We start from the raw sequence: 72089 nt of genomic DNA, 5'->3' as shown, positions 1-72089 counted from the left end.
ATGCGTATTCCTTATCGAGAGCGCTTTGTCCCCTATCAAACACACGAGCACAGGTAAATCGGGCTTTGCGCATGTGTGAATCGATGTATCGGAAATTCCGCTATTAGACTAGTATACACAACTACACTGTAAACATTTTTGTGCGAGGTTACACCTTTAGAGGTGGCAACCCTAACCCAGTTGCCACCTCTAAAGGTTGAAGTTTACACTAAGCTAGATTACACCAAAAAGTGTGTAACATTTGTGGTGTTATAATACACAAAATTAAGTGTTAAGCTACACCCTATGAAGTGCAATATTGCACCCAATAGGGCGAATCACGGTGACGTCACAAAGTCACGTGATTTTGAGTGGTAGGCAACACTGGAGTACTCAAAGCTATCCGCCATTACTTGTTTACATTATTTGGGTCGATAGATGCTGAACCTATTAATGCGATTATGCCGACATCTTGCTGTGTTATCGATTGCACTAGCAGAGGGGATGCAAGGACAAAGTTGTCATTTTACAGATTCCCAAAGAAACCCGAGAGAAAACGACTTTGGTTGGCGGCATTGAAAAGAAAAGACTGGACTCCAAACGACAGCCATCGTGTCTGCGGTCGCCATTTTATCAACGGTGTGTAATCGTTCTTCGGTAGATCAAAAATATACATATATATTTTTTTCTTTGCAACTTCTATAACAAATTTTTCTTATTTCAGGTAAGAGCAATGACCCCCTTGATCCAGATCCCTTCTGTTTCTATGGGATATGAACCTTTACGGCAAGCAACACCAGGATCCAAGAGACATGTCAGACTCCGCAAGAGAGAGGAAGAGATTGCCAACAAGGAGAATACTTCCCTAGCTGCCAACATATTGCTAGAACTCTCTGCATCGGAGCCAAAGAACCAGTGTGATCCTGTTGCAGACCCTCATGCACATTGCATCAACACAATAGCAGCAGGACAACTTCCTATACTGGGCTACCATCATATGCTTGTTTCCTGTGGTTACTGAACTATGTTGCGTCTGTTTTACCAAAGAAGCAATGTTTAGATTCTGCCAGTGTTCTGATGATAATTTTGATGAAGTTGAGGATGAATGCATTGAACTTTGACTTGGCAGTCCGCTTTAGATGCTCAGAATCAGTCATTTCAGATGTTGTGAATAATACAATACCAGTTCTCGCATCGAAACTGGCATTTCTCATTCACTGGCCAGAAAAAGATGACATTATAAGAACAATGCCTGACATAGTAAGACAACATTTCAAAGGATGTCGATGCATCATAGACTGTACAGAGATTTTCATTGACCGCCCTGGAAATTTGACAGAGAGAGCGTTTACTTGGTCGAATTATGTATCGACACCTTTCTACACAAAGGTAAACATCATCCAGGTGTGTCGTCACGTGACCAAATCAAATTCTCCCCGCGAAAGGTAAATGATAAATGTTGATTATGTATCGACGGTTTAAATACAGCGAAAATCCGACATTAGGTCACTTTTCAATTTGATTATTTCATTGGTTTTGTGCCAACCTGTATGCGTCCAACGATTTGTAGGCTTTCATTGATTCCTTGGTGTATACACCTGGGCTGTCGATCAGGAAATTATAAATATCGCCGTAAGTTAGGTCTGGCCAGGTAGATATATCGTTGACCCATCCCGATGATAATCTGTACGGATTAGGTAAAGACTTCTGCCCCTTGTCGTAGGTCAACTTCGTTTCATATCGCTGCCTTGCCTCGCGTGGCTGATCCTCGATATAATATGCGATATCGCCTTCGCTTTCAGGTATCTTCCTCGTAGTAATCTTTGTGTCCGCCATTGTTTTTGCCTACCAGTGTTAAGCCACGCCCTAATAGTGACGTCACAAAATGGCCGCGCGATTCGCCCTATTAGGGCTTACTTTACACCCTATGGAGTGCAATGTTGCACACAATTAGGGTTTACTTTACACCCTATGGAGTACAATGTTGCACCCTACTAGGGTTTACTTTACACCATATGGAGTGCAATATTGCACCGAATTAGGGTTTACTTTACACCCTATGGAGTGCAATGTTGCACACAATTAGGGTTTACTTTACACTCTATGATAGTACATTATTGCACCAAACTAGGCGGTAGGGCGTAAGAATTGTACCTGCTGCCTCCATTGCATGATCGTAAGAGGCGACTAAACTTGGGATCTTATCTTTTATCTTCTTAACAACTTTCTTCTTCCTAATGTCTCCCTTGACAATGCCTAACTTTTGGCCTTTAGTTGAGCGTTCGCCCCTGTGAGGAAGGCTTTGGGTTCTGTCCCCTAGCCGAGACATACCAGAGTCTTTAAAAATGGTAGTTGCTGCTCCTGCTTAGCGCTCAACATATTAGGAGTGGGACGATTGGTTCGCCTGTTGTCAGTATAATGTGACCGGGTGGGGTGTGCTGCTGGGTGTCTTCGGCAGTATGCTTTAGTGAGGTAGCACTATAAATCGGCAAAAGTTCCGGCCTATCACAAGGAGACATAACACGACCATACCGCAGCCTCCCAAAACACACATACGCACTCACCACACGCATGCATGTCGCACACGGGAGGCCGTCCTTAAATGACCTTAGATGTTAATAGGACGTTAAACAAAATAAACCAAACCAAACCATGTTCCAGGTAAGTCAGCCCTGCAGGTAGGGCGCTATAATTGTACCTGCTGCCCCCATTGCATGTTGTAAGAGGCGACTAAATTTGGGATCTTATCCTTCTTCCTAATGTCTCCCTTGACAATACCTCACATTTGGCCCTTTGTTGAGCGTTCGCCGCTGTCGCACGCACGGGAGGCTGTCCTTAAATGACCTTAGCTGTTAATAGGACGTTAAACAAAATAAACGAAACCAAAGCATGTAAATTAAAGCTGTTATATCATTTATACAGGTACTGATGTTGACCGGTACAGTCGGGGAGGAAAATAAAGGTTGTAGTATATTATTAATAGGGGTACTTTTGTTGACCGGAACCTTTGTTCGATTTTCCTCTTTTGTGATGGTGACAAGGGTTCCTCTTCGACTCTCTTGGCTCGTTGATGGTACATCATTTTCTTTGATAGTAAACCGCTCCAGGAAATTGGCAATGGCGCGTTATTAATGTTCCTAGATCGGCGGTAGACATTTCTGACGGAGCAGCTTTTGATGAATCAAAGAGAACGATATGATCTCCATCATCTCTCAGCGAGATCCAGTGTAGATGATTGCAAAGCCGTATAACGAAACTGCATAGGCTAAATTCTGCTGTAAGCTGACTTGTCACAATGTCCTACCTCTTCGACACTGTAAAAACTCTCCTTGTCCCTCATACTTTCCACTTGGAGGAGAACCCCGTGTGATGTTTCATTTACCATAATAAGCCAAAGTTCATCTGCCAGAGCATCAATTTCACTGATTGAAAAAGGCGGTGATTTCTGACTCTGAATTTCAAGGGCGTTGTTAATAGCACACGATCCGCAATACTTCGTGTCCCCCTGTATTTGGAATAACACATGTTCTGTGCTGCAAAAATTTCACTTGCTCTCTACGGTTAGCATGAGCATTTCGTAAGAGAACGTTACTTGCATAGTTCATGTTTGCTTTCAGTGCTCTCATCTCGTCCGCCGTCAAATTCTTTGTATCAACTACCGCTGCTTTGATTGCGTCTGTAAGAAAGGAATAACTTGAAAAAAATAATGGCAAGTTCGACTGGTCTTCCACATAGTTTTCGCTCTTGTGCTCGTCCCTTCCCTACACTGCGCTTCACTATCCAGCGAGACAGTTGTATTTTAAGGAGCTGCCTCTTGAGGATCATGCTCACGGAAGTCAGATGGTACGATCTCTGGTATGTCATACGGTTGGTTCTAGAGAATGTCGTCACAATTACTTTCCGCAGTTTGGTTGGAAGAAGCGTTGGTTTAGTTGTCCAAAGAAATTTATTCCTAAGGAAGAACATTGCTTTGAATGGATTTGGAAAATGCTAGCATTTTTCTTTTGATTTCTTAGGTGACAAAGAAGTCGAAATACAAACGTGATAAGATGAGTTTATATTGTTTAAGAAATACAGAACTGGCCTGTGTATCAACTAACCCTTCCAATAAGGAAAACATCGCCGACTTCCTCGCTCAGAACGCCATTTCTCAAACGGCTCCCTGAGCCTGTCCAGATTCTTCATTTACATACGGGGTTCAAAGGTCATGCGATTATATGATCGCCAGTCGTCAGGTGTACTTTTGGGGGTCATCTCCGCATGCATTTTGTCCGGAAAATGCTTCGGCTCGCTGAAGAGTTTCGTCTAATTTATGATTATTTGAAGAGTTTCGTCGATGAACGATGATTTATAATCATAAATTATTCATTATCATTCAAATTATACATGACACTATCTCCCACTCGTGTATACGAACTCCCGAGAGCATGAAATAATTCATTCGTTGATTTACACTGTACACATACATTCCTCAAGTAATTAAAGTCATAAAGAATTGAATTAAATTACTGTTGACAATGTTCTTATTATAATCCAATTTCAATATATATCTTTATTTACATTTAGCATAGTCCATATATTTTCCAGGAAAATCGCTTATATCACAAAATTTGTCAATTCCACGGAATGTCACTCAGTAAAACACTTTTTTGTTCTGTTAATTCCTGTAACAGGAATGTCCCTTAGTAAAACACAGTTCTTTTAATTCCATCCACAGGAATGTCTATCAGTAAAACACTTTTCTGTTCTGTTAATTCCACCAACAGGAATGTCACTCGGTAAAACAGTTTGTTAATTCCACACCAGGAATGGCACTTATAAAACACAGTTCTTTACTGTTCATGAAACTGCAAGTTTTCCCGTCTCAATGGCTCAATCCGGCTTTCCTTAGTCCTTCCAGGTCATCCTCCGGGCAGGCATGCCAATTGGTTAGTTCCTTTCTCTGTTCTCTTTAATACGATTATGGGGATGTGATGTATATTAATGGTCTTGTACCATATTTACAACTTCGACTGTGATATTTACATTATTGTGGTCAATCTTCTATACTGATACACATACCACTAATCCAGACAATGGAATACATTTGATACTATTCCTTTTAACAGCACAACCACATGACATAAATCCATGCGATATGAAAAATGGCATTATTATGGCCAGTTTCAAATCGGGAGTTTCCATTAAAGTATCTAAAACAGTTATCTCCATGGAAGTGTTTTCAAATAAACTGTACATAATCAGTAAAATCCAGGGAATAATTAAGTTTACATCCAAACTATTAACAAACCATCCACAAACTGTTTTACCTCCAACACAAGTACATTGTACTAGTAAGTTGACTTTATTATGGTCAATATCAAACTTATGGTTCTAATTAAAAGTACACAAACAGTAAAATCCTATAAATAATCACTTTGAATCCAAAATATCTGTTATATTGCCAAAACACGTGCTAGTAAACCGACATTATTATGGTCAGTTTTAGAAAACTCTTATGATTTTTTATTTTCTTCCCGTAACTCATTTTTTTCTTTTTGAGTACACTTATCCTTGGCGGAGAGTTAATCGCTGTTAACACTTTCTGTCCTTTTGTACGGTGTTGGTGATGCTTTTATGGAACTCTGAAGATGCCTTGGTTTCTTCTGTATCGTATAATCCTGGCAAAGTTTGTTGGGATTCTTTCATTTCCTTTATGTCCTGTTTAATTCTCTCCAAACTTGAGCTGATAGTAAGTTGCTCTGAGGCCTAAAGACGCAACCTTTTTGGTGTATAATATGGCACCTGTGGCAACTCGGTTACTGTCCAAGGATGGTCGTGGTCCCAATCTGTGACACTTATCGGAGAAAACCTCCGAGTGGCTCTCTTATTGCCTCGTCAACTGTCGCTTCTCTTTCATCCTGTAGGGGAGTTCAAGGACAATTGGATCCAAATACGTTGTTGCTATTCATTTCCCCCCTCGACTTGTATCCCTCTTACATTAAACGATGGTAACTCTACTTTATATCAACGAAAACTTATCTACATCTGCTATTCTCGGAAGTCTGGACCAGGAATGAACCAAAATACACGTTCCAATTTCACAAAATTTATGTTTGATTTGCAAAGTTAAATTGCGACACTAAAAGCTGTTTACTTTCCCAAAGCTTTGTCTGAAACGAGGAACACTGGCTTAAAATGCTCCTACAATTACCCTGACACTTGACACTGACACACTAACACCCTGTCTCCAAAAGATGTTGGATTGACCATGAAATCAGCTGCCCATCAGTCCTCCGCACTGTTCGTCTTTAATGTTTTAATCCCGTCAATCCAACCCCAGTAGACATTGAACAAAATATACTAGTCTACTTTGGCATGGCCAACACTACATTTAGACAATTAATCAAAGCCAAACCGGACTGGGGGCCTTCTGTTTCTAATGCCTTTTTGTAAATAATCAGTGTTATTCTGTTTCTTATTCTGTTGAGAGTACCCCTGTCAGTTTCAGACTCATTTCTACACTTCTTTCTTCCCGAGTGTTCCATTAGTAACACACTTGCTCTGGGGTCTGTTTATCTCGGTCCTCATCTTTGCAATCCAATCGGTTTGGTTTAGTTTATTTTGTTTACCTTCCTATTAACAGCTAGGGTCATTTAAGGACGGCCTCCCGTGCTTGCGACATGCGTGTGGTGAGTTCGTATGTGTGTTTTAGGAGGCTGCGGCATGTTGGTGTTAAAGTGTCCTTGCGATAGGCCAGGACTTTTGCCGATTTTTAGTGCTACCTCATTGAAGCATACTGCCGAAGACACCCAGCAGGACACCCCAACCGGTCACATCATACTAACAACGGGCGAACCATTCGTCCTACTCCAAATGTGCTGAGCGCTTAGCAGGATTCATATAAGGATTAATTTGTAGTTGTATAATTATCTCCCCTTAGAAAGGAACTCTTCACAAAGAATTCATAGTTTGTAGTCCTCATTTTTACGAGAAAATCCTACAATACTGAAAAAAAACTATCATCAGAATATATATTACAGTTTATTAATGTTTCTTTGTATATTTATTTTTTCTTCCGTAGTGTTAGTTCGTATAAGTGTTACGGAAATCTACCGTATTAACAGTATTTCTGGTAGCCAGGTGCCACCACCACAAACAGGAACGGATGGGTAGGACCATCCAAATCGTGCAAGTTTCTATAAAAAGCAATCGGTTTCAGTCAACCAGTAGTCTTATTACAAAAGACATACAAAAGACATGACGTCATTGAAATCTTCCAATTTTTGGTCCAATGAAAACTTGAGTTATAAAAAGACGGGATTTTCCCGTTTTGAAGGATTTTTTCCAGAACACTTTTCAACCGGTGTCGACGCAATATTTGCCCTAGACAAATTTGTCCTGCATTTGAAACAGACTACAAAAACACAATGATATACAATTTGTATTCAAATTTATTTTCAAAACAAATGCTCCTTTGCATTGATAACAAAACAAAAAAATGAAAATATACAATAATTTTAACAAAGAAAAAATGATTTCCATAACCAATACTTAAGTCATTCATAACAGAAAAAATAAATAAAAAATCAACAAAAACAAAATATTGCATACATTATGGAATGAACAATGCTTCATAAGAATTACTAAGGAATATCATTTTAATATCAAATTCAGTCATTGATGTTCTTAGTAAAACATCAACAATTACAAATTTAAAAGTTAAATACATATTACCAATAATTGCATTTTCACTACAGCAAAGTATAATTGGCACAAATAATTATTTATCCACTTATTCAGCTTGCATTCAATTTAAAAGGGACATCACGGTAAAAACGTTGCAATTTTCACTGAATGTACGCGTTTTGTTCCTTTCCAGTTATGTTTCTGTGCTATTCCAATGTTCACAGTCAATCTCTATGTCCAGCTTGAGCACTCGATTTAGTTGGGAATCCCCCTCTAAATTTAGCGCGGAAATTATTTTTAGATCATTACGTGACTGTTTTGAAATCGTGGCAACACAAACACACGATAGTTTACAAGGCGATATCTATATTCCATCTGGGTTAGTTGGATAACGATATTATACACAGTGGTTTAAATGTTAAATAACACGTTCTGTAAATATTACGGCACACATATTTATGTGTAAATAAGTGTAAACACTGTTCATATAGTATAGTGACAGTAGCGATGTACTGGTACAGACTGTATAAATATAACAGAGTTTGTGGAACTACTACCGAGTTTGTGTTAATATTACTGAGTTTGTGTGAAAAGGGAACACTATCTAATTACAGTATGCAACGTCACTGACCTACTTTCTCGCTTCACAGTGTTGGTCAGTGCGCTTGTTAAATCTAGATTTGCTTAAATCATGGCGAAAAGTTAAGGATTTCTGTCAATTATATTTTAATAATTATTGAATGAGGCTGCTTCCAAGCAAATTTAAGTACCAGGTGTTCATAAGGTGTGTAGCCACGATAGAAAATGTTTTCATTCAAAACAGGTTAAAATAAATAGTTACTTAATCAGAATGTCCCTTTAACAGCATTGGAAGAAACTTGGCATTTTAGTACTTTTAAGTGCCAATGACCTATGATCTTTGATCCTATCACCTTGAAACAAAACGTTGATAATTTTCAAGATAATTAACTTTTAACTTTGTTTCTAAAAAAATAGATTTTAAAAATGGCTGCCTATGAGCAAATTAGACACGTAACAATTTTGAAAAATAACACTTTGATCCAATGAGTTACTGAACAATTCCATGCAATTTGGAATAAATCCCTCTGGTAGAATTGGAGTTTATGTTTGATATAGGTTTTTCAAGATGGCCGCCATGGCAGCCATCTTGGGATTTCGAATCGACCCGAAAAATAACAACACTTGGTCAGGGCAGGCTACTGAACATATCTGTAAAGTTTCATTGGAATTCCTTCAGTAGGTTTTGAGTTTAAGTTTGAAATGTAAAGGTTTACGGACGACGGACAAAGACGGATAGCAATAGGTCACTTGAACCATCAGTTCAGGTGACCTAATAAAAATATATGTGTTCAAATGCAGTATAAAAAACTTGTTAACTTCAATGTTTCCTGCTTCATTTTTGGATCAGTTGTTTTATAGTTACATGTTCAGTAATAGCTTAGATGCACATTTCGACTTAAAACAAAACTGTAAGGGTTGAATTTAGGGAAATCGCACAACAAAGTGCTAGCAACAAACAACATGTGTATACATATCTATACATGCTGATCAATGTTATTGATAATATCAATAATGAACAGTAACAATTGTGGTAAAAAAAACAATGCATAAATCATGATATTGTTATGCGACAATGCTGGATAAACCACATCTCTCTTATGCAAAATAATTACAAAATGATCATTTAAGGATATAGGCAATGTTAATCATTCAAAGTGCAGATGATTTTATCTGCTTACAGTGAATTTTTTATTCATGTCAGATTCATATATATTTCTAAACATTTACATGTATACAACAAGAGCCCATTGGAGGGCCCAACATACGCCCGTTGCTGTGTTTGATAATTGAGAAGAGGGCATTCTTTTCACTATTTATGCTTTTGTAACCAAAAGTCATCTAGCTATCCAGCTTTAATTTAAGTAACATAGTTGCAAAATTTGAAGAAATTCAATAAAAAAAAAAAAAAAGTTATTGACAAAAGTTAAAGTTATTGCCATTTGGCAATAACTTTAAGTTACATTCTAACAAGCAAACACTGTCTTGGTAATTGAATAAGGGGCGATAATTCCTGGAGTTACAATCCAAAATTTATGGTTATCAAACTTGAAGTTTAGATTAATGGATAACAGAATAATGGCCCTGACAATAAAAATAATCAATGGGGAATAACTCCTAAAATAAAGAAGCAAGGGGCATGATTTTAATATGTGACAGGCTTGTTAATTAAGATGCATATATGTTTCAAATTTGGAAAACCTGAATGAAAAGATTACAGAAATATGATCCGGACAAGAAAATCATCAAAAGGGAATAACTCCAAAAATAAGAAGGCCTGAGGGATAAGATTTGTATGTGACACTCCATGTCATCAAGTTGTAATTTTAGATTTAAGATTTCAAATCAGGAAGCCTACGTTAAAAGATGACAGAGAAATCGCCCCGACAAACAAAATAATCAAAGGGCAATAACTCTGTAAGTAAGGACATGGTGACCTAATTCTTGCACTCTGCCATCCGCCATTTTAAGTTTTTCCTGCATGTAAAAGTTTAAAGTTCCTTAAAGTTCCTACATGAAATTATATTGCAGATATGTCCCTTACAAAGAAAATCATAAAAGGGAACAACCAACCAATTGAAAAAATATATTTTTGAAACGGTCCCTGTGTATAGAACGTTGAGCCAAGGATAAAATGTCTGGCAGCCACTAATTGGCCACTATGTTATGAAGTGAGAAACTAGATATGTAGCCTGATAGGTAACTATCAATAAGAAATGTTGATATAAATTTCTTAAGTCCGATTGGTTTTTTTCCCAAAAGCTCACGTAATAATAGTAGACAGGTAAACATTCAAGATTTTTGAGAATTTTTACTGCGAAATTCACCTATTTTCAAAATGGCTACCCTGGAGAAAATTTGAGCTGAAGGACCCAACTTTTTTTTTTGATTAGGTGTTATATCAGACCCTAAACTTTTGTTATAAACCATAATCGTCATATTCAATTCAAGAATTTGAATGAAATAATCCAAAACGTTAACACTAAGGTCTATGGGAAAACAATTGGTTGGTTGGTCTCTACATATAGCTACCGCATATGACATTTTGTGCCATCTAGCGTCCCTGGAAACCAGATGATGGGACCGACTAGCACATTTTCGGACGGGATTCTCATCTTGGAGGCATTGTAGCAGAATTTAGAGAGAAATTGAGATTCAGGGGGGATTGATGATGAAAATATGACACATGTAGTGTTACAAGGAGGACCATAGACCGGACAGATACGGACATACATTCTATATTTCAATTGTAGCGGTATATATCGTGGCTCGGGGTACGGTGGTATGCTGGTTGTACTGCTGGCACTACCCCGGTTCAATGTGTGGGTGTGTGTGTCTGGTTGTTCTGTTGTCACTACCCCGATTCGGTATTCGGTGATATGTTTGGTTGTTCTGTTGTCACTACCCCAGTTCAGTGTTTGGTGATATATCTGGTTATTTTTTGTTGTCACCTGCCCGGTTCCGTGTTCTGTGTCTGTGTTTCGACTCTTTTATCTAAATAATGGCTCCACTCCTAATTTTTTGTCTCGTTCGGCCTTTTTTTCTTCATTTTTTACAAAAAGTCCAGAAATTAGGGGGTGGAGGAGATAACATTGAGTTATCTCCCCCTGATCTTTATTCTATATCTTATTTGTTTATATTTCTGAGTAGCACGATTTCTATACTTGGCTATTAACCAAAAGCCATCACTTTAAATTCAAAGCTTATCAAGATATTAAAATTTACATTTCAAAATTAACTCAATTTTAATGTGGTTTTCTCTTAAGAATTTCATATCCGGTACCAATAGAAGAATCAACCTACCAGCCTAAGTTTGGTTTGGTTTGGTTTATTTTGTTTAACGTCCTATTAACAGCTAAGGTCATTTAAGGACGGCCTCCCATGCGTGCGACATGTATGCGTGTGGTGAGTGCGTATGTGTGTTTTGGGAGGCTGAGGTATGTTCGTGTTAAGTCTCCTTGTGATAGGCCGGAACTTTTGCCGATTTAAAGTGCTATCTCACTGAAGCATACTGCCGAAGACATCCAGCAGCACACCCCACCCGGTCACATTATACTGACAACGAGCCAACCAGTCGTCCCACTCCAAATATGCTGAGCGCTTACCATTTTTAAAGACTCTGGTATGTCTCGGCTAGGGGACAGAACCCAAAACCTTCCTCACAGCGGCGAACGCTCAACTAAAGGCCAAAAGTGAGGCATTGTCAAGGGAGACATTAGGAAGAATAAAGTTGTTCAGAAAGAAGAGAAAAGATAAGATCCCAAATTTAGTCGCCTCTTACGATCATGCAATGGGGGCAACAGGTACAATTCTTACGCCCTACCTGCAAGGCAGACCAACCTAAGACTTGCAGTCAGGCACTGCATATTTTGATAGCATATCCTATGGTTCTATCCTGTTCCAGAAAAGTTATCTTTGAAAAATGTGAAAGATGCTATAGGGAACAACCAACCAATTGAAAAAATATATTTTTGAAACGGTCCCTGTGTATAGAACGTTGAGCCAAGGATAAAATGTCTGGCAGCCACTAATTGGCCACTATGTTATGAAGTGAGAAAATAGATATGTAGCCTGATAGGTAACTATCAATAAGAAATGTTGATATAAATTTCTTAAGTCCGATTGGTTTTTTTCCCAAAAGTTCACGTAATAATAGTAGACAGGTAAACATTCAAGATTTTTGAGAATTTTTACTGCGAAATTCACCTATTTTAAAAATGGCTACCCTGGAGAAAATTTGAGCTGAAGGACCCAACTTTTTTTTTTTGATTAGGTGTTATATCAGACCCTAAACTTTTGTTATAAACCATAATCGTCATATTCAATTCAAGAATTTGAATGAAATAATCCAAAACGTTAACACTAAGGTCTATGGGAAAACAATTGGTTGGTTGGTCTCTACAGGGCAATAACTCTGGAAATAAGGGACCAATGACCCGATTCTTTTCCTCAGCAATCTCGAATCCCAAGTTATACTTGCAATACAAATTTGAAATTCCTACATGAAATGATGTTGCAGATATAGCACAAACAAAGATAATTAATACAAAGGGCGATAACTCTGTAAATAAGAGCCAAGTGACCTAATTCTGGTACTCTATAATCCAAAATACCATGTAGTACCTGCATGTAAAGTTTGAAATTCCTATATGAATTAGCATTGAAGATATGGCCTGGACAAGAAAAAGTTGATGACAGATAAAAATAATTCACTAAGGACAATAACTCTGTAAATAAGGGCCAAGTGATCCCATTTTTGTTCACTATAATCCGCCTTCCCAAGTTGTAACTGAATGCAAAGTTTGAACTCCCTACATGAATTAGTATTGAAGATATGGTCCGGACAAGCAAAAGTTTACAGACCAGCAATGACAATTAACAAAGGGCAATAACTCTTTAAATAAGGGCTGAGTGACCTCATTCTTTTACACTGCAATCCCCCTCCCATTGAGGATATGGTCCGGACAAGCAAAAGTTTACAGACCAGCAATGACAATTAACAAAGGGCAATAACTCTTTAAATAAGGGCTGAGTGACCTCATTCTTTTACACTGCAATCCCCCTCCCCAAGTTGTAACTGCATGCAAAGTTTGAACTCCCTACATGAATTAGTATTGAAGATATGGTCCGGACAAGCAAATGTTTACAGACGGACGGACAGACAACGCCATACCATAATACGTCCCGTCATACGACGGGCGTATAAAAGCTACCCGTGTATGAGGTAATAATCCTTTATAGACATAAATTCATAATCCTTTATAGACATACATTCTTGTTCTATAGGACACATCTCTATATCATAGCCACTCAATATAATTATCTCAGAGACATACTTTTGCCCTGTTCCTTGAGTATCCTCAATAGACAGTGTTATTTGTATTATTACACCTACATGTTCTAGTTGTATGCATATTTAACTACTCTATTCCGAATCCAGGGGCTCCTACTATTATGTTCAAAAAAGAATCCTCAAATGTTTGATAGTTTTGGTTTGCCGCAATGTTTGATAAAGAAATAGATGGAGCACAAGTATTGACTGTAACTAGTCTATTACTGGCATGATCAAATGTTATCAACCCTTCTTTCATTCCTCGGGGCAAGGATGGGCTCCCACAAGTGCCTTCATGAGGTGACGCATCCTTACTGTGATTTTGTTTGGTGGTGCCTGAGTATCTGAATCCTGAAGGTCTATCCACACTGTTTGAAGATTGCCACCTAGAAAATTAGAGAAATCAATAATATCCACACTACACCAAAAGTTTTATAAAATCTTAAATATTGAAGATTCATAATATTATTTGAATTTGTTTCAAATTAGTAACATCTGAAATAAGAAATGTATTGAAAAGTATTCATAGCAGGCCATGGCAACATTTATGCACAATGAAAGTGGAATATGTGTAAGTAAAGACGACTTCAACTATAAGTCTTTATGGATAATTGATATCAACAAAAATTTGAATTATATGTAAGCATAATTGACAGTGGTGCAATATGCACAACACATACGTTCTATTTTTTTCAGCAATTGGTGAAAGTTGTAGATCAGCATCTCCTCAGCTGCTTTTTGTTGGTCCTCTGTTGAATATACTGGTACAAAATATTTATAACATCTGCTGATGGTATATCGCCCTTGATAAGGAAAAGTGCACCCTCTTCTGGAAAACGACGCAATGCATCCAAAACACCATGCCATTTCAACCCTGTAAAGATATTTAGTTTATGATATAACTAATGCATAACACAGGAGGTCTTTCCCCACAATGTGACAATCAAATTATTCGTTAGTGTTCAAACCTCGTTGTTAAAGAACAAAATAATCTGTTAATTATGACTGAGATATCGGTATATCATATTATAGGGCTATGGACACGCTTGAAGTGTCCTTAAACAATGTTCTTTATACAGAGCCTGAACGGTCAATAATACTGCCAAATAAATGTGTTGGTTCTTATAACACTGACTGCACCAAGTCATATGAAATCGCTAATCCGAATCGAGATATACATTTATAATTAACACTACAAATAATCAGGCTTAAATCATAGGCATTTGAGTCACGGATATAGTCTTTATCAATATCTCATATCACTATGTTTACATATAAAAAGATGTAAACATAGTGATATGAGATATATTTATAAAGACTATATCCGTAACCCAGACGCCTATGGCTTAAATCGGTTTGGTTTGGTTTATTATGTTTAACGTCCCACTAACAGCCAAGGTCATTTAAAGACGGCCTCTCGTGCGTGCGACATGTATGCGTGTGGTGAGTGCGTATGTGTGTTTTGGGAGGCTGCGGTATGTTCGTGTCAAGTCTCCCTGTGATAGGCCCGAACTTTTGCCGACCCATAGTGCTACCTCACTGAAGCATACTGCCGAAGACACCCAGCAGCACACCCCACCCGGTCACATTATACTGACAACGGGCGAACCAGTCGTCCCACTCCAAATATGCTGAGCGCTAAGCAGGAGTAGCAACTACCATTTTTAAAGACTCTGGTATGTCTCGGCTAGGGGACAGAACCCAAAGCCTTCCTCACAGCGGCGAACGCTCAACTAAAGGCCAAAAGTGAGGCATTGTCAAGGGAGACATTAGGAAGAAGAAAGTTGTTCAGAAAGAAGAGAAAAGATAAGATCCCAAATTTAGTCGCCTCTTACGATCATGCAATGGGGCCAGCAGGTACAATTCTTACGCCCTACCTGCAGGGCAGTCGAATTGACAATGGTGGTAGTTAATAAATTGGTGTTACAGGCTATTGTGGCTGTATAAGACATAGCTGCGGAAACCGTAGCTCTGATGGTCTTTGCTATTGTGTATTGCCTATTGGTCCCATACACAATATAGCAAAGACCATCACTGCATCAGAGCTACGGTTTCCGCAGCTATATAAGACACTGTTATGATGTTTTAAACATCATTACATTTAAATTTGACATTAATACAGTTTGTCTTCAAATCATTCGAGATTATAATTACAATTTCATAGTTTACCTGTTCTCGATACCGATAAGTTTGCCATGTTCCACTGCTTCTACTTTCACTTTGTGTTACTGGAGCTAGCCGCCGGTGGCAAGAGGCTGTTTCGTAGCGAGAGCGCCACCTAGCGTTAAAAAACGCAATCTTCCAATTTTTGCAACTGTATTCGTCTAAATGCCATTCTAATTCTTCTAGGTGCGTTCGGCTTGCTTGCAAGTGCTTGTGTGTATGGATGTCTCGTAGGCATTTCGTTGTGATACATTGTCATTATTTTACTAAACTATATCTGAATTTCAGAATTAACTTGAAGCAATCGTGTATCAATTACGCATCAGGCATACAGAAATTAACAACGGCAATAAAAATAGGGAAGTAAATAAAATATATTGCAAGGAGATAATTTAGAAAGTCAGTTAGCATAATAAGAATGCAATAATGTGACACGCATGTTGTAATGTAATGTATAATTAGTAAGCAAGACGAACTGGAATGTAAGTTCGACACATAGAATTTTGGCGGACATTCCCTTCCATATGGGAATGGAGCCATATCTCCAGAGTTAACCAGTGTCAAGCTTTAATGTGTAAATATGTTAAATATCAGAAAACTTCTGATAATTTAAATCAAATTTGGAGAGAGTCTAAAGGTTTCTAATTCATTAGTCATATACATATATATTATGCAAGTGGAAAACATGTCACATTGTTACTATTTATGTCTTTACATTGCTCTAAGTAGGAATAATGATAGGACAACATCAACTGACATCTAGGATGATAATTGCATGCTGATAGCAAATATTGCAAAATTAGGTCACTGTGACCTACTTTTTCTATGATTACATTAGGGCAACAAAATTAGACATCAAGGATGAGGAAGGCACGCCGATAACAAATATTGCAAAATTAGGTCACTGCGACCTACTTTTCAATAATTACATTAGGGCAATAAAAATGGACATCTAGGAAAAGAAAGGCATGCCGGTAGCAAATATTGCAAAATTAGGTCACTGCCCTAGTTTTTCAGTAATTATGCTAGGGCAATAGAAATGGACATCTAAGTAGGAATAATGATGGGACAAAATCAACTGACATCTAGGATGATAATTGCATGCTGATAGCAAATATTGCAAAATTAGGTCACCGAGACGTACTTTTTTCAATAATTATATTAGGGCAGCAGAAATGGACATCTAGGATAAATGCATGCCGATAACTGATATTGCAAAATTAGGTCACTGTTACCTACTTTTTAAACGAACATTAATGTTCGGTTATTGCCATCAAGAACTGGACTGAGAAATGTGACCATATTTGGTAGCCACATTCACCAATACGCCATCTACTGTCTGTTTCAATGAAATATGGCTGCCCCCATTGCCTTACGCTTCAAATAATTTACTTGCAAAAACATCTTCGTTTTATGTAGTAGTTTTACCGAAAATGTTGAAATTTATTCAGTAGATGTTTTCAAGATGCATACGATTTGAGAAATGCATAACGCTAGCGAAATGTGAAGACTAAATGAACCTGAACTTTGCGAATAACTCCAGGTCAATATATTTATGTAAACAAATATTGCGCAGGCGCATTGGTCTCCGGATGTTTAGAAAGTTTTGCTCTTCCGTGTTCATTCCAAAACGGCTGACATTATAGCATAGGTCTGCAAATATGTCCGCGATTTACTTAAATGTGTAATATATATATTCTAGAATGTTACATCATTATCAACTAGATGAGTATTTCTATAATTTAGAGAAAGAAATATATCAATAACGGCATAAGAGACGATAGTCGATACATTGTATCATACTACAGGTTACTGTACATGTTTGCGAGAAAGGTAGATAGATACTAGGTGGCATTTGTGGTCAGGGTGACTGGTCATAGCGTTAACATTGTCATCGATTTCCATATTCCATTTTCCTTTGACGAAAACGACCAATAAATCAAATGCAAATGATAATATCTTGTTGTCATGTGCACGGGATTGGTTGTAGGCGATACTAGGAACATATTTACTGTTGTAAGGGAGGTAACTGCAAGATTACGGAAATCAAACGTTAAACCAATTTGATTGGTCGATTCTTCCATGACTTTGGCAATGGGTTTACAATCGAAGTGACAGATAACTACGGCAATATTCAGATGATATCGACAATAACACTTTTAGATACGTGTGATCGGCAGTTGTCATGTTTAAAATGAACAATTATATAGCTTGTTTTTATTTCGGCAAAGTCGAGAATATTTACTGAAACGGACCACAGGTGAAGCAGATTTGGAAATACCGAAACGAAGAAAAATGGGGCTAAATATAATATAAATTAGCATTATTTTCAGTGAATTGACCCACATATATGTTTTTCAATGCCTAATATATTGTATCATATGTAAAATATTAGAGGTTTACGAATTTTAAATTAATTTTTTCATTTGCGAATCGCGGCCCCATTGTCGTTAGAGTTGAATTACCGAAATGGCCGATAGTGGACCCAAATCGATATTTTTACGAGAGAATGGACCCAATATAGGATCTATTAATCTTTGGTGTGTGTATAAAGACCATATGCATTTTTTTCCTTTACCTGGAAGTATTTTGAAAGAATTTGCAAAATACCGAATTCACGATCAAATTTCCGATTGTGACGAACTACTGAGACGGTGTTAAGTTCATGTTAAGTCAATCTGATTGAAATCAGCTGTTACATATGTACATATGGCTACGTTTACTACGCAATACGCCTACGTAATTTTTTTTCAAAGACGGAAAACGGAAATCCGGATTATCTAAAAACAAATGCAAAAAGACTTGTGATATTCACTTAATTTGACATTCAGCCATTAATTGTTATTTGTAGTTTTATAACTTCTGAAATAGTGTGATCGATTCTCTATATAATATTGCTGTTATTTTTCAAACAAATTCATTTTGATAATTTGTTAATTTAGAACGTTCATCAAGTCATGATCAAGATTTGAAATTCTCGCTACACCATACTTCAAACACAGTAATCAATGAATTGATAAATTGAAGTCAAGCAAATGAGTTAATATTTACCTAAATAATTTTTTAATATACAACACATGTTCAGATGACTATTTGTGCCATGCTGTTACAAGATTTCAGTTACAATTCTAAAAGTCAAGCAAATGAGTTAATATTTACCTAAATAATTTTTCAATATACAACACATGTTCAGATGACTATTTGTGCCATGCTGTTACAAGATTTCAGTTATAATTCTAAAATTGAATTAGTATGTAAATATATGTTATACTGTCAATATCCACGAAGCGAGTGTAGTCTACTGTACTCAGTCATGCCGGTAGATAGCGGTACATATACGTACTGCTTACATCTCGTGCTTACTTGTGTGAACTATAAATCAATAAAAAAAATGGTTCATATATTTCTATATATGACTTCACAAATTATGCGGTGTCTGAAGATCTGAATGAAGTGAATAAACGATGTATTAAATTATTTTTATGAAATATTCAAGTCATTGATCATTCTTTTTTTTTTAAATATTGATTTCAGGTCCATTTTGGTAATTCAACTATAACGGCAATTAAAATACTTCTCTTTTTTTTTTAAAGCCGGAAAACGGAAATCCGGATTATCTAAAAACAAATGCAAAAATACTTGTGATATTCACTTAATTTGATATTCAGCCGTTAATTGTTATTTGTAGTTTTATAACTTTTGATATATTGTGATTGATGCTCTATATAGTATTGCTGTAGAACTTGTGTTATTTTTCAAACAAATTCATTTTTATAATTTGTTAATTTAAAATTTTCATCAAGTCATGATCAAGACTTGAAATTCTCACTACACCATACTTCAAACACGGAGTAATCAATGAATTGATAAACTGAAAATTTACCTTAAATAATTTTTCAATATACAACACATGTTCAGATAACTATTTGTGCCATGCTGTTACAATATTTCAGTTACAATTCTAAAATAGAATTAGTATGTAAATGTATGTTATCCTGTCAATATCCACAAAGCGAGTGTAGTTTACTGTACTCAAAGTCATGCCTGTAGATAGCGGTACATATACTTACTGCTTACATCTAGTGCTTACTTGTGTGAACTATAAATCAATAACAAAATGGTTCATATATTTCTATATATGACTTCACAAATGATGTGGTGTCTAAAGATCTGAATGAAGTGAATAAACGATGTATTACATTATTTTTATGAAATATTCAAGTCATAGATCATTCTCTTAAAAATATTGATTTCAAGTCCATTTTGTTAATTTTACTATGACGGCAATCAGGCCTAGAATGGCGAATAAACCCCTAATATTTTACATATGATTAATTTTGACATTGGAGAACATAAAATTGTGTCCATTCTCTAAGCACTGGTAGAATGTACAGAATAGAGCTTCATAAATATATTCTCAAAATTACTAATTACCCCGGTAAATATAACATTTTACATAAACCTCCCATGACTGATGGTGAACTTAAACTTGCAAATCTCCTGTGTCATTCCAATTTTGATATGTGTAAATATATACACGTACTGTATATATATATGTATAGTTATAGATATGGAATACTTCACAATTTGCATACAGTTATGGAATCTTATAACACCCCCAAAAATGCTCTCACCACATAAAGGTGTGATTTGTGCAATTACATTGCTGAATTGTGTGGTTCAGTATGATTGGATGATCAACATTGGAAAAGGACAATAAATAGGGAATGTGTCGTCCCATCGAATGGACTGTAATCTTTGTGATCAGGTTTGAAGTTGAAAATGAATCTTGAAGTTTTCTTTTCCTGTTTGCTGAATTATTCGATGAAGATAGTCTTTATCTGGTTGTTAATCTTTATCACATTGTTTACAATACTGTAATTATACCAGAAGTTTATCTTCTCATATACAGATTTATTAACATCAAATGATTCCTGAACAAAAGGAGTCAGGCTTTTTTGTTTTGAAGTACCATAAATGCTTGAGTACAGTTTCAATAGGATACATTCCTAATTCGGGCCTTGATTAGCAGCTCTGGTTTTGGTATTCATTAATTCTTTATGTGTGTTTCATCATATTAAGTTGAAATACAACTATGTATGCCAAACTAACGATGGAACTAGCCTAGATTTAGTACATATTAGAAGCTGGCATCAATAAGGTCACAGAGTCCTGGCTGTATTATTACTGATGATGCCTTCCTGAAAGAAAGAAGACATATTTTATTTTCATCGATCCAAGATAGATCAACAAACTTCCAATTTCAATTAGGACCTTACAGAAACATGCATGTGTACAATCAAATCAGAACAGCTGCAAACATTTCAAATTATTTGCAATTAATTCCTAAACCGATATCAGTAAATTTATCAATTTAAAACTAATAAGATTACTGATTTTGCATTAAACAATAATGTTCGTTTACAGTACTTCCAGTACTTTGATTCAATAATTATATTAGGCAATAATTTTGTCTAGATTGCCTCAATAAGTTGACAATATACTGTAATGTCATTACTTCAACTTAATATGTATATGTATATCAAAATATTGCAAACATGGAGTCTGAAAAGTTTACGGACGGCGCTTGGCTGACGACGACGGACAAAGCACGATGGCTAAAGGTCATCCTGACACATCGGGTCAGATGACCTAATAACGCAGCCAATCCCAAAAAAGAATACTTATATTCAGATTTATATTTTTTATTGAACTCATACATCCGACAATGAACTTGTATACTGAAATTGGAATGTGTTACAATTAGATAGTCTGGTCTGTCATATGCCTTTGACCGTGCGCCATACACTTGTAATCATTATTTAGCAGTATCTATCGACAATGAATAGATTTACCTTGGCAAATCTTGCAAAAAAATTTCCAGCTTCTTGTAAGCCAGTTGTCTTTCTCAATATCATGGCATTCGTTGTGGTACCAAGTTTTACACATGCCACACTGCACCATGGCTTCGCCCTCATCTGGCTGCCGACATAAGCAATGCAATTCGACGGTAACTGACTGTTTTGCTTGCCCTCATCTTCTTCGACGAACGAAAGGAAACATTGCCATCGTAGATGTCTCAAAACACTCGAGATGTTGCCTCATTTGTTTCTGGTTCCAAATGTAGGTCGAATGATCTTCGTTGAAGCAGATACAGGTTGCGTTCGCTATTGCAAAGAGGCCACAGTCACTGGAACCTCTTTGTTGGTGACAGTCCAATTCATGATTGTCATTGCTTTGTTTCTGGTGTGCAATAATGATACACACACCTTCCTTACATGGGCAGTGATGTTGATTCCCATACTGTCATAAACCAAAATTGTATCATCAATGGATTTAGGTTTAGTTAATAAAATCCAGTGGTTGTTGTTCACGTTCATTATTTGTACAAACTGTCCATCTTCTGGTTTTATGTAACCACCCGATGTAGCGCTTTGTAGTACCACACAACCTTGGAAACCTGCAAGTTGAAATTGCTTTGAGAGGAGGTATTGCGCTTTGTCTATTACTGTATCGTCCAGCCATTCTCCATGGTAAATAAAGGAGATGTTCTGTAGTGCGCTCTTTGGAATGTTAACTGTGTTGGCTGCGGACGGTATTCTCTTTGGTTGTTCGAACTCTGTAGCAGTAATTTCAATCCATGGCTCATTGTTGAAATTCTCAATAGGGGTATCGTGGATTTCTATCGGATGTGTTTCCTTGTCATGTCTTTCATCATCCAATTGCGTAGGAGTGGTGCCGATTTCTGCGTAAAGTCACGGTGTTCTGATGCCGTGTTATCTCCCTGTGTATTTGTATCTTCATCGATAAGAGTGTCAACATCAACGATATGACTATCACAGAAATTATTCTCTGGTATATCTTCGGTGTGCGTGTCATCCATGCGTTATTCAGTTGAAGATTTTCAAGGTTTTTTGCATGTCTGGCTCCAGTGGTCTTTGATGAAGGTAAAGGTCATTCATTAAAACAAACCTATAGTAGCATTCAAGATTTGGGACCATCACTACAGAATGCATGTGCATTTGAATTGTTGAATTGTCCTTTTGTGTCCAACCCTTCCTCCTTGGGAGCCAGCATAGTGCCTCAAGATTCTTAAACAACAATCAGACCAGCCAAATAATACCCAAGACCAAGTTTGAAAAGATCATCAAGTTAGCCATACAGAAGAAAAACAATTGAACCAGAATGTTATCTTGGACTACTGTGCTGAATATGTGCTGATCTGACAGATCCGCCAATTCAAAATGTCTTGACCAAACTAAGATTTTATTAAAATTATTGTTAAAAAGGAAGAAGCAGAGCATTTCTATATATATGTTAGAGACATGCAAAATATTGATGTGTATTGCAAAACAAAAAGCAAATTTTGAAAATCAACCAATTCTCAAAAGCCACTAATTAATATGACAATTTTTTAACCAAAAGGAAACTGAAAACAAAGAAATGAGAAGAAACTTTTGAAGATATCTAATAGAAGGAAGTATAAAGACTCATGTGAGAGACTATAACCACAGATAGTATCAAAAGAAAGGAAACTAATTTTAAGTATACAAATAAGCAAGTGTAAACCTTGTTATATAGGAGATATATCTTATTTATATGAATATGTCCTCTGCCCCAAAACAATGGAAAGTAAAACAACCATAACAATAAAATGTTAAAATCTTACCTACATGGAAACTAAAATGGATTTGTAAAGTTTCACCTTTTTATAACTTCCAGATTTCTTGAACTGGATGAATTGGAGAAATGAAGACAATGTGACTCAATACAATTACCTATTCCATTTTTCACCCACTTTCAAATATCATCAGATGTATATAATGAGGTGTAGAACAATTGGAAACAAATATAAATGGCAAACTGCTAGAATAAGATGTATAGGAAAGAAAATAAAGGGGCACAACTCTTCAAGTTAGTGAAAATCCAACCCTTAATTTAGAATATGATCATCTGTCATTTGAGAATGTGTTCCTAAACCAAAGTTAACTACTGTATGAGAGCTTGTCAGTGTCTAACTTCCGGTGGTGGGGCAAGAGGAAACTCTGAATACTCATTAATTAGTCTCATCAAAGGTCTTTGACCTGTTAGAAGGTGAGGTTGCCAGATCTATTGATTGATAAAATCTGACATCCTGTGTATTGAAATCAGACCAAAAGCAATGCAGTATATGTCAACAAGTATTTTTGGATTGATACACGAAATATGTTAATATGAATATTTAAAAAATATTTCTTATTACTGCAAATTTCAATTACAGATTTGGGAAATGAAGGAAATATTTCTATGTTCGAGTGAATTCAAGAAATGTATAACACAGTATTCTAATAAAGTAATGTAATAATTGTGAAAATGTCACAGAAACATCTCAACAAACAATATATTGTTGAGCACAATGGATTTTGAAAGCTAAAATCTTACTATAGTCAAGTTGTCAAGAATGATATTTTTTTATATATCTACATGACTTAAAAAGTCGTTGCAAGGATTTATAAAACAAAACAAAACACCACAAAAAATAACAAAAACAAAAACAAACTATACACAGATGAACATAATTTAAACAGATAGACAATCGAAGCTGGTAATTGTGTAAAATGAACTTAATTCTACATCTTCATAACGTGTTTACACAGGCCATTAGAACTGACTGAGAAAAACCCAATTCCATTCTTTTTAAATTTGTTGCTGACATTTCTCTGATCTTCAATAACCAAAGTTTATTTTTAATTTCACATAATACAGTTAAAACTTTGTCTCTACCACACTGACTGACTCTTAAAAAAAATCTTGCATGCTTTTTCTTCCAAAAAATTCAGTGTTTTTGGTAATGCAAATATTTGATAAGAATGTGTAGTCCATTCCCGTTTAAACATCAATCCTGGTCAGTAATACAAGGTATGTGTAAAGCGATTACACTTAATATTTGGGGAAATATTCTCTGTTTTTATATGATCAAATGAAAGAGATTAAATTGATAAATATCTTCTTAATCTAAATGAAAACCAAGGGAAAGACATAGGTTGCCAGTGCTGGAACAATGTTAAAGTGTTTTTTTTTTTTAAGTTTTCCACATTACCGGTAATATATACCACAAGGAGACAAACACGAACATACCGGTACCGCAGACTCCTGAAACATGTATTAGTGCACCAGTGACCAGGTAGCTCAGTGGTTAAGTGTAAGTCTAGAGTTTGTAGGGTTTCGTGTTCGAACCCCTGTCTGGCTATACTATCTTTCTCCTGTTACATATTCAGCGAGCTTGCAAATCCTTTGGGAGCATGCTTAAGCAACGGGATATCCGAACCTGTTATCTTTGGGGGTGAAGATTTGATAAAAGGAGGGAGGAATGTTGCGGAACTGGACTGGGTTGATCATCGGCGACCAGGTAGCTCAGTGGTAGAGTGTCCGTCTAAAATTTGGAGGGTCCTGGGTTCGAACCCTGGTCTCGCTACTTACTTTTCTCTTCCTCTTGTTATAAGATGTGACACACTTGATACATGTACATGTATGTCTGTTTACCCTGTAACTCATATCCAGTAAAACTGTGACAGGTTATGAGTCATAGAGTACAAAGACATGTTACTATTGTATGAGCTCGAGTCATAGGGTTTCCCCCCTTTAAATTCTCGTACATTTGTATATATGACCACCGGGGATGTCATTTTTGCCAAATTTTAATCTAGCCCGCCAAAACGTCTCAAAATACATGTAGACTAACTAATTCTCATGTTCCTGTGGGTTAACAGAAGTATGAAGTCAATACAGGGGGGGTGGAGTCACAACGTCCCAGAAGCAGAGACGTGTACATGTATTTCATATACATGTCTCTGCCAGAAGGTAGAAATTTGTAGTAATACAGATGAATCTGCCGTTGATACAGACATTTATTATGAAGTGTTTACAAAGGAATACGATAGTAACGTGACCCTGTGGTCAGGGTCAGACCTGCAGACCAGTCAATTGTAAACAAAGATGCATTGTACATGAGAAGTACAAATATTCTTAATAGAAAAAATCAGCGGATAAGTAATTAGATGACTATGGTTGAGAAGATGAATTATTTACATGATCATATCTGTAAACTGTAAAACGAAAGTAGGTCTAGACAAACTAGGTAATGCAAATACTGCTATTTTCGCAATAACTGTTCATTTTACTTGATACGATAGCAATTAACAAAATCAGTGTTACCTTCCGTTGTATTTTAGCACATTGGTGTCTCAAAAAATGAGAAAATAATCCGGTATAGATCTAACGTTCAATGATCTTCTGTTTTTATTATCGTCATGCATGTTTTCCGGGTCACGTTCTAATAGCATGTGGGCTTCCGGTTACGTAATCAAATTCATTTCCCGCGAATTTATTGGGAAATCTAAATTAACACTTAAAATGAAATGAAGTGAAAGAAATAAAAAATGTCTAAATAAAAATATTGTGATCAGCATTTAGTGCAACGTTAAATTTTCATTGTAAAGAATTGCTACGATTTGCTAACCTAAAGCATAAGTAATTGAAATCAAATTATTTTAAAATCCATATTTCGTTTCTATAATAATCTTAAAATTTGCATCACAAGATCGTTTAGAAGCTTTGCAGTACTGACTCTTTCAAACGCACAGATGCTTTGATTTGAGCAAAGATGGCGACCTGAAGCTGTGAGGCGGTTTGGATTGGAATTAAAATGCGTATATTTCGGCAAGTAAGCATCGTACAATGCCCCCGTGTGGTCAGATCATCTAATTTTGTCATTATGTATTCAGAACAGTTGTTGTTTAGTCGCTACGGTCATTAACATAAAAATTCGGATTATTATATAAATACTTATTTAATTATTTACAATCTAACCGGTAATAAGTATTTATATATTTAAAAAAACAAATAACGTATCTATCCCCCGTGGTCATTGAAGAATAACACAATCTGTGTAAGATAGTTTTTTAATTCGGGGAAAATAAAGTCTCTCTTCAATAAAGCACTGGACAAAGTCCGAGTGCATATTTAGAACCCAACAAAACAGTAATGTGCATGATTTTTTTTTCTATTTATAGTAACATTAACTTTGACCTTTGACTTTCAAGCCTGAAGCTACATGTAGTATTCTAAGCAAATACTTTCTTTAGTAGCAGTGATCTTCCTGCAAGTCCCTGGAAGTGTAAATAGTTATGGCAGCACAGAGTACTGAGGTGATTTGTCCAATATGTCAAATTGACTATATTCTTAAGGTAAATGGCAACAAAGGAAAAGACTAGGTGGCTAGTGCTGAAACAATCATAAGTTTCAACGTTTTTTTATAGTAAAAAGTGACACTATTTTGTGGCGGACCAGGGGGGCGCTCGATTCGCTGTCCGGGATCTCCAGAAGAACGAGAATAGCAAACGAACGCAATTTCAAAGTGCCGAGGACATCTTCCAGCTCTCCCCGCGAAAAAGGTGGTGTGGTTGGGAAGACGTGACGTCACTTCAAAAAACAACATGGCTGGCACTAGTACTGCTTACAGGTGTGAAAGTTGTGAAGTTCTTTTCCTGACAACAGGAGAGTTTTTAAAACATGGATGCGTAAAAGGTATTGATATACATATGTAACTGTTTTTAACTGTAATATAGTTGATTCAGTCAGTGAGTCACAAAACACGTGGTAAGGCGATTTCACAAAACGAAAGTACTGAGTTAGTAGACCGTAAGCACAATCACATGCATCACAAATTCACAATAACATAGATAATTAATTTGATACTGTAAACAATATGTTATTTTAGATAGACTTTATACTTATTGAACTTATATATCCTGTGGAGGATTAAAATTCATTGACTCTATAAATTGCATGAGATTCATGTATGTAATATACCCGGTAAATATAAGATACTAGATGCATTCAGAAACATAACCCCCACCACTGATCAATACCTGACTACCTTGGTGGATGAGCACACTCAACAATCTTAAATTCAATTCTGTGCATGAAAGTATGTAACACTATAACCTTAATAATAATAAAGCGAACAGACAGTTATGCTGCTTATACATGTGACAATTTTCCCAACATCCTCGAGCTCAATGTTGAGGATGGCTAAATCAAATCTTAAATTTAAACAAGAGGCAATACAGATTATGTTAAATTATTCAGAAATATTAGGAAATGTGATTTATACATGTAGTTAAAGTACAATGTTGAATGTATTAAACTTACTAGGCATTGTGATTACTTATATTTATATTTACTTTGTTTGCACATTATAGAGTGACAGAGCCCCGGCACCAAACAATTGCAATGAGACAGATTTCACTAAGACCATGTTTCAATGTAGAAGTTGCAAAGGGTGGTTTTCAGAAACTGAAGAATATGAAAGCCACCCTTGCAAAAAAGGTATATAAATTTTGTTTTAATTTCTGTAACATTTTTACATCCATTTTGCAACATACCAAGTATGCATTGAAGCACATATTTAGAATGTATTTATTCAATTTCATTTACAGATTACTTACATTCTTTTGATGTTTCGGTGTACATCTCAGAAATTTGAAACATATGGGATCGATTACACATTGAAATATCTGCTTTCGAAAATATTTTGAATTTTTTTATCATTTCGATAGAACTTTCCAGATTTTTTAACCTGGATTCCCACTTCTGGTCAGGAGGTTTAATAATCGGAACATGAAGTAAAAGCAATTTCTGAATATGATGCTAAACCACATTTTTTATTCACTTATGATCAGAGCTCATTAGCTTTACGTGTATATGTGTTTTAATTGTTTTCAGCTCGTCCAATCACATAGTGGAGCTACAGGTACATCAAGTCTCACAGTCACTGAAACATTACCATCATCAAGCGCTCCAGAGGCAGTCAGAGAAAATGAAGGTAACTCCTGGACCAAAAAACAAACCCTATCTTTGATTGCAAGTTATAAAACATTTAATGAAAAAGTAAAATCAGGCACAATGAGGAAGAAGGTCATGTGGAGTAAAATTGCGCAGTGTTTGAGAGACCAAGGCTACAACTTTACCCCAGATCAAGTAGCAGGACGGTGGAAAACCATTACAAGAGCTTACAAGAACACTAAAGATCACAACAACAAAAGTGGAAACTCAAGAAAAACATATGAATATGACACTGAACTTGATGAATTAATGGGTGATTGTCCAACTGTGAATCCTCCACATCTGCAAAAGAGTGTTATGATCAGTTTTTTCCCTTAACTTTTCATGATTTAGTTGACCTAAAAGTACAGGAAGTGCTTAATGGATTCATGATCTTTACAACGATAGTTAATTTGAAACATTAGATGGATTTTTGTTATGTTCAGATTTCATGGTCATAAAAACTGGAAACATTTCCCTCCATATGGTATTTGGAGATTCACAAACTGCAATTGATATTTAACAAACCATCAATGATGTGATATACATTTGTTAGTGCTTATTTCAATTATGCATTTGCAGTAGATGTAGACATTACATCATTTTGTGTATTATAATTATTTGATGTTTAATTTCATTCTGACAATTACCTCTGTTTCCATTTTGAAGGGGTAGGCCTAGTTATAACTTGAACATAAATCTCAATATGCATTTGTAAAAAAAAAAGGCAAATCTAATTTAAACAGCCCATAAAATGATGCAAAAAGCTAATGAACATAATTTGAATTTTTTTAAGTTATCATATAAGGACTCCTTTACTCAGAAGACCCTTGTCAAATATTTAATATATGACCTAATATTGCTATCATTTAGACTTCATAAAATACTATTGTGATTTTTTGTTGCATAATATAGATTGGAGTCTGCTGAAAGTTCTGAGCATTAAAAAATAATATATGTTGCATATAATTTTTTTTCAGAATGTTTGGTTTGGTTTGGTTTATTTTGTGTATGCATGGACAATGCAGCTGACTGTGTGTTGATGGATTGCGGGCATCTGGTAACCTGCATGCCATGTGGCAAAACTTTAGAAAATTGTCCTATGTGCCGTGGAAATATCAAAAATCGCATTAAAGTCTACAAATGTTGATGGAACATTGCAAGGAAATAGCTGTCATTGACTTGTTGATAATGTATTAGCTATAGTTATACATTGGGTTTACTCAGTATTATCATTTCGTTTTTTTGAGTCTCCTACAGCATTTAAGGAGTGTATTATTAAGGGAATGGACAGGGAAATCTCAACCCTTGTAAGAGTATTGAGAGCTAACCTCAGGGAAACCCTCAAATCCATCAATCACTCTCAACACTCGTGCTGAGATTTCTCTGTCTAGCTGTCCAAACAGGAAAAACAATCCAATTGTGACACATTTTTAAACTTGGCGTTTTCCCAGTTTATTTATTTATTTTTTTTAAATGTTGTGGTTAATTATTAATCATTCTCTTCATAGTGGAGTACTAGTCACAATGAGATTAGGATTAGGAAAAGGTGCTGATATTATTATTTAGTACATTGTAATATATGTATATTTTCTCTTTTACTATAAGTGAAAATTTTTCTCTCAAATTTTGTTCATGTCTACATTCTTCTTCGTCCCAGCATTGAACATGACTATAGAATGATGTGCCTCAAAGAGGCTCTTGTTATAATTAGCCGAGAATTTTTTTTTTGCGTACAATAACCTAGGTAAGGTTGAATAGAATTAAGCCAAATAACATTAAGTTTTTCTGACACTTGCTTACAGACTAGGGCCGACAGTGGCCCTTTTTATTGGAAAACATTCCTGTATATTAATTTCATACATAGGTTTTTGAGAACATGTCTTAATTTTAGTGTCAGAAACATTTAAGTTTGTTTGGCTTCAATTCTCTTTTTTACAGTATTATCTTTTTTTACATGTTGAGATTTGTTTTACAATAAACTTCAGAAAGATTATAAAATGTTTTGTTAGTTATTTCTTAAGGACATTATTTCATTTGTGGTCTAGCAAAGGAACCACAATCATCATGGTCATATTTGAAAAGACCAAATAATAATGTAACAACATTAATGTTGGAACTGTACTTAATGATGACTATTGAATCATTGGTTAAGCATTGGTTATACTGTAATTAAAGAAAGAAAACAAAATAAAGTATTATTTATGCTGGATAATGATTGCTGTAGCTGGTGACTTGAAGCGCTGATTATATTTATATTGAACAGTCATCAAAATTACATAACAAATTATTAAAGACATTGGCTGTTGAAAAATACACTATCCAGCTGACATGAAATTAGAATGTTATTAAAGATTGACTTGAAGGGCATTCAAAATAAAGTAAATTCATTTAGTTTGGTGATAAAATACAGAGAGAAAACAAAACTGGATTAGCACTTTTTCATCCTTTAATAAGTAAAATGAATGACAGCTTTGTGGAATTGAGATATAACAGCTCTTTGTTATTCATCATAATGTTTATGAGTTTAATGAAGATTCCTAGCAATTGCATTCCTTTTAATTAGACCTTCACCATTGTTTTCTATAAATACAGGATGGGGAGCAGGATTATCATCTCCATCTTCCTCTTGTAGAAACTCGTCAATTTCATCTTCCTCAGCTAGACAAACATTGTGTAAAACACAACAAGCCATTATAACATTAACAGATGTTTCAACCTTGTTTGTTTCCAGGTTTTGAAGTCTTCTAAAACGCCCTTTTAATAGACTGAATGCCATTTCAATGACAACTCTGTTGGCTGAATGTTTGTAATTATAGTTTTTTTGTTCCTGTGTTAAGTGACCATTGTCACGATAAGGCGTCAACAGCCATCTGCGTAATGGATAGGCTGCATCTGCGATAATATGATTATTCTGACACAAATGTAGTCCATCATCCCATAAATCCGAGTTTTTGAGAACCCGAGCATCATGACACTTGCCAGGAAAACCTGCCATACAGTGAGTGAACATCATATCACTGTTACATACAGCCTGTAACTGAATAGAGTGAAAGTTTTTTCTGTTTACATATGACTGAGGGTGAAGTTGTGGTGCTTTAATTCGTATATGTGTCCCATCTAAGGCTCCTATAATGCCTGGAAACCCATTCCTTTGGACAAACTTGGTAACAACATCTTGTTGATTTACAGGCCAACAAATAAACCTTTCCTTTAAATGGTGAAGTATAGCACCAATTATGCGCGTTCTTGACAAGATGACTGTTGATTCAGACAGCCCAAACCTATCTGCTATCTTAATGATTGTATCCAGTCCGCCTACATACCACAATGTCAGTAACAATTGTGTCCTAACAGATACCGGCACTTTCCCACCAGTTCCTTCTTTCTGAAGCTCTGGGCAGTTTTCCAAGTACCCAGATAAGATATCAAATGTTTGAGGTGACATCCGAAACATTCTTCTGAATTCAGTTTTATTGTACTCTGGAACAACCATATCCACATATCCCGATATTCTTGACCTTTTCTCCCTTGATCTACAAAATACACAAGTTAATACTATGTCATTTTTATTGGATTGAAATCAGATGCCGTAATTTCTAGAATGGACGATACAGTGTCACAAATAATAGCTTTGATGGGGAAAACCTGTAACCAGGCTAAGGCGCATCTGAAGTACAATGTACAGTACATGTACATTGTATTTCGAAGTTATTGACACATTTTATTTATAAATTTGACACAATTGTTGTTATTTATGAGTATATTTCTGACATTCAAATTATGTATTGCTTAAAACATGATTTGGAAGCTGTAAACTGTTCCTTTTTTATGACTTATTACATAGTTTTTGTTAATGCAATTGATAAGGAAAAAGAATAAAACCAAACGACAGGAATCAGAAATTGCATCAGCATAAATAACGACATAGTCTATATATATCGTTGGGCATCACTAATAAACAATATCGAAAGCACATAGATGGAGTAGAATAGATAGATCTACATGATCTAGCACGGCATTACTTTGGATTATTATCAGCCTTGGCTTTGTTTATCCAATAAATTATTGACCGTCATTTGAGGGTGATTAATTAAACTGAAATATACAAATGAACCCGTACAAAAGGGCAGTGCAAGCTCCTAGTATAAAAAAATCGTCCTCTTCGTCGTCATCTTCACCACTCTCTTCCATCAACACGGCAATAACTGTTCCGTACGCCATTTTGTTTAAGTCGCTTCCTGTTCCTTGTGTCAGTTTGCGTTCGATTGGCGATGTATTCTGGAGATCCCCGAGAGATGTTCTGGACAGCGAATCGAGCGCGCCCCAGAGGAATTAAATGTAAGGCTAAATCTGCCAAGGTTGAATACAAAATAATCAACATTTGGTTAGAAAAGACAGTTAGATACAGAGGTTCGAAAACAAACTGTAATGTGTCTTTTCTTTTGCTGGGTGTCTTCAGCAATTTAAGGTCGCATTAGTGAGTTAACCTTAAAGTTGGCATCAGATCCACAGTTCCACACTACCAAAAGGAGACAAATATGAACACTGCAGACTCCCCAAAACACGTATTAATAATTATATAACCAGACATTCGAACCCCGGTCTAGCTGCTACATTTTCTTCTTCTAGCCTGTAACAGTAGTTTTCCTGAGGTCCCAACTTCAAACCGTACGTATAGTGAAAGCATTGGAATATATTTAATAATACAAAACAACTTTTCACAATAGAGCTAATTGTTACCAACACCAACCCTTGTGCTGAGTGCCTTAAGCAATGTCTGTCGGAGCACAGGGCCTCGTCACAATCTTATCTTTTTGTAAACACTTGAATCATTTTTATATAAATGTTTGTTTACCCTATGACTCACAATAATCCTGCTAAACTTGATATGTCTCTTTAACCTAAAAAAAACCTCATAACCTGCGTCAGGTTATGAGTCGTATGGTAAACAGACAAGTGTTCAAAACGTGAATGTAATTACGTGGACCTGTGGTCGGGGTAGTTAAAAATTCCAAACCAGACCAGTCAATTACAAAAAAATTATGACACTGTACTGTACAGAACTACAAATATTCCTACATAGAACAATGTCGCGGACAAGCATTTATATAGACAATGGTTGTGAAGATGAAGTATTTAAAAGACCATGTGCGTAAACTGTAAAACGAAAGTAGGTCTAGCGCAGCGAGCAGACACTGCTATTTCGCAATGACTTCGTTTTATTTGATACGATGGCTATGAATTAAATAAGTGTTACCTATCGTTGTATTCTAGCACATTGGTGTCTCAACAAATACAGAAAAAATCCAGTCATATTCGATAATCTTCTGTTTTTATTATCGTCAAATTTCTGTCGTTAACAGGTAAACATTTCTTCCGGGTCACGTTCTGAAAACATGCGCTTCCGGTTACGTCATCAAATTCATTTCCCGCGAATATATTGGGGAATCTAATTTTCCCTGTCAAATGAAATGAAATGAAAAAATAAAGATTATCTAAATAAAAGATTAAATTCCCTTTGTATATAAGTATTACGATTCGCTTACCTAAAGCATAACCAATCAAATTTAAATTATTTAAAATTTACTTTTCGTTTCTTTGATAATCTCAATTTTTTTGATCACAATATCATTTAGAAGCTTTGCAGTACTTACTGTTTCAAACGCACAGATGCTTTGATTTGAACAAAGATGGCGACCTGAAGCTGCCAGGCGGTTTGGATTGGAATTAAATTGCGTGTATTTCGGCAAGTAAGCATCGTACAATGTACCCGTGTGGTCAGATCATCTAGGTTTTTCATTACATATTCAAAACAGTTGTTTAGTCGCTACGGTTATTAACATAAAAATTCGGATTATTATATAAATACTTATTTAACTATTGTTCATAGAAAATTACTCATTTCGTAATCATATACATATATTAATATATATTTTACGGTGTAATTGTTCCAAGCATGTTTGTAATAATTTGATTAGTTTAAACCGTCTCATATAGTCTGTTTAAAGCTTTTTAAACTGGACAAATGATTTTTTTTATATAAATTATGAACCCTACTATTATGACGTATGACGTCATACAAAAATATACCGAATAAAATTAATATTCCACTGAAGAGCGGCACACTATAGTTCTTGGGAGACAGCAGATCTTTGTTTGACGTTTTATCTTATTACATATACAGGTCTCGACCATGTGTGATCAAAGTCATCCACTTATAGAACAATTCCATGAAGGGTTACTTCAGTCGCCTCTTAAAGCTTAATATATATTCAAAAATATCTTTATTCTCTATATAATGTTAATAGCTTATATGATTATCGACACGGCTCGGGTAAATATTATTATATGGTGAGTGTTATTTCTATAGCCATGGGTATTCCAATTTTAAGATGGCTATATGAAGGTGCCACAACCTAATGGCAAATAAGTACGAGAGAAAAAGTAAATGGGTCGAAGTTACCCGACTTTCCCAGAGTATGGACAGGATTCGGAAAACCAATATGTACATACATCTTGTAACCTGTCACCTTTGTGAAAGGCGGGCGAATGACAACACTAGGAAAGATTAATAGAATCTTTCCCTACCTTGAGGGTGTGACAGAGATTTCTTTGTTACACCCTCAAGGTAGGGAATGATTATTTTTCTCCCACCTCTTTTCTTTATGTGTTTTCCCATCGGCGATCTCCGTCTGTTTGTAAACAAGTACACATGGGCGTATGAATATCATCTGTCAGGCAGTGTACTTCATGCCTCAAAATATTTGCATACCAACATCTTTACGCAAGAAAAAGTAGGTCTCAAATAATTCACAGCTATTTATTTTATCAGGTACTTTCAGTTATACATTAAAATTGCATTATGTAAACAACATTAATTGTTTTGTCATTATAACAGTAGTATATGTCTCTGTAGCAAGAAACACAATTTTAAACATGTCAAAAAAAATATGCACACATTTCCATTCATCCATTTCACGTGGGGTGACGTCACTCACTCATCACTGTCCGACTCGGAGTAAATCACACGAGGTCGCTTTGAAATCGACTTTGTGTTGTCATTATGGCTGTGGAAATGGATGTTAAATGTTCCCCCACTGATTGTGGATCCATAAAACACCGATCTTGTGACATCGGACGGAGTTGGGCACAAGGAAATACTGTTGTGCGATCTTTTTACAGTTGAACAATTTTGTCGCGATCGGTGCAGGTAGGTGCACTTGTGCTCTCAGTTTCAGTTGTAGGCCTACAGTTGGGGGATTCATTTGTATTTTAAAGAATGGCAGACATCTTTTTGTTTTTGGAAACTGTTCCGTTGTCTGTAGTTGTTTAGAGACTGGGGATTTTTGTAGACCTGTATTATTGTGTACACAATTTCTTTGTTGACGTAGCAGACGACGTAATGTAAACAAAAAATACATCCGGTAGTACTTACGGTGAAGAAAGTGAGCGCATGCAATCTGTCACACCCTAGGGTATGACAGATTGCACGCGCTAAAAAAGACAGATAAATCTTGTACACTCAAAACGGGAGACAAATCAGTGAAAGATGGGAGAAACTCTGGTCAACGTCTTAGGACTACTGTCTATATTAACATCAATTACATAGTATCAGAGAGAGAAGAGAAGAGAGAAAAAATGCTGAAGCGTTTGGTTTAAAAAAGTAAAATTTTGGATACGCCGGAAAATGGCTATGTTCTCGTCTGTATATATCCTGGGGTACGTTTTCGATCTTCTTATGAAAGCATATCAAATGTGTCGATTTCGTTTTCCAGTGTAAAAAGCATGTCAAATGTGTAGATTTCGATCTCCTTTTTCAAAAGCCTGTCAAAAGTTTAGATTTTGATTTCCCGTGTAAAAAGCATGTCAAAAGTGTAGATTTCGATCTCCTTTTTTAAAAGCCTGTCAAAAGTGTAGTTTCCGATTTCCCGTGTAAAAAGCATGTCAAAAGCGTAGATTTCGTATTCCGTGTCAAAAGTGTAGTTTTCGATCTCCGTAATAAAACATGTCGATAAGTTTAGTTTCCTATTTCCGTATAAAAACATGTCATAAGTGCAGATTTCGGTCTCCGTATTAAAAGCATGTCAAAAGAGTAGTTTTCGATTTTCCGTATTAAAAACATGTCAAAAATGTAGATGTCGATCTCTGTAACAAGGAATGTCAAAAGTAGTTTTCGCTTTCCGTATCAAACGCATGTCAAAAGGGTGTGGCTTTCGATTTCCATATAAAATGTGAGTCAAAAGGGAGGTTTTAAGTTAATATGCAAACCATTCGTTTTTCTTATCAGTGTTTGTTTTATATAAATTTGGACAGGAAGGAAGAAAATGTCAAGAAGTTTCATGCGGCTGGCTGTCCTCATGAGCTTGGGAAATATCGACAATGTTTCGGCTAGACAGCCAAAATGTTTTCAGGTCAAATTCAGATAAATTTCATGTGAGAATTTAGAGGTCAAATGGACTTGAAAACAGCAAAATAGTCAATTAATGTCAAGAAATTGACCTAAAACTAACATGAAAAAAATCTAGTCATATCAAGGTCGATTTCATATCAAATTTAGGACAATTGATGGTCATTTTATTAACCTGAAATTATATTTAAGGTCATTTTAGAGATTGATTCTTCGCCTCTTCACTGACTTTTGGTGAAGTTTTCTCGTCTTAATTGTAATAATTGGAAATTATTTATACCAATAGTTTCTCAAGGGAGACGTACACATGTGAAGTTAATACAGTCTAGGTCATACCGTACAGTATGTAGCGCGTCTATGTCTGCAGAATTAAACAAATATCACAAAAAAAAAAATTAATGTGTCAATGTTTTAATTAAAAGTCACTATATTTTACAGTCAAGTCAAGAAAATCCGTGCAATAACATTTTAAGTCTTCACGTCCATCTTACAAAATGGACAGCCCCTCATTTGTTGGGCTATATTTTCGGTTGCAACTTTAAAATGACTATCACAAATATTATTCATGAAAAGAAAGCATTGGAATTAAGATATAGCGCTAAAGCCAATTGTAAATTGTAAGTCTTTTGACTCGTTAGCTCACCTGGTCCTAAGGACCAGGGTGAGCTTATGCCATACCGTAGCGTCCGTCGTCCGTCAACAATGGACTTCTTCAAAACCACAGATGAGAATTTGACCAAATTTGATCAGAAGCATCCTTATGGGTTAAGGACTCAAAATTGTACAAATGGTGGGTCTGATCCACAGGGGTCTAAGGGACGGGACCAAAAGGGGTCAATTTGGCTCTATTAATATAAACGACTTCTTCTCTGAAACCAAGCACAGGATATTGCCCCTTTTTGCCTGGTAGCATCACTATGGGGGTGGGGATTCACAATTGTACAAATTATAGGGCTGAGCCCCCATGGGCCTGAGGGGTGGGGCCAAATGTGGTCAATTGGGCTATATTGATATAAGCGACTTCTTCTCCGATACCGAGCAATGGATATCGTTCATATTTGTCTGGTAGCATCACTATTGGATGGGGATTCAAAATTGTACAAATGATGGGGCTGACCCCCAAGGGCATGAGGGTCGGGACCAAATGAGGTCAATTGGACATTATTGATATAAACAACGACTTCTCTGAAACCGAGCAATGGATATTGCTCATATTTGCCTGGTTGCATCACTGTGGGGTGGGGATTCAAAATTGTACAAATGATGAGGCTGACCTCTGAGGGGCGGGGCCAAGAGGGGTCAATTTGGCTAAATTGATATGAACAACTTTTTCTCTGAAACTAAGCAATGAATATCTCTAATATTTCACTGGTAGCATTCCCTTGGGTTAAGGATTCAAAATTGTACAAATGACGGGGTTGACCCCCTACCCCACCCCAGCGGTGCAGAGGGCGGGTAAAAAAGGGGGTCAATTGGTTTAAACAACTTCTTCTCTGAAACTCAGTAATGGATATCACTCACATTTGTGTGGTAGCATCCCAATGGGTTGCGCAAAAAGTCAATTTCATTTCATGGATTAATGCATTTTTTGGCATAAAAACTCAGGTACCCATATAAAATGCCTAAAATGATATATTGACATAGCAATACCAGTGACAAATATCATCATTCTTGTTTCATATCCCATGAAATCCAGGTGAGGGATACAGGCCATCTGGGCCTCTTGTATTACATTCATTTTCGGCACTATTACCATCATCAGTGATGATACCAGCCGTTGCAAAAAGCTCAATGTTTTTATAACTTGAATATATTTTATGTTTGTTAACATATTTATCTTTATGGTTTTCAGGGTCAGCATTAATCATGGAACAAAAAACCAATCGAACTATGGCAAGATTCAATTCTTTCTTGTTGAACACTTCATCGACATCCATCCAAGACGTAACTATGGACAACGCATCTTTGTCTAACTTAACGTCGCCAGCCAACTGGTCTGACATAACCGAGAATGATTACGACATATCATGGGTGTACTTCTACCTTATACCGATTATTTCATCGTTTGGCATTATCGGGAACACGCTGTCATTTATAGTGGTGACCAAGCTGTCTAAACCTTCCTCATTTTACCTCTATCTAGCGGTGCTGGCCCTGTCTGATAGTGTGGTGTTGACACTATGGTTGTTCCTACATTATGTTGACACCAGTAGATTCACTTATTTAATTATTATTATTCTGCATTTTATTTTGTCACACAAGTTGTGGGAAAATGGTAAAAGGTATGCCATGTCAGTTATGCCTATTGTATATGGCATGAGTTGAAGGGGTGACAGCAACATCTTCAAGTAGGTCAAGAAACCAAGATGGCCGCCATGACGTCATACCTCAAAAGTTTAAAATGGCCATAACTCGAAAAGTATTCAAGAAACCAGAGTCATGTTATGATATTATGTTACAGTACCTTTGGGGCTAACTTTTATAAAATTACAAGTTAAAGGTCAGAGGTCAAATAAAAAAGCTCGCCTGGGGGTCAAGTTAGTCTATTTTTAGAAAATCTTCATTTTTCAATCTTTTTCCCAAAAATTTAGTATGATGTAGAATGTCATTCTGATGAATTTGACGTTTTCAGTTTTTCTGTGACACATACGGTTTCTGTTGTACGCCATTTTGAATTTCCCCCTATATATTCTATATTAAAAATAGTTTTACATTTTAAACTTCTTCTCAAGTTCCACAAGTGGCATTCAGCTCAATCTTAGCTGAAATAATCCTTGGATTGTCCTGGCCAAGTTATGTTATTTTTTAAGTTGATTTGAAATCCAAGATGGCCGCCATGACGTCATGTATTAAAAAGCTTAAAATGCCCATAATTAAAAATGTATTCATTTTACCGGGGTCGGGTAATTATGTTATTTGTAGTTAATGCCTGGCTCTAGCTTTTACTGACTAAAAGTTTTAGGGTCAGCCAGGTCAAATAAAAGCGTACGCTATGGGGTCAAATAAGTCTATTTTTAGAAAATCTTCATTTTTTAATCTTTTTCCAAAAAAAGAAATTTAAGTATGATTCAAAATGTTATTCTGATGATTTTCATGTTTTTTGGTGTTTCGGTAACGTTTACCATTAACGCGGAACGCCATTTTGAATTAATTTGGCATCTGATATATAACGGCATCTGAGATATAACGTTAGTTGGACGAGGGGAGATAACTCGTACAAGGCAATTATAGTAGATAAGGATCATGCACCTTTAACTGGAGAATGAAGATGATGACATTTCCATCTCTTGCAAGCTTTGCAAGGACTTCTGCCTTAGGGTTGTCATGGGAGGAAGTTTCAAGCTGAAACATAAATGCTCGGAAACCCTTAATAAAAGCAGAAATAGCCCGCTGAAGGTGGGGAAGCCATCTGGTTCCTCCAACTCGTGATGGCAGAATCACTGTCATGCCCAATGCCTCAAATGCCCTGCCCAATTTTTTTTCTGTTTTGGACTTTTTCTGTACAGGTAGTAAATTCCAAGAAGAAGAGTAGTCATCTTATCATAAACAGCAGCATCCTTGAAGGCTAACTCCAGGCGATGTGCCAAGCAATGGGTTATGAAGATATGAGGCCATTTCTCCTTTAGGAGTGCTGCCAGACCAGTTTTTGTACCTGAAATAATTTTTGAAATTTAATTATATTGCAGTCAATTTGCAGACATGTTGGATTTTTTGATAATTAAAAATTATTTTCTGAACTTAATTTGATTTATATTTGAATTTTATTTTTCCTGATCATTGTGATTCTAGAACAACTGTTACAGTGCTTAAAACTCTGAAGTATAAGTTAACTAAAACAGATTGTTAATAAAAGATAATATTACTAATTAGCATGATAAAATGAGATTTTGTCATACAACTATAACTAATTTGTGGAACACAATCTACATTATAAACATACATTGCATGTTTGAGGCCCCATCAGCACAAAACCCTATGACCTTTTCCTCTACATTCAAGGACAGATTATCAAATGTCTCCATCAGAAATCTGAAAATATCTGCACTTCCAGCAGAATTAGCAGTCCCAATGTAAAGAAATAAATCTTCAACAATTCCGTCGACAACGACACGCACATACACATTTTCCTATCCTCTCCAGTGAAGTCTGTACTGCCATCACAAGTGAAGCTCAAATATTTGGACTTGAGGATATTTTCTCTCACATTGTCCTGGGTAACATCAGCAATAGTCTGTACAAAAATTGAAGCCGATTTGTCATTCAAGTATGAGCTGCCAATGTCAAGGCCCTTGGCTTTGTCGAGTCTACACATCGTGTTGTAAAAACGAAAACTTTGATGGGATTTTGCTATAGCGTGTGCTGTCCTGAACTTTATGACAAGCCTGTCATACTCTGCTTTTTTCAGTTTCATGAGACATTCCGCTGCCTGGCTTTTTTCGACTGTTTTTGGCCTTAAATATTTCAAAGCAAATTTCTTATGAACATTAGAGCTCTCATGCTGTTTAATTGCAGTCAGTTTGAAGTTTGTTGTGCCGACACAAAAAGCGCCGGTAGTTTCGTTTTCCCCGACAACATTCACAATACATTTTGTCATTTTCGTACCTTAGCCAAGGCCTTCCCTTGTTCCATTCGGCCAGGAATTTGCGCACCCTCTTATCTTCATACTTTTTGTCTGAAGAAATATGCTTGCTTTCTATTATAAGTTTTTTCCGGGCTTTGCCCCATCAACATACCGGAGCAAGCCAGCCATTTTCGAACCGGAAATGTATTTCTAGGTAAATTAGAGTTACTTCCCTTAGACCGGAAAATCAATTGTAAGCCTCTACCGTGTTTCGACTGTTGTGTGACGACATGCAATGACTTCGTATTTTAGTTTTACCATTTTACCGCAATGAACAAGTATGGCTTCGTGTTTAAGATAGATGAATTATTACCTTATATATAAAATTTTCTTTTTTGAAATTTCATAGGTCCGTCGGGCCTGTGGGTTTGGGGAAACTATAGGCCCGACCATATTTTTAAAGGCCCCGGGTCTCGGGCCTGCGGTTAACGTCGCAGACTGATTTAAGGACGGCCTCCCGTGCGTGCGACATGTATGCGTGTGGTGAGTGCGTATGTGTGTTTTGGGAGGCTGCGGTATGATATGAATTTTTAGAAAGCCATTTGATGATATTTTGGAAAAGTCATCATGTTAGTTTTAATTGTTTTCATTTTATTAAGTATTATGAATAAAAATCCTGTTCAAAGAATGTCTAGATATTTCTTTTTTACCACACAACATATTGAAAAAAAGAAATTGAAAATACAAAGAAATTAGAGTAAAATTAGGTTGTGCGGAAAGACTTTTTACCCAAAACTGTATGTTGTCCTTGGTCGTGACTGACCACATCTTATATAGTCAAATATATACATGTAATTATTGAATTTCTATTGAATCAAAACTTAATTTAATCCATAATTTTAAATATTTTATTTCTAAGTTTGATTTCATTTTTTAATGATTAAAATTTTACTTGAAAAAAATTACATGAATACATGTGTTTCTATTTGTAATATAAATGTAATGTAGTCTTGCTATTCTTTGGATTCAGATTCAAAATTAATAACTGTCCTATTAATACATATTTAGCCACTATATTTATAGAATAACTTAATTTGCAGGTTTTGTTTGCTGATTGTGAGGTTAAAGAAGCAAGTTGTTCCTGCACAATAGGATTGAGTGGTACTTGTGGGCATATATCAGCACTTTTATACCAGATTGCATACTACAAACAGCGGAACTTCAAACTGATTCCTACAGATATAGCCAAAACTTCGCTCCCACAAACATGGCACATTCCTAGAGGAGAACAGTTGCATGGGAATAAGGCGGATGATGTCATTGTTCAGGGGTATGATCGTGAGAACCCTCATCGCACAACAAGAGGAATAAAGTCAACACTTTATAACCCTCTCCCTGCAGACTTTGAGCAGAATGCTGATGATGTTTTAGCTAACTTCAAGGAGATGAACATTCTTGTGAGTACTGTTGTTCAAAATACCACAGAAATGGTGCAGACAAAATTTGGGAAGCAACAGAAAGGCAGTATCCTTAGATACCAACAAAAAATGGCAACTGAGTATGTTGTTAATTTTGTTGACATGAATACTTTTCCAGATTTGCCAGTCAAAAACTGTATGTCAAATCATGTAAGTATTGCTTTGAATGAAAAGCAAACCAAGTTACTGGACTCACTGAAAATCAATGAAACAGAGTGCCACGAAGTAGAAGAAAGCACCCGCCTACAGTCGAGTGACCCAAGATGGCACAAAATCAGAAGTCAAAGAATAACGGTTTCAAATTCTGAGGAAGTTGCAAAACGACGAGGAGGTAATCTGTCCTTAATTAATACTTTTGTAATAGATGTAAAAGAGTGTATGATTTTAATAATATATATTAAAACCATTGCCTTTTCTGCAAATCCAGCACAATCAGTCTAATGCTCAATTGATTAAGATAAAGAGAAAATATCTCTAGTGGAACAGTGTTTTGTGGCTCGAACTTACTAGGGTTACACATTTGTAGTGATCAGATTATACAAAACAATGCAAATTTGTACCACTTCATAACATTTATTTGTTCTTCTGTTATGGATTTTAAAAGTATACCATATACATAATTGTTACATACACTTTTTCAATAAAATGTACATAGTTTTGACTTTTCTTTCTTAACATTTTAGATGGTTCGAAATTAGCTGAACGATTACAGTCGACAAGAAGGGTCCAAACTGCTGCCATGAAGAGAGGGATAGAGTGTGAATCTATTGCAGCTTCAGCTTACAGTAAGGTAATAACCTGTAAATGAGCCTATGCTTTTTGTAAAATTTGGTGTTTTTGTACACAACACCAATTAAAAACATAAACCAATTCTTAGTACATGTACATTAAAAAATCTGAAGCAGATGAAAAATATTGCTTACGATTTGCAGTCATGAATTTCTCTTGCAAACATCAAGTAAACTTAAGTAAAATGAATAAACCTAAACATTGTTGTTTTATTTATGGCTTAATTTAACCACTGTCATCAGGACAATTTAATGCTAATGTACACATTTGCAATAATTTCTTACTATTATATATGATGTTATAATAGCTAATTAAGTAAATAACAAATTGCTTATGATAAACCTGATGTTTCACCAATAGATACACAATGTATTATATGGGTGATTTTTGTTTCAAGTATTTATCTATGCTCACCTCAAATAATATTACCTTTGAAATTTAACGGGCAATAAAGTGAATAAACTATATTTCAGATGATGAATGATGCAGTAAATCTATACCCGTGTGGAGTGATTGTCAGTCCATACTGCCATTGGTTAGCAGCTACACCAGACAGAAAAGTGTACTGTCCAGAGAGAAGTTTGGAGTTTGGTCTTCTGGAGATTAAATGCCCAAATACAGATAGTTTGCAAAATGTAAAATGCCTAAGAGAAAGCAATGGAAATTTTGAATTGAAAAAAAATTACAATTATTATTTCCAAATTCAAATGCAAATGGCAGTGACAGGTCTGGAATGGTGTGACTTTTTTGTTTGGCTAGAACATGAAGTACATTTGGAAACAATTAACTTTGATCCTGAATTCTGGGGAATGACCAAAGACAAGTTGGACCTTTTTTATTTTGAACACTACTTAAAGTAAGGCATGTGTTTTCCTTGAAATATATACACATACACTGAAGTGAAACGGCAAACTGTTTGTGGATAAAAAGTAGCATAATTGTACTTTCAATTTACTCTTGCTGAAACAAGGTGTAAAGCAGACATTTTAAATAAACAAGTAGGCACCAAAACCTGTAGTAGTGCTTTGGTTTTTACATTAGGAACTCCTGCTTTTCTTCACCTCCAAAACTGTATATTCTTAAATAGCACATTTTTTTTCTTGAAGATTTTATACAATCATAAATATTTTAAAAAATGAGTTATTCTTTAAAATATAGGTAAAAATTCTTTATTAAGAGTTTAAAAAAACCAGTTGACCATTTAATGCATTCAAGAATGTTTATGATGTTAAATATGATGTGACATCTTGTTATTTGTAGACTAGTCTACAAGTCCAACCAAGGACAATGGAAATAAACAAATTAAAAACTTTAATATGGTTTTGTAACTTTAGCTATCTAGACTTGCATATATATATGTAGTTTCCTTTAATTTGCCGGATTGACTAATTGGCTCAGGTGTCTCGACATTCTACCACTAGGCCTCCATTGCTGGATCAGGAGTTTGAAACCCACAAGAGGCAGTTGCATGATGATGACAATATATAGATTGATGGTTTTCTTAGGGTTCTACTGCTTTCCTCCTAAACTGGGCAGCCCTTAAATGACACTGGCTGTACATGTTAATAGGAGGTACATTGTATTTGCAAAAATAAACCCAAAATCATTTCATTTTGAGAAAATGGTAATACAAAATTAATGATATATACAAATACATGTACTCAATACCTACTTCTTTGAAAAAACAATATACAAAAAATGTCATAAAACACATAACAAAGGTATTCAGATATACCTAATGTTTTTTTATTAATGGACGTCGGAACAAAGTTAAAAGGTTTGCAACTGTCCACATTTGATTGATAGTTCCAGCAATAGATAATGGTATAGTGGATTGAAACAGTCTGTACTCTTTGACACGCTTTATGTGTCTTTCAACATGGATGCGAAATGATGCTACCCTCTGATTGTCCTCTACTTGATGGTGAAAACTGGCCATCTGAGCACAAGAAATGAGGTGTTGTTATCTTAATGCCAGTATCATGCAACAGTTTATTCAGAACAAACCCTTTGTCTGCCATAATTTCATCCCCTCTCTCTAGAAGTTCAAGAAGTCCTGACTGTCTAGTTATCTCTTACATCCGACATACATCCAGAATAAAGTGGAGATATAAAAATAACTGCTCTATGTGGTGCAATTCCTACAAGTCCTTTCCAAGTATTATGGCTTTTATAAGAGGAAAACGTTTTGGAAGCAAGAGCTAATGATGATGGTCTTTCAGTAAAAATTTCTGTACAATCAATAATAATGCGAGTATTAGGATACAAAAGTTGAAAATCTCTAGGCATGTGCTGTAGAATTTTTTCTTTGCTAGGCCATATACATAAACTACCAAGAAAAAAAATATAAGTAATTACTTTCCTACTGACAGAGCTTATATGAATATTAAAACGTACTGCAAGATCTTCAGATAAAAAAGTAGGGCGTAAGAATTGTACCTGCTGCCCCCATTGCATGATCGTAAGAGGCGACTGAATTTGGGATCTTATCTTTTCTCTTCTTTCTTAACAACTTTCTTCTTCCTAATGTCTCCCTTGACAATGCCTCACTTTTGGCCTTTAGTTGAGCGTTCGCCGCTGTGAGGAAGGTTTTGGGTTCTGTCCCCTAGCCGAGACATACCAGAGTCTTTAACAAGAGGCCCAGGGGCCTTAACGGTCATCTGATTCTAAATTAAAACCCTTATATTATTTGTCATAATACTTAGCTATAAGCTCATTGGAGTTATCTCCCATTATTGGATGTATTATTATGTAATCCGGATCAGTCCTGACCGCATTTAGTGCAGCCATAAAAATTATGTAAAATTGACCAATCAGGATGCTGCAATAAAGTTTGTGCAGTCAACCGTAAAAACGTGGTTTGTGTTGTGTGTGCAAATGTGATATGGTGTCAGAACATTGGGTGAAACTCAAGAATTTCACGCCACATTAGAGAAATGGAGCATTTCAAGCCTCCCGGAACACTCAACTTTGACGGCAATCTCTCCGAGAACTGGAGACGGTGGGTACAAAAGTATGAGTTATACCTATTAGCGTCGGGTGCCAGCACGAAAGATGAGGCAGCCCAGGTCGCCATCTTGTTACACACGATCGGTGATGAAGGTCTTGAAATCTTCAACACGTTCAACTTTACTGCGGGCGATGAAAGTAAACTCAAGCCAGTAATTGACAAGTTCCATGAATATTGTAATCCACGTAAAAATACCGTGATGGAGCGTTACACATTCTGGGAGAAAGTCCAACATGAAGGTGAGACTATCGATCAATTCGTTACTGCATTAAAGAACCATGCTAAAAACTGTGATTTTGGTGAACAAAAAGATCTCATGATAAGAGACAGAATTATATTCGGTGTAAGGGACACGCGATTAAAGGAACGTCTTCTACGCGATTCCGCTGATCCAAAACTAGACAGAGTTGTCGAACTTTGCAGAGCAGCAGAGGCGAGTTCCCGCCAACTTCAACAACTCGGTGCTACAGCACAAACCGCAAGTGTTCATGCCATTAAACCAAAATACAAGAAAAACTACAATGCAAAAAACGCAAAATCGTCCAAAACCACCCTTAGTACCGCTAGCACGACACACTTTCAGTGTAGGAACTGTGGAAACACGCATGGTAAACGCGAATGTCCAGCTTTTGGGAAAGTTTGTATGAAATGCAGTAAGAAAAACCATTTCGCCAAAATGTGTAGAAGTGCCAACTATGAGAACAAACATGGGAAAGTACACACGCTTGTAGAAGAGGTGGACCCAGCATTTCAAACACTGTTTATTGGTGAGCTTCAAATTGGTGAGCTTGAATCAAAACACAATGCCTGGTATGCTGACTTGAAGCTCAGTTGTTCAACCACACCAATCAAGTTCAAGCTTGACACAGGGGCCGAAGCAAACGTACTGCCTCAGAGACTATATAACAAGATCCCGAACAAGCCTAGCCTTGCAAAAACTACTGCAGTGCTATCAGCCTATGGAGGCCAGAGGATAAAACCAAGTGGACAAATTATTACTGAAATCAACAACACTAGAGTGCCTTTGTATGTTGTCGATGTTCAGTCACCAGCCATTTTGGGACTTGATACATGTCGCGACTTACGTCTCATTGAAAGGGTGGACACTGTTGACAGAAATTTCGAGACATCAAAACCTTTGACGAAAGATTCCCTAGTCACAGAGTTCAGCGATGTGTTCACAGGCCTAGGATGCTTTAAAGGTGAATATAAGATAGAAGTTGACAGCAGTGTGAGACCAGTGGTACATTCCCCAAGAAAAGTGCCATTTAGCCTTCAGCCTAAACTTAAGGAAACGTTGGAGAGGCTGGAAAGGGAAGGCGTTGTTGCCGCAGTGGAAGAGCCCACTGAATGGGTAAACGGTATAGTGGTTGTTGAAAAGAAAAATGGTTCACTGAGACTCTGTTTAGACCCTCGAGATTTAAATACAGCAATCAAGAGAGAACACTTTAAGATACCAACACCTGAAGATGTCGCTGCTGAGCTTCACGGGAAGAAAGTGTTTTCCATACTCGACGAGAAAGATGGGTACTGGCAGGTTCAACTCGATTACGCCTCATCTATCCTCTGCACTTTTAACACACCCTTCGGACGCTACAGGTTCAAGAGAATGCCCTTTGGCATAAGTTCTGCGTCTGAGGTCTTCCAAAAGAAAAACCAGCAGATATTTGGTGATATTAAAGGAGTACACATGATTGCAGATGACATGATAATTGCTGCCGTGGACAACGAAGAACACGACAGAATCGTACGTAAAGTCATGCAGAGAGCCCGTGAGCAAAACGTAAGGTTCAACCCAAACAAAATACAGTTCAATGTCGACACCGTCGAATACATGGGTCATGTCATTACTCAGAGAGGTCTTCAGGCTGACGACAAGAAGATCAAAGCTATTCTGGACATGCCTGTTCCAGAAGACAAGCCAGCACTACAGAGGCTGCTGGGCATGGTCAACTACCTTTCAAAATTCATACCGCGCATGTCAGCAATCACAGCACCGCTACGCAGTCTTCTCAAGAATGACAGTGAGTGGGTATGGGATTCAAACCAAGATCGAGCAATCCAGGAGATAAAGGATGCATTGACTAATAGCCCTGTACTAAGGTTTTTCGACCCTGAGAAACGAATCACCATTCAAGCTGATGCCTCACAGAGCGGTTTGGGAGCCTGTCTACTCCAGGAAAAACAGCCAATAGCGTATGCGTCACGTTCCCTTACTGATGCTGAAAAGAACTATGCGCAGATAGAAAAGGAACTGCTGGCAATCGTTTTCGCGTGCGACAAGTTCCATCAATACATTTATGGAAAACGGGTGGACGTCCAGTCAGACCATAAACCATTGGAGGCCATCATAAAGAAGCCACTGTCAAAAGCTACGCCAAGACTCCAGCGTATGTTGCTTAGACTCCAAAGATACGATGTTGGAATCAACTATACACCAGGGAAATACATGTTTATTGCGGACACGCTGTCACGCGCATACCTGAATACAGAGCAAACTGAGCATGACCGAGAATTAAACGAGGACATGGAAGTCATGGTCCATGGGGTTGTCGCCAACTTATCTGCCAGCGATGGAAAACGCGAACAACTAAAACAAGCAACATCTACAGATTCTGAGCTACAGGACCTCCTCGATGTGGTTTTGTCAGGATGGCCAGCAGTGAAATGTGACACACCCAAATCAGTCCGTCAGTATTTCCACCTGAAAGATGAAATACATGAGGTAGAAGGACTATTGTTTTGTGGAGACCGTCTAATAATTCCGCGGGAAATGCGTAGAGACATGCTGAGCACAATTCATGAATGCCACCTTGGTATTGAAAAGTGTAAGGCACGAGCACGGTCTACTCTTTATTGGCCCAGTATGTCCGCGGAAATAGCTGACTACATCTCAAAGTGTCCAATGTGCAATCGTTTCAAAAGGAAGCAACAGAAAGAACCCTTAATACCTCACGAAATACCAGAACGCCCTTGGCAGAAGTTGGGCATGGATTTGTTTGAATACGGCTCAAGAGACTACCTTGTTGTGGTGGACTACTTCTCAAGGTATCCGGAAATCTGTTTGCTTGAGAACAAGACAGCAAGTACAGTTATCATGCACCTTAAATCCATCCTAGCCCGACATGGTATACCAGAAACTATAATGTCTGACAATATGCCCTTCAATTCGAAGGAGTTCAAAGGATTTGCCAATGCGTGGGACATTGACTTGGTCACATCCAGTCCAACTTATCCAAAGTCCAACGGACTAAGTGAAAGAATGGTCCAGACAGTCAAAAACATGCTGAGGAAGTCAGGTGAGGAGGAGAGTGATCCTTATACAGCACTACTCGAGTATAGGAACACACCGCTGTCAGGTCTGAGCTACTCTCCAGCTGAACTTCTCATGAGCAGAAGTCTCAGGTCAAAGATTCCCGTAAAGAACACTATGTTAATGCCAAAAGTTGCTGAAAATGCCCGGGAACAACTAACTACTCGACAGGAACACCAAAAGTTCCATTATGATAAACATGCACAATGTCTACCATCTCTGATGCCAGGAGATGCTGTCAGGATGAGAGTACAGAAAACATGGGAACCGGCTGTGGTACAGCAAAGACATACCACACCAAGATCATATGTTGTCCAGACACCCAATGGTAGATCATATAGAAGGAACCGGAACCATCTTCTGAAAACACCGGAAGAACCCCCAGTCATCATTGGACCTGATGTAGACGATGACGTCAAACCAACTGTGACGCCAAATTGTAAGCCAACTACTAATCCTGCAGTGACAAGTACCATGAACACTCAGAATGCACTACCAGATGTCAAGACAACATCTAGCGGAAGAGTCGTGAAGGAGCCTGGTCGTTTCAAGGATTACGTAAAGTAATGTGACATTGAGACATTGATACTTTGTGTATGGACAGGTGGTAAAGACCTGGTCCCAACGGTGGGTCAAGTGCTAGCAACCGCTGTCCCCAACTGTGTTATATTGTTTTGACAGTTCAAGTGTTTTTTATAATTGACAGTTAATTTGCTGAGTTAAAATTACTAGTCTTTGTCAGTTTCATAAAGGTAATAATCAATTTGAAATATATTACAAACTTCACAATGGACACTTGTGAACTAAGAGTATAATTGAAAAAACATTTTTCATGTGCCAAATTTCAGTTTTCTGCAAATTTACTTAAAGCTCAAGCAAGTGATAATAATATGTATATTCTTTCTTTTAAAAAAGGAGATGTCATAATACTTAGCTATAAGCTCATTGGAGTTATCTCCCATTATTGGATGTATTATTATGTAATCCGGATCAGTCCTGACCGCATTTAGTGCAGCCATAAAAATTATGTAAAATTGACCAATCAGGATGCTGCAATAAAGTTTGTGCAGTCAACCGTAAAAACGTGGTTTGTGTTGTGTGTGCAAATGTGATATTATTGTAGTATGTATTCTCTCTAGCAAGTATATAGTGGCACTGTTGGCCATGGTGGCCATCTTGGATTTCTGACCGACCCAATAAATAACAACACTTGGTCTGGACCATCTAAGGATAAAATCTGGTAAGTTAGAGCTGAATCCCACCGTGGAATTTGAGAAGAAGGTTGAAATAGGTGTTGTTCAGGAAAACCATGATTGCGCAATCATGTTACAAAATGGCCGCCATTGCTGCCATGTCAAAATTTTTACGAGGCCGAAAAAATAACAACACGTTGTTGGCCCTCCTTCCTTAACACCCTCACCAATTTCCAGCTCAATGGCACCAGTGGAACTGGAGAAGAAGTTTAAAATGTGTTTTTCAAGATGGCGGACATTGCGGCCATCTTGGATTTCAGACCAATCCAAAAAATAACAACACTTGGTCGGACTCATCTCAGGATCATTTCTGGCAAGTTTCAGCCAAACAGCACTGCTGGAACTTGAGAAGAAGTTTAAAATGTGTTTTTCAAGATGGCGGCTATGGCGGCCATCTTGGATTCCGGACCGACCCGAAAAATAACAACACTTGGTCTGAATCATATCAGGATCATTTCAAGCAAGTTTCAGCTCAATAACACTGGTGGAAAATGTAGGAAAAAAACACAAATAGTATAGAATCTGAATTTTATCAAGCTTTCATGTTTATATAACAGCTATATACTTACTGTTCATTTGATACAGAATTTTCAATGGAAGTTTCATTGTCGTCGTCAGCTATACCACCAGTTGAGCATGTCATTTTATCAATACTTTTCTTTTCAGTCAGAGGCCTGAAAATCCTTGTTGAAGGTGCCTTTCTTGAACTCCCTGGTTGAGTCCATTCAAATATAGATGGTACTGCATCAGACTTTAAGCACTTTCTGTTCACTGTCCACCGAAAATCTTCTTTAAAGTGTTGACTGCACACAACTGTCCACTTTTGAACCTGCAATGATATTACATCTAAGTTTTACATACAGGTCATACAAATAATAAGTTACGGCAGACCTGGCTTTTGCACAGGATTTGTGATAAAAAATGACAACAATTATATTTACCTGATGGTTAGATTAATAGCATTCATCCATCAATAGCTAGTGAACCTGCAGCTACAAATGTAGGTAGCTAAGTTGGTAACTAATAATAAACATTAATTCAGAAGCTGGGGTCCAGGTTTGAATCCCCCGATATACATGTATAAATTCAGGTCATGATTTATATATTTGCATTTGAAAAAAAAAACCCATACACAAAACAAAATATCAAAACCAAAACACCAGAATTGTTTTTGAGATAGGCCTACTGCTGGGCCATGAAATGTCAATAGAAATGTGCAGCAAAACCTTCCCCTTTAATTTATACACCAGCACCTTTAATTTGTACACAGGGGTGCCCCTGTGAGTGTAAAATAACTTTTAGTGAAAATAGTGTTTGTGGTAATGTTATTTTCATATTTAGTAGCTAGGATTTGTCTGTTTGAATTATAACTTTATGATCCAGAACAGTATATCTCGGAGAAATTTTGATAGCAGTGTGCGACGTAACCCTGTGTTCGATGGTGTAATTATAAATGTAAATACCGGTACAATGTTAGCTTTATTACACACATGTACATGTATGTGTGTTACAGATTTTCTGGGTCGACCTTTCAGTCGTCGTTTTGGTTTAATGAAACAAAACATTAACCGTTTTATGATAAAGTGTTCATATTGTAAAATACTATTTTGAAATGGCGAAACGACTGAGACAAGTTTAAGAGTTAAAATGACTTGTTCACTGTCATTCATCATAAAGTACCTTGAAATCCGGTCCTTCGTCTCGTCGAATCGCTACGACCCAGCGTTTGCGTAACTCCTGTTTCTTCTCTGATGGGACACGATGGAAGGAGAGGTCCTTGTGGAGTTTCCCATTGCCGTTACACTGGGGAACACAGCAATAATCGCCGCGTTTAGGGGCTACGTTCTCATCCATGGCGATATCGTGCCAGGAGGACGCCATCTTTGTTGACACTGCCAGCCTCGCTTAGCCTCGTTTTCGATCTTTTGACCCGGGGTCAAATTTTGCATGCATAATTTTTGAGAACGGTCTATATAATCAAGGCAAGTACTCCCAACACATTTCACGATACGGACGTGAAGACGGTACCTATCGTATACGGAATTTAAACTCGACATCATACTTTCGTTCATATATGACCTTAGCTGTTAATAGGACGTTAAACAAAATAAACCAAACCAAACCAATCATATCTGGTACTACGACACTGTCGAATGAATTCGTCCTGGAGATCATTGTTCCTTAATTCGTTTTCACAGAATGATAGTTTTTTTTGTGTGCAAGACTCACATATCCAAACACGTATCATTCGGATGGCATTCCGAACAATAAATAAAAGACATCTGGTTATTATGATATCAGGGTTACCACCTATATGTTCACAAAACTTTATTAGGACGTTCAACAAATAAAACCAAACCAAATCAAACCCAAAAAGGGAACACTCCGTCTCCTTCGCTTGGTCAGGTCATTTATTGGAAGCATCATGAAAGGTCAACTGAGTACCCCATAAATTGGACCACTGTATCAGTAACTTGCACATCGTCAATGTAAAAAAAAACCCTGTTCAACGTAGAAACACTGACAAAGCAGCAGAACAATTGTTCAACAAAATTGGCTTTTAGGTTAATCGGTAAAACAATCCAATGCAAGTCTAATCAAGTGATGGAAGAGCAAAAATCAGACATCAGGATGACACACCGAATGTAAGTTCCGCTACCAAAGCAAAAATAAGATACATTGCAGATGCATATGTTCACAAAATTGGTAAACGGCTAAAAGGATCGGTGTCCAGAAAGCTAAGTCACAGCAGCAAACGAAGTAAAATGGTGCGAAGGCTCGTCTTCAAGAATCAGGCCATGCTTAAACATTTTCGTATCAATGAAGTTGAAATTCAGGACACTGCGGAGGAAAGTATGGTTGAAATCAATTTCAAACAAGGAACTTCCAGGGGACTACAAGTTGTCAATGAAGATGTTTTTGGAATTTTCTTAGGATTAAATGAGGTTTGTGCAGGCACAGCTAACAAATCAACATTTCAATTTACACCATCACAACATCCAGCTGATGCAGTTGACGAAAACAGCAAACTTTAAGAGAATTGGGTGGACTTATTTGGTATTATTGATGAAAGTGAAATTGACGATAAAGTGTTCTTAACACTAGTGATGGACCTGTATAATGAAACTACCAAACATTTTCTGAGGGTCTCTATTTTGCAGTCCCTAAGCATTTTAAAAGAACTATCCCAAGGCAATAGAATCAGGCACTGTGTGCAAAGGTAACTGCTCTCGGAAAGAAACAAAAAACTAGAAAAGAAATAGATCAAGATGTGGATATTTGTAAAGTATGTGAATGGGAAACAGACAGCATTGAGGAAAAAAGCATTGCATGTGACACATGCAAAGACTGGTGTCATTATATGTGTGTTAACATTAAAGGAAATGAAGCTTTTATAAACAATAGGGCCATGTGCCTTAATGGTCATCTGACAAACATTTACAGCAGGAAAACACCCTTAACACGAAAGCTGTTAATAGGACGTTAAGCAAAATAAACCAAACAAAACGAAATTAACACGAACACACCTACGCACTCACCACACGCATGCATGTCGCACGCACGGGAGGCCGTCCTTAAATGACCTTAGCTGTTAATAGGACCTTAAACAAAATAAACCAAACCTCAAACATGCATCATTACCATAAATTATCTATATGCAACCAGTTATGTTTCAGATCAAATTTGGTTTTTATCCATTTTGGCTTAAAAGGAAGAGCAGCGTCTTAATGCAAAATTACAGCTCCAATTTTTGAGCCATGCCCCTCTGTCCCTATGGGTGGGATAAGCCTAAGTTATACCAATTAGGATCGGTCAGTATATTAGGAGTGGACGACTTGTTCGCCCGTTGTCAGTGTAATGTGACCGGGTGGGGTGTCCTGCTGGGTGATAGGACGTTAAACTTATAAAACCAAACCAAACTCAATATTTTTCCCGTTTAATGAGACTTTAGGGATCATTGTCATCGTAGGCGTTGCATACCTGTTCTTTTAGTAAATAACCCTTATTTTAATGAGCAACGATGCTGGAGTCATGCGACTTCATCGTTGGAAGCGCCATTTTGTTATTTGGTTTAGGTCGGAATGACCTTTGACCGGAGTCCCTTATGTAAAGATGGCGGCAAGTGTTAGTAGAAGTATTCTACATGGTAATTGGACACCTTGCGCATGTCGGTCGAGGCCGAGGTGACTAGACTTTTGAAATAATAAAACTATTCCGGACATGACATAAAATGAAATCCTGTTTCTTATTATTTAATCGTTAATATTGTTTAAACCATAAATATATATATATGTATGGCGATGTTTAGTTTTATTGCGTAATAAATATGTCCGTAATACATCATGTTTGCGGTCATGTAATACGCTTTAAAAACAGAACTATGTCCCTTACATGTATACATTTTAAAAACAAAAATTGTACTTAACATATATATATGTATGGCGATGTTAAGTTTTATTGCGTAATAAATATGTCCGCAATACATCATGTTTGCAGTCATATAATACGCTTTAAGACAGAACTGTGTCCGTACATGTATATATTAAAAAATAAATTGTATTAAATTATATATATGTAAATTTAAACTAAGTTTTATTTCGTGCTTATTTTCAGCAATCACACGGGAGATGAATCGCGCGACGTTGCGTGGTGAGGAAGGTGCCATCATCGCATGGTGCTGTAGTGGATGCGACATTTCGGTAAATTTAAGCAAGAACATTATATTGTAAACTCATAATTCCATCAAGAAAATACTACAAAATCTAGAGAGGTATGTATATATATGTGTGTGTGTGTGTGTGTGTGTGTAGAAAGTCTAACAAAACATTCAAAAAAAATTCACAGCTTATGTTACAGTAATGAAGTATATACTGATTTACATTATTGTTGAGAATTAAAGTAACTAACTAAACTTATTATTATTACAGATATTTAGGTGAAACGCCACTCACAGACACCATCGTGGCAGACGAGGACACCACCTACGAGATCGTGGAGCGCGGGACCATCCGTCGCTGCTGGAAGCTGATCGCCACCGATGGCTATTCATACACGGTTTTGGTTTGGTTTGGTTTATTTTGTTTAACGTCCTATTAACAGCTAAGGTCATTTAAGGACGGCCTACCGTGCGTGCGATATGCAAGCATGTGGTGAGTGCGTATGTGTTTTTGGAGACTGCGGTATGTTCGTGTTAAGTCTCCGTGTGATAGGCCGGAACTTTTGCCGATTTATAGTGCTACAACGACGTAGAGGGTAAGTTGTACATATTAATTTGTATGGGTGCCACAATACAGATTGAAAGCACAGCGATGCCCGATATATTGTCATAATAAAAGTTCTTATTCATTAAAATAAGCCATATCTGATTATATATTTATTTGTTAAGGTGTTTTATTATCACATGATTAATCATTCATTTTGTTTATAGGTTGGCATCGCAGGATCAACACCAAGGCTCGCCGGTCGAACCTACCTTTCTACATGCTTGTACCTTTGTTTCACCAGGAAGGCCGCCTGGTCACCCTCCAGATGAGGCTGGTAGCCGAGCAGGCCCTGCGTCGCAAGCAGACTACCATGTACCGCCGCATCCAGGGGAAGATCCAGACGTTGTGGGACCAGGTACGTAAAACTTATTGAATTGAAATGAGAATCATTGTTATCCACTTAAGATAAGCATATACTTCCATACTATATAAATGAATATATAAAAGGAAATGCGTACATTGTACATCTATTATCACGTATCGCTGATGAAAAATATGATATTATTTTTTTAATGTAATCACTTCTATTTCTTTATTTCTGAGCAGGAGGTGTCTAGTTCGACCTTCCCGAAGACCGTCGACAAGATATACTGTCCAGCAACGGTCCGACCAACACCAGGCTACGAATGAGGTAAGGATAGATATCAAAGATATACATAAAACAATACTAAAGTTATACATATAAATACAAATTAAACTTTGTTTAATGTAATTTATATATGTTCAACATCATCACGTCGTTTATATTATGGATTGTTCCATTCGTAATTAGTTTTTGTGCATCATATGGATGCTGAGCATTTTAGAATTTGAAGTGAGGTGATTGGCTAAGGATGCAGAGTTAGTCTGCCTCTATATTTAGCTCCTATATAAGTATAGGGCCAGTGGACGTAGAGGCCAGAGGCCGCTGAGATATGGATGAACAAGGTCTGTGCACGTTTGTTTATTTTTAGTGTTTACTAATTATAGTTTAGCTGGAAGCTGTATATCTTTTGTGTACTTACATGTCGTGTTACATTAACGTGTTCATCATGGCGAACGTGTAGTTATTGGGCATAGCTTTGTGAAACGCCTTGGCCGCGCGCTCGAGGGTTCATGGACGAACCTCGGATTTCAAAACAATCCCAGGGATATTGTTGTGTCGTGTTTCGGTAAAGGAGGTGGTAAGCTTACTGATGTTTACACACGAGAGATATCCGATATTATATTGGAACAGCAGCCTGGTTTAGTTTTACTTCAAATTGGTGGTAATGATTTGGATTGCCAAAGTATTAATAGTGTCAAGGACTCTCTTGTGACCGACTTGTTATCAGTGGTTGAATGGCTAATATTTGGACTCGCAGCATCGACAGTCGGCATTCTGCAACTGTTTTATCGGAGTCGTACAAGACATGTTCCAGTTCATCAATATAATTAAGCAGTGGACTTCATGAATGCGAATTTGAAAGTGAAATGTGGGGTCACGGACAAGTGTTTTTTCTGGCGTCACAAAGGTCTCAAAGATGGCGTCTTCCCTCATCTTTATCGTGCCGGGGTTCATTTGAATACGTCGAGGATGCAAAGGTATATCCTCTCGGTCAGAGGAGCGGCGCTGTATGGCTTAAGACCAGACAGTGGGCGCATCTAAATTTCCGTATATGGTAAGCTTTGAATAATAATTACCTTCTGTTTACAGCTAGCGCACGCGCTCGGTGGTTCAGTCTATTACGGAAATATAAGCTAATAGGTACATGTTTAGTTCAAATTATCTTACCGTTTACTATATAATGCATAACATGTCCGTTAAATCGTTATCGCTTCGGGAGTATACTCATCCCTAAGTTTTTCATCATTAAACGACATGAATTTCTTCCAATACGTCTTCTCGACTTGAAGGCCAAAAATTGTAAGATGGTCTGTATGATGAAAGGGACGTAACTAGCGTTTCAGGGTATGACTTCTCTGAAAGGCCCTATTAGTAACTCTGCAAACTCAACTTCTGATGAATAAAACCCTGTATCTTGTGATAAGTCAATTTTATCTCTGATATCTTAGTGTGATGCACAAGATAATACTGATTGTCAGTTTGATAATTTTCAATGTTATATTATTAAGTGACTTTGGTGTCTTTGATATTTAAAGGTAATTAGGCCTTGTTATTGTTAAGGTAATTCTCAGTAGACTTAGTACCTAGTGAAAATGGTTTGGAAATAAAGAAAATACAGAAATTACTTGGACATTTGGATTTCATACAAGTTGATATGCATTTGTATGTTGGTAATTCATGAGTATGCTTTGTGGTACTTTGTATAATTATCAGGTCGTTATCATGGGGATAGTTTAACATACCTATAACATGTATTTGAATAATTTCCAGTTTTGATATTCCGGTGGAATTCCTTGTATGATTATGCCGAGGGAATACCTGGTTGGCTGGGGGAATTCCCGGCTTAATTTTCAGTTTTGTTATAATCATGGGGGTAAATTAGCATGCCCATACTACTGGAATTTCCAGTTTTGTTCCCGGGGGAATGCCTGGGGGTATACTTGAGGAATGTCCAGTACGATTATCCCGGATGAATGCCTGGACTTTCTGGGGGGAAATTCCAGTTTTACTTATACCAGGGGTATGCCTGGATTAGCTGGGGGAATTTCCAGTGTTCAAAATATCTACATGATATGGCATAATTTGCCATGTATTCATTGGTGTTCAATATGATAATGACTTTCAGTGAGAGTTTTTCAAACTTTCTTTTTCATAAATGTCATTATCTAGGATTTAGCCATCATCATGAAATTGGTTCATGTATTGGAATGCTCTTTTTCGCATTTGTAATTACAGGTAATCCAGGTTCCGTCGGGCCTATCAGAAGATCTCGACGACAGGCAGCTCAAAATCATACTTTGATTACAAACAGTTTGGTTTGGTTTATTATGTTTAACGTCCTATTAACAGCTAAGGTCAAACAGAAATGAGGGCAATGCACAACCGGTTGGGCGCTATAGGCGCCGAACGGCTAATACTGCCCCTGTTTCCTCCGCAGATACAGAATCATCAGCTGCTTCTGGGAGCATAACAACACCAATCAACGCAGTGTCAATCCCAGAGCTTGCTGCTCAATTTTTCCAGTACATGCAGGAGGCAGGGTTCTCAATTAACCCTCCATCAGCAAATGAAAATGTTACAAGCAGGCCAGATGAGGACATAGCTGTGGTGACACCAGAGGTCCAGCTTCCTCAAACAGTAGCTCTGGTGCTCACATCAACACCGGCTCCAGCAATGGTTACTTCAGCATCACCCAGGGACATAAGTCCAAATATACTGAACATTCCGTATAGTTCACAAACACACATCATTCCTGCTGCCGCCGCTGGATGTGGAAGTCAGGTGGCAACACAGCCAATGATACCATATGTGGCTGCAGCTAGGTTACAACATCAACAAGTGACTCAAACAGTGACTCAACCAACCAGGACCTAACGGCAACTCACTGACACAGCCAGTGTCTTTCTCAACGGTTTTTCAGGATGTAGCTGGTGAGACCCCTAATATCACTGCTCCAAGCATTGCCCGACCTGTTGACATGTTTGTGGATTTAAAATTAAAATCAAAAATTTTCACCAATGAGTATGTGGGCTTAAGCTTATTGCTTAAGAAAACATCACATCAATAAGACTCCTTTAAATTTGAAATGCAAGAACAGCAATTAGTGCTGAGCAATAACAATAAAGGTTTCATCATCAAATCCATTGAACAGTGGATCTCAGCTTTTCATATTTTTGTTGCCATTTATGTTCAGGCACATCCACAGGCTGCAGCAAGCCTGATGAAATATGCTGATATCATACAAACGCTTCACAAAAGGCCGGGCATTGCAGCTGCGATGCACTATGATTCTAATTTTCGAATGTGGCATCAACTTTATCCATGTTCACCTTGGCACATGCCGCACTCAAGACTTATATATGGAGGCCCCTGACATAGGCCTTCGTGCACTTTGCCCACAGCAGCCCTTTCAGGGCACCAAGCCCAACATGCGTAAACAAGAGGCCCAGAGGGCCTGTATCGCTCACCTGGATTTCATGATATATGAAACAAGAATGATGATTAAGTATATTTGTCACTGGTATTGCTGTCAATATATCATTGGCCTTTATCCATGGTACGTGAGGTTTTTATGCCAAAAAATGCATTAATCCATGAAATGAAATTGACTTTTGGCGCAACTCTGGATGCTACCACACAAATGTGAGCGATATCCATTGCTTAGTTTCAGAAAAGAAGTTGTTTAAACCAATTGACCCCTTTTGACCCCGCCCTCTGCACCCTGGGGTCAGTTCCTTCCGTTATAAAATTTTGAATCCCTACCCAAAAGGATGTTACTAGTCAAATATGAGCTGTTTCATAGAAGTTGTTCATATCAATTTAGCCAAATTGACCCTTTTTGGCCCCACCCCTAAGTCCCCTAGCGGGTCAACCCCAAAATTTGTACAATTTTGAATCCCCTCCCCATGACCATGCTTCCATACAAATATGAGCGATATCCATAGCTTAGTTTCAGAGAAGAAGTTGTTTATACAATTTAGCCAAATTGACCCCTTTTGGCCCCGCTCCTCAGGCCCCAGGTAGGTCGGCCCCACCATTTGTACAATTTTGAATCCCTGCCCCAAAGGGTTTGGTTTGGTTTGGTTTATTTAGTTTAACGTCCTATTAACATCTAGGGTCATTTAAGGACGGCCTCCCGTGCGTGAGACATGCATGTGTGTGGTAAGTGCAAAGGGATGCTCACAGTCAAATACGAGCAATATCTATTGCTTGATTTCAGTTATCCCTGCAGGTAGGGCTTAAGAATTGTACCTGCTGCCCCCATTGCATGATCGTAAGAGGCGACTAAATTTGGGATCTTATCTTTTCTCTTCTTTCTGAACAACTTTCTTCTTCCTAACGTCTCCCTTGACAATGCCTCACTTTTGGCCTTTAGTTGAGCGCCGCTGTGAGGAAGGCTTTGGGTTCAGTCCCCTAGCCGACATACCAAAGTCTTTAAAAATGGTAGTTGCTACTCCTGCTTAGCGCTCAGCATATTTGGAGTGGAACGACTGGTTCGCCCGTTGTCCGTATAATGTGACCGGGTGGGGTGTGCTGCTGAGTGTCTTCGGCAGTATGCTTCAGTGAGGTAGCACTATAAATCGGCAAAAGTTCCGGCCTATCACAAGGAGACTTAACACGAACATACCGCAGCCTCCCACAACACACATACGCATTCACAACACGCCTGCATGTCGCACGCACGGGAGGCCGTCCTTAAATGACCTTAGATGTTAATAGGACGTTAAACAAAATAAACCAAACCAAACATTGTTCATATCAATTAAGCCAAATTGACTCCTCTTGGCCCCGCCCCTTAGGCCCCCGTGGGGTCAGTCTCACCATCTGTACAATTTTGAATCCCCACCCCATAGTGATGCTACCAGGCAAATATGAGCAATATACATTGATTGGTTTCAGAGAAGAAGTCGTTAATATAAATATAGGTATATTGACCAAATTTGGCCCCGCCCTCAGGCCCCCAGGGGGTCAGCCCTCCATTTGTACAATTTTGAATCCTCACCCCGTAGTGATGCTACCAGGCAAATAGGAGCGATATCCGTTGCTTGGTTTCAGAGAAGAAGTCGTTTATATTAATATAGCCAAATTAACCCCTTTTGGCCCCGCCCCTCAGACCCCTAGGGGGTCAGCCCCATTATTTGTACAATTTTGAATTCCCACCCCATAGTGATGCTACCAGGCAAATATGAGTGATATCCATTGCTTGGTTTCAGAGAAGAAGTCGTTAATATAAATATAGGTATATTGACCAAATTTGGCCCCGCCCTCAGGCCCCCAGGGGGTCAGCCCTCCATTTGTACAATTTTGAATCCTCACCCCGTAGTGATGCTACCAGGCAAATAGGAGCGATATCCGTTGCTTGGTTTCAGAGAAGAAGTCGTTTATATTAATATAGCCAAATTAACCCCTTTTGGCCCCGCCCCTCAGACCCCTGGGGGGTCAGCCCCACCATTTGTACAATTTTGAGTCCACACACCCATAGGGATGCTTCTGACAAAATTTTGTCAAATTCTGATCAGTGGTTATGAAGAAGTCAATTGTTGACGGACGGACGGACGGACGGACGGACGCAACGGTATGGCATAAGCTCACCTTGGTCCTTCGGACCAGGTGAGCTAAAAAGTGTGTTTGGCTAACGACAAGCATGGCAAGTGTACAAAGGGTAACAGATGCAAATTCTGGCATTGGTGTGGTGTCTGCGGCGGCAGACATCAACAGAGAAATCGGTCAGAACACCCCAAACCCGAACACCAGCAACTACCTGGATAAGGTGCATCTCAAAATCAATCCAGTAAACCACAACGACCACCTCACCAAAAGTAATTCATTACCTACCAATTAACCAATCAATTGATAATGCCATTTCGCTCATAACAAGAGGCCCAATGGGCCTGTATCGCTCACCTGGCTCTACAGCAACTTTGAAGTTGATTGAGGTCATTTCTAAAGATACTATGTTGATTACCCTTAAAGATTGGTTTGGTTTGGTTTATTTTGTTTAACGTCCTATTAACATCTAAGGTCATTTAAGGACGGCCTCCCGTGCGTCCGACATGCTATCTCACTGAAGCATACTGCCGAAGACATCCAGCAGCACACCCACCCGGTCACATTATACTGACAACGGGCGTCCAACTCCTTGTATGCTGAGCGCTAAGCTGGAGTAGCAACTACTATTTTTAAAGACTGTGGTATGTCTTGGTTTGCTTTGGTTTATTTTGTTTAACGTCCTATCAACAGCTAAGGTAATTTAAGGACGGCCTCCTGTGCGTGCGACATGTAAGCGTGTGATGAGTGCGTATGTGTTTTGGGAGGCCGCGGTATGTTCGTGTTAGGTCTCCTTGTGATAGGCCGGAATTTTTGCCGATTTATAGTGCTATCTCACTGAAGCACACCCCACCCGCTCACATTATACTGACAACGGGCGAACCAGTCGTTCCACTCCAACTATGCTGAGCGCTAAGCAGGAGTAGCAACTACCATTTTTAAAAACTTTGGTATGTCTCGGCCAGGGGACAGAACCCAAAACATTCCTCACAGCAGCGAACGCTCAACTAAAGGCCAAAAGTGAGGCATTGTCAAGGGAGACATTAGGAAGAAGAAAGTTGTTCAGAAAGAAGGGAAAAGATAAGATCCCAAATTTAGTCGCCTTTTACGATCATGCAATGGGGGCATCAGGTACAATTCTTACGCCCTACCTGCATGGCAGTCTTACTAGTTACCTCCCCTATTTAATAAAGCATGAAGTGGTTTCAAGACAATAAACTTACAAGTGTCCCAATGGGCCTGTATCGCTCACATGGCTCTACATCAACTTTGAAGTTGATCCGAGTTCATTTCTACAGATACTATGCTGATTACCTCATTATTCAAACATCATAGTAAGCTAGGTTTATTCATATTAATAAATTTTCTAATCCTTCATTCCAGCATTCTATTGGCCTAATAGCAGGTCTCGGAGGCTCTTGGCTATCGATAAATTATTGTTTACAGATTTAAGCCGATTTCACCCCTGTGATCTTGAATGTAGGTCAATGTCATTCATTTGAAACCAACTTGGTAGCCCTTAACCCAAGCATGCTACAGACCCAATATCAAGTCCCTGGGCCTCTTGGTTATTGAGAAGAAGTCGTTTGAAGATTATAGCCTATTTGACCCATGTGACCTTAAATGAAGGTCAATGTCATTTATTTGAACAAACTTTGTAGCCCTTCACTCCAGCATGCTACAGGCCCAATATCAAGTCACTGGGCATCTTGGTTATTGAGAAGAAGTTGACGCCGGACGGACGGACGCCGCACCACGGCATAAGCTCACCTGCCCGAAGCTCTCTTGCCCTTTGGGCAGGTGAGCTATTATTGCGTGGACCCTGAGGTCCACGCAGTAACAATATCAGATGCAAGATTCCGGATGCTATGGGGAAGATGTTGTTTGCGCATGCGACATTGATGTGAATGGTTTACGTACTTGCTTGCTTGACCGCCTGACAGCCCAGTCGCTATCATCAGCAGCATTACGTTACAGTGTGGCTGTGATTACTAATTGATGTTACTGTATAGAAACGTTATCTTTTAATTGGCGAGGGGACCGCTGGTTAGGCAAATGGATTACGTATATTCATGTGACGCTTGCCTGCGTTAGTCACTATCATCAGCAGCCACAAACCCTGTTATTATCTTTTTAATAATGGAGACTGCTGACTGTTTACCTACGAGATACCGCGCCGGTCAACGATTAATTTGAGTCTGCTCGGTTCTCCTCGGGCTTCAATAGTGTCTATTGTTTAACCAGCTAGAAGTCGTTATCAATTACGTTCGGTTGCTCTCGGGACTTAACAGCGCATCATAACGTTAGCGGTTTACGCAACCCACTCTCCAGCATCCTGTCCTGACTCCTCGTGGTCGATCGTCTGCTGAGAACGTCTACTGACAGACAGGCGATATCAAGTGCAAGGTGAGTTGATTTAACGTGACATAATTAACAAATATGTTTAAATTTTCCATTTATGTTATTTGAATCAATTTTTCATGGTGTTGATTTGTACGTTTTCAAGTAAACTTACGCTAAAAGCATTTAAACAATAGCTTCCAAGTTCCAGGTGCGATGTTTGTATGCCTAGCTGTTAAGATGATATGCATCTTAATACTAAGCATTATTTAATAAGTTAACTAAGATCAGTCAGTTAATCATGTAAATTATATATTGTTATGGATTCATCTTCTGATTTCCTAACAATCGTAGCTGAATAGAAATTAAATTACTAATACATGATATTCATACATTTCAGCTTTCACCAGCTACAACAAAGTCAGTAGATGGAAATATGGTGGCCTTTCAAGGAATGGTCCTCAAGGACAAGGATGACAAAACAACTGTGGCAATATGGGAAGACATGGTAAACACCATAGAAAAGGGGCAAATTTTGCAGTTAACCAAGTGTAAAGTTCGACTGTTTAATGACGAGAAGCGCCTGACTACTACTCGGGGATCACTTTGTGAGGTAAAGAATACAAACGCTTTGGGTAAACTTTACAATATGTCCTTTTTTCAACTGGTATGAAATATATTTATTCTGTTTATGTACTTGCAGATATTAATACATAAATTGTCCTGTCTATAAAATTAAATAACCATCAGTTGCGCCATAAGTTAATGGATATAAATACCAATAATAATGGACGATAACATATAAAACACACAAAGCATGCATAAATGTAATGTTATCCTTTTCACCACAGAAATACAGCCAGTATGGAACCCTGCAGAATATCTCATCCGAAGATGACGATGATGATGAGAATCTGAGCAGTTCTGTAGGCAAATTGCAAAACGGATCACTCTGTGCTGTGTACGATATTGATCCTTATCTTTCTTGCCCCTACCCAGGGTGCAACAAGAAACTATCCACAATAAAATGTGATGACCAATACAAAATGTTCTGTTGCTCATGCAAAGTTACATACACAGCCAGCAGCTGCAATCATTATTTACGAGTAACCATGATGTTTGAATCAGTCCAAGGAGCATCATCTTTCCCAACTGCAACGAAAGTCACATTATTCAAACCTGAACTGGACAAGATTCTGATTGCCAATGGCATTACAACCGAACCAAATTATAAACAATTGTTAACATTTTACTAAAGGAAATTCGCTGCACCATTATGAACAACACAGTCAAAAACATTGTGTGCAAAAGGGTCATTTCGGAATGAATCCCAACTAGTTTGGAGATTCATGCATAATCACATATTCAAAATGCAAATTTTTTCCTTCTGGGCATTTGATTTAGTGTTGAAGTTAATTCTTCATTAGGTGCCTTAGTTTTGTACTTGATGCTGAGTATTATACATTTAATATTGTTGAAGTTTTCAATTCAGTAGTAGTCTCTTATTCACTTTATACACATTTGTAGGAATTGTAAAACAAAATCAGCTTAAGTGTCATAAATTATACTACCTTTGATAACTCTACTAAAGAAAGACTATAAAATTCATCCTTGGTCTGTGTAGAAATCGCAAGGAGTAACTAAGCGATGATACAATTTTCATCTGAAACCAAGGATGTGGAAAACCTATAATTTTCTGCATCAAGTCTTTTAAAGTCTACTGGCAGACTGAACATTTAATTGTATTTTTACAATATAGCCCAATGCAATTTCTTTGTTTTTAACGTTGGAAGAAGTGATTGGCTTAACTGGCAAATACATTCTATAACATGTAGTTTTGTTAGAATGGTGACATCACATGTTCTGAATGTCACTTACATCAAATCATTTCATACAGCACTGGTAAACGGGGTAAGAAAAATAAAGTAGCTTTATTATACATCAATGATTTCAGAAAATGTATAATATCTTTTAAGAAAACATAAAGCCAGATTTGAACATCTATCAAACTTGAACATCATGCTATCAATATAACTACTTACATGTATGAAATAACCAATAAACATGTATCTTTTGTATTCAGACAGTGTTTTTTTTTTATATATTCCTTCATCTAACAACACTCAGTAAAGAACTATTTTGTACATCATAACAAATGCACTATGAAGCTATGCAAAATTTGCCAGTCCACGTATTGTTGTCCTTTTTTGAAGGACAGCAACTTGTCTCAATTATTAATAACATTCATTACATGTGAGAGTATAACCAGTCACACTGTTATATATTATAGATGGACATCTCGTCCAGGCCAGGCCGAGATGTCTTAGACCGAGTACGGTTCGGGCCCGAGATGTCTCTAAATCTTCTACATCACCTTGAAATGCAATTTGTGGCCGTAATGGTGATTTATGAATGGAAAATATTTAAGTCAAGTCGTCCATGTTAATACCACCGAAAAACATTGGAAGAATTATCAAAAACACATTAAAGCTGCCATAGATTGAAAAATTTAAAAAGAAACAGGTAAACGCCATGCGGTCCGATGTTTTACTGCCCGCTAGATGTTTACTTTTGTAACCGGAGCCTGTTGGGATTAACGACACCCGACTCGCCCCAGTGTACTTGAATAACAATTAACTATTCATTATGGATATGCATTATGGAGACAATCAGCATAGACCTAGCCAACAAACAATTCCTACTGAATTCTACACACACCAATCCCCCATACCCCGACTACACATACGAAATAAAACCCATCCCGGCCAACTTCTATACTAACTCAATCCGTTAGACTGCAGGTATTCAAGTACAGAAATATCATTAGATCTATTCTTTTGTTACATCTCAAAAATGTATTTGGCATGTTCAAATATTCTTATTAGGGCTTTTCACCTAAGTGGTGAAAAGACCTATTGTTTTTGTTCTGTTTATTAGGGATTTCCATTTCGGATGGAAATCACTATTGTTATTGTTATGGTTTTTCTTCTTATTCTTCTTCTTATTATTATTCTTAACACTTTTTTTGTAAACAATCTCTCGCAAAAACAAAAACAGATAGAACGTTAATGTTTTAGTACATGATGGATAACATCAAGTTGATGATCTTGTAACAATTTTATGTTCATGAGTTCAAAGGTCAAGGTCACAGATCTATAAATAGAACTTTTTTGGACGTTTTTTGAACGACCATAACTTCATAACAGATCGTTCTATTGCGTTCACGTTCAGTGTGCCATATAGATAATTTACAGAGCTAAATTTTCTCAGTGCCATCTTATCAGAGAATATGTCAAGGTCATGACCTCGCTATGGAATAAAGAAAATGTCGAAAAAAAATTCTCAATCGAAAAAATGACGGAGATGTGGCACTTTGAAAATTTTCCCGCCAAAATTCAAAAAGCGCGCAAAAACGCCTTAATTTTTTCAGCTCCTTCATTTATACACATACAGACATGATATTTGGCACAACCATAGAACGTAAGAGTGGCTACAAAGGAAGTTACTGTTCATTGACCTTGACCTTCACTCAAGGTCAAATAACCAAAAAAATAGACTTTACAATAAAATCTTTTGGACCAGGCTCTTTGTCCGTTCGTTTTTGTCGTTGCACAATCAGTGTATCTTGTAGTTCATGATCGGGGCTATGTTTTTTCTGTAACATGTTATCAGAAAATATGTCAAGGTCAAGGTCTAAGCACAAGGCCAAGTCAAGGTCAAAATTTTAAAATTCAAAATGAGTTTATTTTTTGAATTGCATTACGATGAAAAATGACGTAGAAATCGCACTTTGAAAAATGTTCGTTTTCCCGCCAAAAATTCAAATTTGTCCCAAAAATACACTTATTTCCCCCATTCTCCTATATCTTAACACATACACATTTGAAATTTGGCACAGTGATAGCATGTACAGAGGAATAAAAACGTGATTGCTTTTCATTGACCTTGACCTTCGTTCAAGGTCACAAAGGTCAAATGACCAACAAGAGGCCCAAAGGACGGACGACGACGGACAAAAGGCCATATCTGAGAGTAGAGAAGAAGATCTTTGAAATTTCAGTCAATTTGACCCTTTTTGGCCCCGCCCACCAGCCCCTGGGGGTCAACCAGGGCCAACATGTACATACCATCAAAGTGTCATCCCATGCTGATAATTTGAACCAAGTTAGAATGAATTCCAATACAAATCCAACAAATAATAGTCAAAAATGTGATTTCCCTATATAAACTATAGTAAAGTTTACCCCCTCCCCAGGGTCAAACGTGAGACCCCAGGGTCATGAAATTCACAATTTTGGTAAAGCACCTTAAGACCCTTCCATCTATGAAGAGTATTTGATTCTACCATATCTGAGAGTAGAGAAGAAGATTTTTGAAATTTTCGTCAATTTGACCCTTTTTGGCCCCGCCCACCAGCCCCTGGGGGTCAATTAGGGCCAACATGTACATACCATCAAAGTGTCATCCCATGCTGATAATTTGAACCAAGTTAGAATGAATTCCAATACAAATCCAACAAATAATAGTCAAAAATGTGATTTCCCTATATAAACTATAGTAAAGTTTACTCCCCTCCCCAGGGGCAAACGTGAGACCCCAGGGTCATGCAATTCACAATTTTGGTAAAGCACCACAAGACCCTTCCATCTATAAAGAGTGTTTGACTCCACCATATCTGAGAGTAGAGAAGAAGATTTTTGAAGTTTTAGTCAATTTGACCCTTTTTGGCCCCACCACTCGGGCCCCTGGGGGGTGGGGACCATATAATTCACAATTTTGGTTGACCTTCAGCCATAGAAACTTTCTGCCAAATTTCATTGAATTTTGTTAAGTGGTTTTGGAGAAGAAGTCGAAAATGTAAAAGTTTACGGACGCACGACGGACGACGGACGACGACGGACAAAAGGCGATTAGAATAGGTCACTTGAGACTTTGTCTCAGGTGACCTAAAAATCGAAAATGTCAGATTCTTTTAAAAACTGTGTATTTTGATCATCTATAGAGGGAAAATGCTCCTATGAAGATGTATGCAACATTTAAAGGTCAAATTATCAAAAAAAAACAAAAAACAAAAAAAACAATACCCGAAGATAACAGTATGGTATACACGATACACGGTAAGGTATACACGACACATCGTACAGGATTCACGATATTTTTACTGGATACACGACATACGATACAGTAAACCCGATACATGGTGTGGGCTACACTATATACGGTACAGTACACACGAAACACAGAACGGTATACACAATACTTGGTACGAGATACAAGATACTTGGTACGAGATACACCCTACGGTATGCATGATACATGGTACTAGATACATGATACACTCTACGTCATACACGATACTTGATACGAGATACACGGTACTTGGTACGAGATACACGGTACAGTATACACAATACACGTTAAGGGATTCACGATACGTTGTACGGGATACACGATATATGGTTCAGTAAACACGATACACGGTATGATAAACACAATCACGATACAAGGTACGAGATACACGATTCACGGTTCAGTAAACACGATACAACGTACACGATAAGGGATAGACGATAAATGTTACCGGATACATGATACAATACGGGATACACGATACATGGAACAGGATTCACAATACAGTAAACACGGTAAGAGATACATAATTCACAGTACAGTAAACACGATGCAAGGTACGAGATACACGGTTCACTGTTCAGTAAACACGATATAAGGTACAATGTACGGTAAACACACTACAGGATACACGGTACGGGATAGACGATACATGTTACTTGATACATAATACAATACGGGATACATGATACATGGAACGGGATTCACAATACAGTAAACACGAAACAAGGTACGAGATACACGATTCACTCTACAGTAAACACGATACAAGGTACGGGATACACGATTAACAGTACAGTAAACACGATACAAGGTAGGAGATACAGGTACAGTTTACACGATACAAGGTACGAGATACACGATTTACGGAGGTTAATTGATACAAAATCGAAAAATTCATTTTTTTTTTATAACGGTTTATCGTATGTGAAAGAAAACGTTATTTTAAAGATCGGTTAAAGAAGGGAAGCGAAGAGAAAACGAAGAGAAATCGTAGGTGAAACGTACAAAAGCGTTCGTCAGAACGAGAACATGTCAGCGATCATTTTCTTGTTGGAAATCCCGTGTTTTGATCTTGATCAAATCTAGTTATTATTATTCTTATTCTTCTTCTTCTGCATTTTGTTTTGTCCGATCCAAATCTCCAAAATGGTAAGAGATATGCCAATAAGTATTTGTTCATGTTATTAGGCATAAGACAAAGGGGTGACGGCAGTAAAAATTAAGTAGGTCAATAATCCAATATGGCCGCCATGACGTCATACCTAAAATGTTTAAAAAAAACTATAACTCAAAAAGTATTCATTATACAGAGGTCATGTAATTATATTATTTGTAGATAATGACTGGGGCTAACTTTTAGATAACTACAAATTTAAGGTCAGAGGTCAAATAAAAAAGCTCGCTAAGGGGTCATGTTTTTCTATTTTTAGAAAATCTTTATTTTTCAATATTTTTCAAAACAAATTTCTTAGTATGATGCAGTTTGTCATTCCGATAATTCTGATGTCTTTAGTTTCTCGGTAACATTTGCCGTTAAGGCGGTATGCCACTTTGAATATTTCCATTGTTCTTTTTTGTACCAAGACCATTCATATTTTAATTTTCTCCTCAAATTCCACCAGTGCGATTCAGCACAAACTTTGACAATGTCACTATGAGACTGCAGTGACTAAAGTTTGAATTATTGGGCTCGGTCCGAAATCCAATATGGCCGCCATGACGTCATATATTGAAAAGTTTAAAATAGCCAAAACTCAAAAAGTATTCATTTTACAAAGATCATGTAATTATGTTATTTGTAGATAAGGCCTAGCGCTAGC

The 72089-nt window shown here is 37.4% G+C and overlaps 2 protein-coding genes and 1 pseudogene across 2 annotated transcripts; 1 reads left to right on the top strand and 2 right to left on the bottom strand.

Annotated features, from left to right (window-relative positions):
* Positions 1-31112: 31112 nt before the first annotated feature.
* Positions 31113-32809, bottom strand: LOC117315112 (putative nuclease HARBI1). The gene is made up of 2 exons (XM_033869257.1): positions 32709-32809; positions 31113-32121 (listed from the first exon to the last, which is right to left on the bottom strand). The coding sequence occupies exons 1-2, from the start codon at positions 32807-32809 to the stop codon at positions 31113-31115; spliced, it is 1110 nt and encodes a 369-aa protein (XP_033725148.1).
* Positions 32810-40220: 7411 nt separating this feature from the next.
* Positions 40221-41719, bottom strand: LOC117315111 (annotated as a pseudogene).
* A 21174-nt stretch (positions 41720-62893) lies between these two features.
* Positions 62894-66392, top strand: LOC117315110. The gene is made up of 3 exons (XM_033869256.1): positions 62894-63040; positions 65537-65749; positions 65988-66392. The coding sequence occupies exons 1-3, from the start codon at positions 62894-62896 to the stop codon at positions 66390-66392; spliced, it is 765 nt and encodes a 254-aa protein (XP_033725147.1).
* The last annotated feature ends 5697 nt before the right edge of the window (positions 66393-72089 follow it).

This window comes from Pecten maximus, chromosome 17 (genome assembly GCF_902652985.1).
Source record: "Pecten maximus chromosome 17, xPecMax1.1, whole genome shotgun sequence".
Lineage (NCBI taxonomy): Eukaryota > Metazoa > Mollusca > Bivalvia > Pectinida > Pectinidae > Pecten > Pecten maximus.
The sequence above is the reverse complement of the archived record's forward strand: the minus strand, read 5'-3'. Positions and strand labels throughout refer to the sequence as shown.

Excerpts from the sequence above, each read along its gene's own strand:
- LOC117315112 (XM_033869257.1), bottom strand. The coding sequence starts at position 32,809 with ATGGCGTACGGAACAGTTATTGCCGTGTTGATGGAAGAGAGTGGTGAA. Across the intron at positions 32,122-32,708 it reads GGAGCTTGCACTGCCCTTTT|ATCAAGGGAGAAAAGGTCAA; the intron begins GTACGGGTTCAT and ends TGTATTTTGTAG.
- LOC117315110 (XM_033869256.1), top strand. The coding sequence starts at position 62,894 with ATGGCAAGTGTACAAAGGGTAACAGATGCAAATTCTGGCATTGGTGTG. Across the intron at positions 63,041-65,536 it reads TGCATCTCAAAATCAATCCA|CTTTCACCAGCTACAACAAA; the intron begins GTAAACCACAAC and ends CATACATTTCAG. Across the intron at positions 65,750-65,987 it reads CTCGGGGATCACTTTGTGAG|AAATACAGCCAGTATGGAAC; the intron begins GTAAAGAATACA and ends TTTTCACCACAG.